This window comes from Microcaecilia unicolor, chromosome 3 (assembly GCF_901765095.1).
Source record: "Microcaecilia unicolor chromosome 3, aMicUni1.1, whole genome shotgun sequence".
Lineage (NCBI taxonomy): Eukaryota > Metazoa > Chordata > Amphibia > Gymnophiona > Siphonopidae > Microcaecilia > Microcaecilia unicolor.
The window spans coordinates 241,986,830-242,047,777 of NC_044033.1; the positions used below are offsets into that span (position 1 = coordinate 241,986,830).

Sequence of the window (60,948 nt, forward strand, 5' to 3'; positions counted from 1 at the left end):
GGTATTGAGACTTTTTGGAACTAAGCTGTTTCCGTACCTGGTGACCTCCCTGGCTGTTGGTCTTTATTAACCACCTGGAAGCTTCCCTAGCCTTGCAACAGAGGTCCTCAGAGGTGTGTCTTCTGCGATTATTTGTTGCTGTGCTTCCTTGCTACTTTCAGTTTCTGCCTAATCTCTGCCTTTGAACCTTTGCCTGGACCTGGACTTTGACTTTGCTTGCTGCCTGCCTTTGAACCTTTGCCTGGATCTGGACCTTGCCTTTATTTGCCTGCTCACAGTTCTGCTGGGTTTGTGTACTATCTTCCTGCTCTCTGCTGTGGCTTCTGTTCCGGTCCTGCTGCTCCAGTCCAGAAGGTACCGGTCTGTCTGGGTTCCGCCTTGTTCCCAGTGGGTGTTCCTCCTGCTGCTGCCGTCCCTCGGCAGTAGCCCAAGGGCTCACTATCCAGTGTTTCGTGTGAAGCATGACAGGCTCCTTGATTGCTTTGCCTGATTTCCCTCGCTTCTCTCCTATTGGTCTTCTGGTTCCTCCTTCCCCTGCTCTTGTCCTATGGCTATGCTCCTTCTCCCTGCTGGTCCTTGCTGATGTCAGACGCCAGCACTTTATCAGCTGAGTTCTTCCTGGACTCCATGCTTCAGCTTCTACTTAAGTAGGTGTTACCTGCTCAGTAGTGTGCTTCTTCTCTACTTTGTCCCTCGTTGCTGACTTTGCTTGTCCCTGGATTACTCTCTTGCCTGCTGCCTGCCTACTGACTTAGCCTGTACCTGGATTACTCTCTTGACCTGCTGCCTGCCTATTGACTTACCTGTGCCTGGATTACTCTCTTGCCTGTTGTTTGCCTATTGACATTGCCTATATCTGGATTACTCCCCTGCCTGCTGCCTGCCTGTTAACATTGCCTGTACCTGGATCACTCTCTTGCCTGCTGCCTGTCTGGTCGTTATATTCACCACCCCGCTTCCTGCTCCGTCTCGGAAACCCTGTAGGCCGCCCGCACCTAGGGGCTCAACCTCTGGGGAACGGCGGCCAATGCAGGTGAAACCCAGGGTTGTCCAGCAGCCAAGCAGAACCTGGTCCGAGTACCGGGCTCAGCTGCGCTCTACATGGTACAAGAACTCACAAGTCTGACATCCCTAGACTTGGTCATTTCTGATTTTCGGCGATAATGGAAACCAAGAATGTCCATCTCAGAAACGACCAAATGCAAGCCATTTGGTCATGGGAGGAGCAAGCATTTGTAGTGCACTGGACCCCCTGACGTGCCAGGACACCAACCGGGCACCCTAGGGGGCACTGCAGTGGACTTCAGAAATTGCTCCCAGGAACATAGCTCCATTACCTTGTGTGCTAAGCCCCCCAACCCCAACCCCCAAAACCCACTACCCCAACTGTACACTACTACCATAGCCCTTTCAGGTGAAGGGGGCACCTAGATGTGGGTACAGTGGGTTTGTGGTGGGTTCTGGAGGGCTCGCTGTTTCCTCCACAAATGTAACAGGTATGGGGGGATGGGCCTGGGTTCACCTGCCTGAAGTGCACTTCACCCACTAAAACTGCTCCAGGGACCTGCATACTGCTGTCAAGGACCTGAGTATGACATCTGAGGCTGGCAAACAATATTTTTAAAGATGTTTTTTGAGGGTGGGAGGGGGTTAGTGACCACTGGGAGAGTAAGGGGAGGGCATCCCCGATTCTATACAGTAGTCATCTGGTCATTTCAGGCACCTTTTTGTGCCTTGGTCATAAGAAAAACACGACCAGGTAAAGTCATCCATGTGTTCATCAAGGACATCCTTGTTTCTTTCGATTATGGGTCAAGGACGTCCAAGTGTTAGGCACGCCCAAGTCTCACCTTTGCTACGCCTCCGATACGCCCCCTTGAACTTTGGCCATCCCAGCGACAGAAAGCAGTTGGGGACGTCCAAAATCGGGTTTCAATTATACCAATTTGACGACCCTGTGAGAAGGACACCCATCTTCCGATGTATGTTGAAAGATGGGCGCCCTTCTCTTTCGAAAATGAGCCCGTTAGTGAGTTGTGTGTGTAAATTCTAATTATTGCCAATTAGTACTCATTATTGATTGTTAGGTGCTGTTATCAATGTTGATTAACTTGTTAAGCCAATTAAGTTACATGCGTTGTTATGGAATAATCTTAGAATTCAGCATGGAACGCTAGGCGCGCTATATAGAATCCGGGGGATAATGTCAGTATGCACTAATATATAGGACTCTGTCTTAATATAAGGGCATTATGGAATTAGAAAAGGTACAGAGAAGGGTGATGAAAATGATAAAGGGGATGGGACGACTTCCTATGAAGAAAGGATGAAACGGCTTGAGCTCTTCAGCTTGCAGAAAAGACGGCTGAGGGGAGATATTATAGAGGTCTATAAAATAATGAGTGGTGTGGAACAGGTAGACATGAATCATTTGTTTACTCTTTCCAAAAATACTAGGACTAGGGGGCATGCAATGAAGCTACAAAGTAGTAAATATAAAACAAATCGTAGAAAATATTTTTTCACTCAACATGTAATTAACCTCTGGAATTCATTGTCAAAGAATGTGGTAAAGGCGGTTAGCTTAGCGGGGTTTAAAACAGGTTTAGATGGCTTCCTAAAGGAAAAGTCCACAGAACATTATTAAAGTGACTTGGTGAAAATCCACTGCTTATTTCTGGGATATGCTGCATAAAATATATTGAACTTTTTTGGAATCTTGCCAGGTATTTGTGACCTGGATTGGCCATTGTTGAAAACAGGATGCTGGGCTTGAAGGACCTTTGGTCTGTCCCAGTGTAGCAATACTTATGTACTTATGAAGGGCACAAATAACTTTTCCACCTGATATTTTGTGTGAGGATTAATCTTTAGGCAAAATGAAATACTGAATGCCATCAAGAAGCTCTCATCTGTAAAAGCACCCAGTGAAGATAGTCTGTTGCTTGACATGCCAAGACAGTTCTTTAACCACATTTAGCAAAAGAAAAAATAGCTTGAGACTTATAGGACAAATATAATTCACACTTTCAAATGTGAAAGTGTAAAGGAGACAGTCATTGTGGTGTTGTCTTGCTCTTCGTATCAGCCCAAATCCTGGTCTGTGTCTTTCTGCACAGTTTGACAAAATGAGCCAACGATGTCATTCCTGACCAGTCAATATGACATTTGTGCTGGTAGATTAACCATAATCAGTCATGTCATTTACAGCCAGACAATTACTGGAGAAATGAAACAAGCCCAACCTAGATTTTTATGTTGTATTTTTAGATTGAACATAAGTCTTTGATTCTGTAAATAGGGATAAACTCTGGATGGCCTTTAGAAACATTAGCTGACTTTAATGAAGGCATGGAGAAGTGTATATTGAATGCATATATTGTTCTATTGGTTTTGCTCATTGCTTTTAAAAATTGCAAACTGGGAATTTCTATCTAATTTCAATCTGATGGTGATATTTTATAACCTTAGTCACTGAAAACTAAAACAAAGCTGTATAGAACACCAATCTTTCATCTTATTTCTCCAGGTGGTTTTACACTGCTGCCATCACTTTGCACTTGTTCACTTTTAATTTTATCTGCCATTTGGATGCCCAGTTTTTTAGTCCCCCAGAAGATAGATAGATAGATAGAGAGAGAGAGAGAGAGAGAGACAGACAGACAGACAGACAGACAGACAGAACTGGGAATGGTTATGAGAAAAGGAGAGACAAAAGTCGAAAGATGGTAAGAAACTGCTGGGGTAGGAGTGAGAGACAGGGAATGAAAGTTTAAGATGGATTATACATGAATAAGAAGAACATAAGAATAGCCATACTGAATCAGACCAATGGTCCATCTCTCCCAGTGTTCTTCATCCAACAGTGGCCAATCCAGGTCACAAGTACCTGGCAGAAACCCAAATAGTAGCAACATTCCATGCTACCAATTCCAGGGCAAACAATTATGTTCCCCATATCCATGTCAATAACAGACTATGGACTTTTCCTCCAGGAACTTGTCCAAACCTTTTTTAAACCCAGATACACTAACCGCTGTTAGCACATCCTCTAGCAGCAAATTCCAGAGCTTTAACTATTCTTTGACTGAAAAAATATTTCCTCCTATTTGTTTTAAAACTATTTCCATGTAATTTCATTGAGGATCCCCTGGTCTTTGTACTTTTTGAAAGAGTGAAAAATTGATTCACTTCTGCCCGTTCTATACCACTCAGGATTTTGTAGACCTTAATCATATCTCCCCTCTTCTGTCTCTTTTTCAAGCTGAAGAGCCCTAACCTCTTTAGCCTTTCTTCATATGAGAGGAATTCCCCTTTATCATTTTGGTCACTCTTCTTTGAACCTTTTTTAATTCCATTGTATCTTTTTTGAGATAGGACAACCAGAATTGAAGTCAACACTCAAGGTGAGGTCGCACTATGGAGTGATACAGAGGCATTATAATATCCTTGGTTTAATTTTGCATTCCTTTCTTAATAATTCCTAGCATCCTGTTTGCTTTTTGGCTGCTGCTGCACACTGACAAGTAAAAATGCATGATATAAAAAGAATGAAAGGTGTGATGTGCTGATGGGTAGATGGAAGCAAGGCAGAGAGGAGAGATAAGAAGAAGCTATGAGTAAGAGAAACAGTTTCAACTGGAAGGAAAGGGAGAGGTGGCAAAAGAATAGTCATAGAAGAAAAGTAAAGTGTTAAAAAATAGGGGAATGAATCAGGAAAAGCCAGAAGATGAAAGAAGTGAAGATGGTATAAAATGAGTAAAAATAAAAGGTTTTTTTTTTTAAATTTTCAATTTAAGGGCACAATTTTAAAACTGTGTGCAGAGCTTCCTATCTCATCGATACATAGGATGTAATTCTCTAAAGGGTAGAAATAGTTGTGAGCCACGACGCAGCACACAACGCATAAATTCTATAACGGATTTTATTATAGAATAGTAGCATAAGTTGACATTTACAAGTACCTAAGGGGCCTTTCACCAACCAGCAGTAGAGCTACTGCTAGGGTAGCGCATGGTGAATCGCCCCTACCTCTAGGCTCTCACAGGAGCCCAGTGGTAGTTCCGGTTCTTCTGGCTTAATTTTCTATCGACGGTGGGCGGGGAGTAGGTGTGCCCAGCAGTAATGGAGATGCCCGGTTACTGCTGGGTTTCCACCAGAGCCCTCATCATCTCCTAAATTGGAGGTAGTAAGGGCTCTGGCAGTAATTGGAAAAAGCCCTTTTTGACCACTGAGGTAAAAGGTGGCCTCACCGATGCCACCGCGGGTCACCTTTTACCGCCTGTTGCATTCTCGAGGGCCTTGGCATTCTGTCAGATCCTCGAGGCAGGACTGGAGTTCGTGAGCCCTTGGGCCACTGCCGAGGAGCGACAGCGGCAGGCAAGACCACCTCGGGACTGGAAACACAGAAGAGCAGTACTGGAACTCTGGACTGGAGTAGTACAAGGCAGGCACTAGAACAGATGAGACAGGAACAGCTTCACCTGCACCTAGCCACCGTTCCTCCGGAGTTGAGCTCCGAAGTGCAGGCGGCCGGCAGGACTTGCAGGATAAGGCAGGAACTGAAGATCCAGAGGACCCACCCCGGGTCTGGGATACACGAGGGCGACAAGGCACGGAACTAGACTCAGACAGTGTGGCTGCACAGCCACTAGCAAGACCCAGAAGACAGACCAAGGAACACAAGGCGTACAGAAGCTAACAGGAGCAAGGACTAGGGCAGCAATACACTAGGCAGAACGGGGATCCGGGAATACCCACAGGGTAAACCCTCTAGCTAGGTGGAGACAGGATACAGGAATAATCACCCAGGAAAAACACACTAGCCAGACAGATACAGGATTCAGGATATACCCTCAGGATATACAAGCAGGGTAGGCACACAGGCTAGGCAAGGCAGGGTTCAGGGTAAAGACAGCAAACCAGGAATAACAGGCCAAGGGTCTTGGGCAGGCAGCAGAGCAAACAGAGTAACCAGGAAGAGCAGGCCAAGGGTCTGAAGCCACAGCCGTTCCACACACTGACTGGGGAACCCACAAAGGCTGAGGCTTCGCATACAGACAGAGAACAAACCTGGACAAAGGCTTCTCCCCAACACAGGGTAAGCCAGGAACAGAGGCTTCACCCCAACACAGGGTAAGCCAGGAAGGACCCACAGTCCACAGACAGACAGCGGCAGGGAAGAACCCCCACGGAAGGACAACAGAGACACAGACACAGAAAGAAACTGGGCTGGAACCCAGAAAGAGGCTAAGCAGTAGTGCAGCAGACACTTACTAACCTGACCTGGCCTAAGAGCATAACACTTATGCAAAGGCACTGACTGCAAGCACAGCACTTCCTTATGAAGGCTCTCACTGATGAGTCACCAGCAGTAGGACAGAAGCAGGAAGTACACTGACCCCAACAGAGGCTTGACACACATAGGAAGTGAGCCCACAGGAAAGACAAGCAGGAGCCATCTTGGAAGCTGGCACAGAGCCGGTGGCAGCCATTTTAGATGCTGGCTCCCTAGAGAGGCATAGCCCACACAGGTGAGGTCTAGTGAAGCAATCAGCACAGAGACTAGAGACAAGACAAACACAAACACAGACAGAAGCCAGCAGAGCTGCTGACCCCCAGAAAGAAGGTAAGGCTGAGGGTGGTCACGGCCACAGACGTGACACCGTCGTTTGGTAAAAGGGACCCTAAATGCTGTACTTTACCCCGGATTCTATATATGGTGACTAAAGTTACACGCGCAATTTTGTCCGTGCAACCAAATTGCACATGCAACTTAATTGATTGATTAACAAGCCAATCAGCACTGATAATTGGCCACTAAGAAGCAATTATTGGCACTAATTAGACTTTACACGCACACCTTATGAAGCGTATTCTATGAAGTGGTGCACGTAAATTCTATTGTGTGGATCTCCAAAGGGGGCGTAGCTATAGGAAGGCCATGGGCGGATCATGGGCATTCCTAAAATTTACACGCAGTGTTATAGAATAAGCCCAATCTGTGCCTGTTAGGCATGGGCATTTACACAAAGGTTTTAGTTAGCATAAATGGTCACAACTAAATTTTAGGCGAGGTAGTGGCATAGCTACGGGGGACCACATGGGCCTGGGCATCCCAAATTTGCTCTGGGCCCCTGGTTTGGTTGGCGGAGATCCCCAACCCCCACCAGCTGAAGCTGAAGCATTGCCTGCCGTGCTCTCTCTTCCCCTCACGATCCAGCACGCTCATTTTAGTGAAACTGAATATGCGTGCATGCTCAATTTAATTAAAACGAGCATGCTGGATGTGAGGGGAAGACAGAGCAGGGCACAGTGCTGGACAAAGGCTTCCGCTGGAAGGGGTGGAGGACTCTGCCAGCCAAGATATTTACAGTGGGGAGTGGGGGGGCAGCGGGGGTGCTGGACCAAAAGGTGCCCCCCCCCACTTTGGACTCTGGCCCCCTCCCACCTCAAGGTCTGGCTACACCTCTGAGGCGAGGTTTATAGGAAAGCGCTAAGCTCGTTTTTCAGCGCCGACTTTTTAGGCACCGTATAATCTAGTCCTCAGTTTGTTACTTAACAGTATTCTATGTAACGAGCTTACATGATGGACATGCATATGCCTTGTCCATGCTCCTCCCCCTTTATGGCACTACACAACTGTTTAACCGTAGTGAAACCTTTGAAAATGACTCTCTACATATCTAATTATGTGACTGTATATGTTTAAAATGATTGTGTATGTATATATTCCACATTCTAGATGTCTGAATGTGCAGTACAAAATTTCTTCTTAGGGACGACATAATCCAAGCAGGAAACTTCAAAAGGTGTCAGAATTATTTTTGCACATCACCGATGTTCCCCTCTTACCCCACTCCCCAGAAAAGTTGCTCCAGTCCTGAACTTCAGGTAAACAGCAATCTGTCCCAGTTTCTTTAAACGTTCTGATTATAAACATGTTTTTTATGTTTTTGGGATCCCTCTGCACCACCCCCCACCACCACTACAATACACACCAGAAGGGTAAGACTAATAGCGGCTTATCATGATAATTATGTACATTGAGGTTCTCCTAGGGCCTTGTTAGGCTTTGCTATAACATCATTTCATGGTACTTACATCTTGTTTGGAATCACAGAGAGAATACCTGTTGTTTTTCCAGACACTTTATAAGAGGCTGCTCTGCCAGCCTTCCTCTGAATAGGAATCTGTCAGTCACACCAAGATCAGGGTGAATGATAGGATATTTCAAGACTATCATCTGGCTCAATCATAATCAACAATAGCATTAGTACTCCAGCCTTGCAAAACCTGATCCTGGGGAGAGCCATGCTGATCATCCTTACTATCATTTTACTCACTGCTTCCTACCCATCAGAAAAAGCACCAAGCCGCAGCCCTAGCTGTTTCTTGAAGGACAACGGAGACTTGCCAGGGTACTTTAAGGAAGGTGACCTGATCCTTGGAGGAATCTTACAGCTCCACATGCACCGTGGTTTCTTTGACCTAGAATACTTCAGGAATTCTCCAACACCTCTAAATTCTGTAAACCCCTATGGAGTATATGGTGGCATGGCTAAAGAATGCTTGTTGTAAGTAACCTCTGAAACAGTACATCTAAGTACATATACTGTGGCTATCAGTTGATAATTATTTAAGGAAGGACAGTGTTTCTTGGGGCTGGTGTCTCTTCTTAGATATAATGTCACCAAATGGTCTATTTCGTGCACTCTATGAGAGGAATAAAATCCTTAATTTTAAGCCAGAGGATGTTTATGTTGGGTATGATTTTGATCTCTCAAATTTACTGCTAGTGGTTTTCTTGATGCGTGCATTACGCCAAGGGCAATGTCCTTACTTCCTACTAAGTCCTGGGCTTTCAGGATATCCACAACGAATATATATGAAATAAATTTGCAAAAATTGAGATCCCAGTGTATGCAAACATATCTAATGTTTATTCGTTGCATTATAATGGCTAAATTGTACAGAGCGATATCAAAATTTAAATGAAGAAAAAGATAACTGACGATTAGTTCCCTCTCTAAACAGAAAAATAGTGATCATACACCACGTGTTATCATATTCAGGAAGTAAAAATCATCTCTCTGTATCTGTGTGTCATTCTTATTACATCCAACGACCATTGGAGAGACTGAGAAACTTTATCTTGGTTTTGGACCATCCCCAGCTGGTTGAAAGCCCCCAGGACAGGCTTGATAAGCCCTGGTTTTAATCAAAGACAAAAGATACAGAAGAGTCAGGTTTGATACATTTTCTCTAATATTCCCTAATTAGTCTGTCTCTGAGTAACAAATAGACACACACAAAAAAAGTTGAAATAGCACAAGTTTGAAGCTTGTGAGCAATAGTGCTAATCATCAAAGCTTCAACCCTGGCAGTAGTTCTAATTTTCTAATTATTCTTTAAAAATTTTTAAATAGTAAATCGCTTTGATACGACCTTATGTAGGCAGTTCATCAAATTCAATCATCTAAACTAAACTTTTATTTATTTATTTATGAACATTTATACCCCACTTTTTTCCACATTAAGCAGACTCAAGGTGGCTTACAATATACAGGAATCAATTACAATTACATTAGATAAGGTAAAAGGAACAGGGTAGGAATAAAAAAGGGAAAGGATGAGAGAGTCTAAAATGGACTGTGCAAATCCAGATGCTGAGATGGGCCAGAGTGGATTGAACAGCTCACGGCAAGGCAAACCTTTGATGGCTTAAAGGTCCTTTGATAGATCTGCTTCTAAAGCAGATGATTGTAGAAAAAAAAACTGAGAAATCCTTAAGTCACTGATTCAATTTCCTTAAGTCACTGATTCAATTTCAATTTCCTCTCCTCCTTCCTGTACACATCAATTGACTTGATTTGCTTACTTTATTTTTTTGTCTATTAGATTGTAAGCTCTTTGAGCAGGGACTGTCTTTCTTCTGTTTGTGCAGCGCTGCGTAGGCCTTGTAGCGCTATAGAAATGCTAAATAGTAGTAGTAGTAGTACTGTAAGGAAACACTTTGGAGACAGGCTGTAGGCCAGTGGACAAACATCTGCTTGAATGCAGCAGGTTCCAGGTGCAGGAAAAGAATCCTGAGAGAGTATTATCATTCTGTATTTTCTCTGTACAATTTAAACAGAAAAATAGTGATCAAACACCGCCTGCTAGCATATTCAGGAAGTAAAAATCATCACTCTGTATCTATGGGGCGGAGGAAAAAGAGTCTCAGTTAGTGCCGAAACCAAGGCAATGTTCCAAAAGAACTATGGATTACCGTCTTCCTTGGGTGGGCTATGTTCGATCATTGACTCATCTAAAAAAACCTCCAAATCCAATTATAGAATCCTATGGTTTTTCTTTTGTTTTGTAACCTGTTCAAGAAGTCTTACCATAATGATCCATCCTAAATACAAAATAAATAGACTCTACATGAACTAGACAAAACTGAACTCTTCTCGCTTGACTGTTTAACCCCACTGCTATAAAGTAATCTATTTCCTAAATTGAAAATGACATCTCTATAGTCGAGGACCTAACCTATGTTACAATTCATTATATCACTCAGAAACCTTTATGCAATGCCATAATGCATTCCTCTGTATCATGTATGTATGCACCTTAATGCAAAATTTTTTGTATGTAAAACCACAATGTACTCTTCTTTACCATGTATGTATGGACAGAAATGTACTACCATTCGAAAATCTGTACCCGGAAATGGCGATCGCCATTACAGCATAATGTAAGCCACATTGAGCCTGCAAATAGGTGGGAAAATGCTACAAATAAATAAATAAAATAAAAATCTTCTTGTCAGCCTGAATAAAGCTAGAAGGTACGGTTACCATCTGCACCTGTGCCTGTCATTTTAATTACATCCAATGAGCATTGGAGAGACTGAGAGAAACTCAGGATGGTCATTCGGGATGGTCCAAAACCAAGCTAAAGTTTCTCAGTCTCTCCAATGGTCGTTGGATGTAATAAGAATGACACACAGATACAGAGAGATGATTTTTACTTCCTGAATATGATAACACGTGGTGTATGATCACTATTTTTCTGTTTAGAGAGGGAACTAATCGTCAGTTATCTTTTTCTTCATTTAAATTTTGATATCGCTCAGTACAATTTAGCCATTATAATGCATGTTTTCAAAAAGGAGTTCCAGGGGTCACAGAAGTAACTACAGACAGACCAGTGAGTCTGACAATGATGCCAGGTAAAATGGCAAAGTTACTATTACTACTTACTATTACTACTTAACATTTCTAGAGCGCTACTAGGGTATTGAATGTCCAGAGCAGTGTCTGCTGACAAGTAGTCAGCTTTAATCTATGTGACGTTATGGGAAATGGCAGCATGGAGTAAAGCAGATGTACAGGTATATTTACTATAAAATGAGTTATGGGTTTTTGAAAGTTAGTTTCATTTATGCAGTCATGTCTTTTGATGATGTTACAGATAAGGCTGATAAAGATTTAGGATTCAAGGTGGTCTATTTGTAGAAGATTTATAACAGTGAGTAATTGAATGTTTGACACCATGAAATACAGTCAATTGATGATATGATGAGAATTTTGATAATTAATTGAGCCGACTGGTGAGATGTAGAGTTTGTGATACATGTGTTGGCATAGAATTGGGCTGATCAAGATGGGATTAATGTATATCTTTTTAATTCTGTTTTAGGTTTTTTTTTTTTTTTGAAGGGGTATGTTGATCACCCCTGATTTTTAGGTATGTATTGATACATTATTGGATTTGAGCAAATCCATTCATCGTTTTATATATGTTCTAATGACTATATATACTTTGATCACGCTTTTATATGTTTGGAAAGTGGCTTGTCTTATCTCCTCCTCCATTTTACTTTTGAATGTGCAATGCATTTATTGTACTTTATTTTATCATTTGCTGTTATGACTTTTTATATATTTGAGATGATATATATATATATATATATATATATATATATATATATATATATATATATATAGCTTGAGATGATGTTATTACTATTTTTATGTTTTTATTTGTAGTTTTACCCCTGACGCAGCCTGAGGGCGAAACGTGGCCACGTCGGGTACTGTTTTTATCTTGGTTTGAATAAATTATTTCTTTGTTTTTTATATATGTGTATCGGTCTACTTTTATAATAGATTTTTATGTATTGAAAAGCTAAACATCATCTGTATATATAGAAATATAGCTTTCTGGATTTCTATATTTAATAAAAGTAATATGAAGGTCCTTCTGTATTATGCACAATAACAGTTCTATAGGGCACCTTTGTCTAATGCCATTGTGTAACTGTATTGAGGAGGAGAGGAGAGCATTAACATACACTATTGCAGTAACAATCATATATAGGGTTCATATAATCTGAATATAAATGTCATCTTTTCCATTACCTTGAAAAGATATCACTACTGTATGTTATCAAAAACTTTTTCAGTGTGCAAGGAGAGAAATTTCAGGTACATCTTGGTGTTGTGTGACAGATAGTAAATTCCCCAAAAAGTCTTGCATTATTTACCAACATCCTACCCTGCATAAAGCTTGTTTGTTCTTTCCCAGTGAGTGTATAGTGTTTTACCTAAATGTACTGCAAGAATCTTTGGATAAACCTTGCAGTCAGCATTTATAAGTGACATTAGCATATCAGCATAGGATCTTTACTTGGTTTAGCCAAAACCACTTTGCTTCAGCCATAGTGCCCTCAAGGTTACCATCCCCTAAACGTCTATTGTATATTAATTGTAAGTGCAGGACAGCAAGACCAGAAAATCCCCTGTAAAACTCTGCAGACAGTCCAGCATGGCCAAATGCTTAATGAACGGGCAAACGTTTGATAGCTGATATAATTTCTTCTTCCGTCATAGGAACAGCTAGCATTGTCTTCTGCATTTGGGTTAATTTAGGTTATTCAATCCTGTCTAGATAGTCTCTTCCTGGTATCAGAAAATTGTCTGATTCTAAACCCTTCAAAGATGCATAATGATTAACAGGTCATTCAGTTTCGGCTTCTACCCTCTCCCCTCCTACTTTCTGGTAGGCTAATCCCTTTGGTCACCTCTTTTTTTATTATTTGGATGCCTATCTGAACCAACAGCTTCATGTTGATGATCACATCACCCATGTTTCCAAATTCTGTTTTTTATTTTTGCGACGTTTTCATTGTATTTGCAAATTCTTTGACTCTACTGCCAATATGGCTATTTCTATGCTGCAGTTCTATCTTAACTAGACTACTGCAATGATATCTACACAGGTCTTACTTCAGCGTGGCTTAAGCATCTTCAGTCAATACAAAATACAGCTATTCATATCTACTGCTATGCAAGGAAGTTTGATCATGTTACCCCTTTTCTTCAGCAGCACTACTACTACTAAACATTTCTATAGTGCTACTAGATTTATGTAGCGCTGTACAAATGAGCATGAAGAGACAGCCCCTGCTCAACAGAGCTTACAATCTAAATTGGACAGACGAACAGACAGCTAGGGGTGGGGAAATTGCAGTGGTGGGGGAGATAAGTGAGGGTACTGAGTAAGAGTGTCATGATTAGGAGTCAAAAGCAGTAGCAAAGAGGTGGGCTTTAAGTCTAGATTTGAAGACAGCCAGAGACTTCCTATAATGGCTTCCTATATTCTTCAAGGTTCAGTTTAAGATTCTCATTCTATCACACAAGATACTATTTGCTCATTCACCATTTTACCTGTCATCCCTTATTACCCTGTTCATGCTTTGCTCACTGCCTATTAGTGCCACTTAGCAATTCCATTGGCAAATCATTCTCAATTTTGAGTCTACATGTAATTCTGCTATTTTCTGTGTGGTACCTACCCTATGGAATTATTTGCCTCCCAATCTTTGTAAAAAAACTTTCTTATTTGAAATTTAGGACTGGCCTCTAGACTTACCTTTTTTTTAGTTAGCTTTCACCTTGTCTAACTCTATTGGCCCTTGTAGTGGGATTCTTTGGATTCCCACTTCTCCTTTTTACCTAGCCCTTGGCAGAGGTATAGCGCATTGACAAGACTGTTACACTCCCTTCTCCTTCCCTTGCTTTTCTTTAAATTAATGGAGATCTTTCTTTAAATTTTTAGTTTGTAAACTGCTTTGAGCATCCCCTTGTAAAGTTCACCTAGACAATCATACCTATATATATTTTATGAAGCATCTCAACTGCAGTTTTTCTTAGAAGCAAAGGAGCTGCTGTTAGTGGAGTTTGAATTATCTCAGTCTTTAAGAGCTATAATGAATGAATGTTCACCCTGTCGATTTATTATTTTATGTAGCTTCTCTAAATTTCTGCTTCCTCGGAGTAATTGGGATTCTTGTCCTCCTCTCCAAGTGCATAAGTACATAAGTACATAAGTAATGCCACACTGGGAAAAGACCAAGGGTCCATCGAGCCCAGCATCCTGTCCACAACAGCGGCCAATCCAGGCCAAGGGCACCTGGCAAGCTTCCCAAACGTACAAACATTCTATACATGTTATTCCTGGAATTGTGGATTTTTCCCAAGTCCATTTAGTAGTGGTTTATGGACTTGTCCTTTTCGAAACCGTCTAACCCCTTTTTAAACTCTGCCAAGCTAACCACCTTCACCACGTTCTCCGGCAACGAATTCCAGAGTTTAGTTATGCGTGGGGTGAAGAAAAACTTTCTCCGATTTGTTTTAAATTTACCCCCTAGTCCTAGTATTTTTGGAAAGCGTGAACAAATGCTTTACATCCACCTGTTCCACTCCACTCATTATTTAATATACCTCTATCATGTCTCCCCTCAGCTGTCTCTTCTCCAAGCTGAAAAGCCCTAGCCTCCTTAGTCTTTCTTAGGGAAGTCGTCCCATCCCCGCTATCATTTTAGTGGACCACATTGAGCTGTAATTTAGTTTAATTTTTTGAATTTATTTCATGTCCATATATTATTGCTATATGGCTCACTATCCTAATTCAATTTTGTATTGATGTTATATTAAAAAGACAAAAAAAGTGGCCATTCCTTCTGTGGATATTATGAGGAATAGAATAAAATGTGTAATCTATATGAGTCAGATGCTGAATTTTCCAGACATCCAGTAGTCTCATCTCACCTTTTCATGCCTGAAGTATATGCCATTATTTCCCTGCTTTATAATGTACTTTGGATCTTCTAATAGCAGAACCAAGGAGAGACCAAAGTTTCCACCTAAAATCATAAATGAAGAGCAGTCTGCCAGCAAAGTTTCAGCTAATCTATAGTAAAATATAGATGACTCTACAGTGGGGGCATAGAGACAGACTAACACATAATTGTATATTGGGATATGTTAATAGAAGCTGCCCTTAGTTTCTGATGTTTGAGTAAGAATATCAGTCTTGAGTGTTTTACAGAGAAGGATAGATCAAAACCAAGGAGGACTCACTTCACACGACACTGGGACACAAGCATGAAACAGCGAAGTGGACAATGGGTGGCATGAGATTCCTTATTCAAAATCAAATGACCCGACATGGACCGTGTTTCGGCCCTGAGGTCTGTGTTAGGGGTCTATATATATATATATATAGTACAATAAATTATTAAAAAAATAAAAATAAAATAATAATACATTAGAAGTAATGGTACATTAAAAAATATACATGTTAAATAAAAAAAATCATATGATACACTAGACAATTATTTGTTACATTAAAAATAGAAATAGACAAATGGCATGGTTGAAAGTGAATATATAAAACTAGATGCATAAAAAACATAGGAATAAATTAATGTAATAAATGATAATCCATTCAATGTAACAAAATATTGACTGATATGACTGATATGATAAGTAATGTTACAAAATGATGTCTATGTATCATCTTGGTATTTCTGAATCAGTTTGTCCCGACAATGTTATAAAACATATTTCCGTTTCCACAGCTATGTTCTTCGCTATTTTCGACACCTCATGGCTTTTCACTTCACAGTGGAGGAGATAAATAGAAATGCTGACCTCTTACCGAATCTTACTCTGGGATATCAGATCTATGACTCATGTGCCTGGGAAGTTAAAGCCTTATATGGCACCCTGAGCATACTATCTGGGAGTCAAGTACCAGTCCCTAATTACAACTGTGGTAAGAAAGGAACCTTGGCGGCTTTCATTGGAGACTTGAATTCAGATACAACTTACTCCATGGCACAAATCACAGGCATCTACCGCTATCCACAGGTAGGAGTCCAAAGAATGGTCTGACCAGTCAGTTGTGCTTACTGAAGATTAACATCAACAAGTCAGAGAAAACCCACACGGAGTGTGGAGGTGCACTTGATCCCCACAGGACTAAAAAGCGAAAAGAAAAAAAGGGGTGGGGAAAATAGGCTCTATTCAAACAATGGGGCAGACGTATAAATTAGTTAAAACAATGATTTTTATTGTGAATAGGTGACTCAACACAGCTGTGTTTCAGCGCCGTAGCACCTTCCTCAGGAGTCTTCCAGAAGTGTTTCAATCTTTGGGGTGATTGGCACACTGGGGAAAAACACTAGGGGATACACAATCCTTTCTTCCAAAGGAGTATTCAATGGTTAGATGGGTAACACTCAGGAAGATAATGGCATAAAGAAATGCACAGTTCCTCCTTGAGAGCGAGTGAGTGGCGATGCAAAAGTCTCAAGAATATTTGCACATCCGAAAAAAAAGCATCGCCACTCGCTCGCTCTCAAGGAGGAACTGTGCATTTCTTTATGCCATTATCTTCCTGAGTGTTACCCATCTAACCATTGAATACTCCTTTGGAAGAAAGGATTGTGTATCCCCTAGTGTTTTTTCCCCAGTGTGCCAATCACCCCAAAGATTTAAACACTTCCGGAAGACTCCTGAGGAAGGCGCTACGGCGCCGAAACACGGCTGTGTTGAGTCACCTATTCACAATAAAAATCATTGTTTTAACTAATTTATACGTCTGCCCCATTGTTTGAATAGAGCCTATTTTCCCCACCCCTTTTTTTGTTTTTGTTTTCGATTAACATCAACAATCCATAATTTAAAAAAATTAGTCGATAAATGACCAATTTTCAAACCAAGCTAACCTTGTTGAAATGGATTAACGTGGCCAGATAGGGATGGTTGAAAACTATCTCTTCAAAATAGGTAAACGTACACACACTTTCACCACATATGAGCTTGTTCCTGCAGCTAAAATGAGCAGGTTGAAGTGTGAAGTTAGGGTGAGAATATAGGGTTACCAAATTTGCAGAGACAAAAAAAGAGGCCAGAAAAAATAAAAATGGTTGCTACTTTTGCTAAAAGAAATATTTAATTGTAGTTAATGAACATCCATCAAACAGTGACTTACTTACAGTACAGCAGTAGAAAATCTAGGGGTCCTTTTACTAAGGTGTGCTGAAAAGTGGCCTGCGCTGGTGTAGATATGTATATTGGACGCACGCAGGTCCATTTTTCAGCGCACCTCAAAAAAGACCTTTTTTTGTGGAGGACGAAGATGGACATGTGGTAAAATAAAAATTGGCGTACAACCATTTTGGGCCCGAGACCTTACCACTACTCATTGACCTAGTGGTAAAGTCTCACACGTTAACTGGGCGGTAATTTATTTATTTTATTTGTTACATTTGTATCCCACATTTTCCCACCTATTTGCAGGCTCAATGCGGCTTACATAGTACTGGAGAGGCGTTACAGACTCCGGTGTAAACAAATACAAAGTGATGTTGTGGTAAGATAGAGTTCATGTAGCACAGCCACATTAGGGAATCGTAATGGTAATGGTGTATGTGTGTACAATTCCGGCACGCTTAGTGGACGTGCATAAAAAATGAATGAATAACCTCTTTGTTAATAATGATCAAGCACTACCACTTTAATCCTTATGTCGATTATGGTCTCTCTATAGTCGATGACCTAATGTATGTTACAACCCAATCTATCACTCAGGAACTAATATGCAATACCATAACGTATTTTTCTTTACCATGTATGTATGCACCTTAATGCAATGCCTTTTGTAATTCTGTTACCCAGAAATGGCAACCGCCATTACGGCAAATGTAAGCCACACTGAGCCTGCAAATCGGTGGGAAAATGTAGGATACAAATGCTACAAATAAATAAATAATAAACCCTTCAAAATTTTATTTGTAAGTTCAGGGGTCCAAAATTCCCTTTGGACCTGCAGTTTCTACATCCTTTCTCAACCTTGCCTCCTAAAAGTGTTCACATAATATTGCACCCTTTGGCTGCCCAAACAAGTGACTGATCTCTTTGGCTCATAGGGTTTTGCAAGTCTAGGGCAAGGATCCTCAAATCCAGTCCTTGAGGTTCACAGTCAGCCTGGTTTTCAGGATTTCCACAATGAATATGTATGAGATCTATTTATATTCACTGCTTCCATTGGATTGTGGAAATCCTGAAAACCAGGCTGGGTTTTGGACCCCGCGGACCCCTGGTCTAGGGTACTAGAGTACTTTCTGATATTTGAGACTACTTGGCTGGGAGCATTATCTGAGTATTAAAGGAATGGCTGATGAATATTTAGATTTAACATTTAAAAACACTTATGCAGTCAGTGATGATGGTGTTGGCCATCTAAGTGCTTTATTTATTTATTTATTTATTTATTTATTTTATGTTGTTGCAACTGAAGATACAGTACAAGTAAAACAATAGTGCACCCAAATGCCTTTTTAAGGAAAAATTCCTAAGGGTTGAATAGATAATTTTGGAGGAGTAGCTTAATGGTTAGTGCAGCTGACTGAGATCCTGGGGAACTGGGTTCAATTCCCACAGCAGCATCTTGTGACCCTGGGCAAGTCACTTGGGGGCCCTTTAGTAAAGGAATTGGCATGTGGCAAACTGAAACTACTGCCAGCCTAATGCAGGAACAGAAAGTAGTTCCACCCCCCCCTCCAAGTGCACACCATTTCTGGTGCTACAGAAAGTCAGGCCTGATTTTCTAGTGCAGGGGTTACCTGGCAGTAATCAGGCAGTACTGCTGGGTTAGCACGGGAGCCCTTACTGCCACCTCAATGTGTGGCAGTAAGTGTTCCCCACCAAAATGACCACACCGCAAGTGTGAAGTTACTACACAGCCATATTTTTTTTGGCCTTTTTACACACTGTGGTAAAAAGGGCCTCAGCACGTGGCAAAAATCAGCTGCCACAGCTTGGTAAAAGGGCCCTTCAACCAGGTACACAAACTTAGGGCCCTGTTTACTAAGCTGCGCAAATGTTTTTAGCATGTGGTAAAAATTAGCGCACGCTGTGTAGGCATCCATAAAAATACTATGGGTGCCTACATGGTTAGCGTTTGCTATAAAGGTTAGCAAGCCTCTAACCCAGCTTAGTAAACAGGGCCCTTAGATTGTGACCCACTAACGACAGAGAAAGTACCTACGTATAATGTGTACAGCGCTGCGTACGTCTATTAGCGCTATAGAAATGATTAGTAGGAGGAGGACGCCAAAGCAGTTTCCAAAATGTAATATAAAAATGAAAAGGAACTCCATTTAAGATAGAAAAAAAACACACTTATACAATACTAGTAAAAAAGGCCCGTTTCTAAAACCAATAAAACGGGCGCTAGCAAGGTATTGGCTTCCTGCAATTATTGTTTTGTAAGGGTTTGTTAGGAGAAATGTGTTGTCATGGTAATGAATAATTGACGTTGTATTATGCAAGGTATTGGTTTCCTGTGCTTTTTTCTTTGTGTTGTGTGTGGGTGTGTGAGTGAGAGATACTGATTCTGCATGTTGGAACTTGTGTATTTATTGTGGGTGATGGGGAGGGGGGGAGTGTGTGGGTGTGAGGAAGAGATAGAGATCTTGATTCACCATGGCAGAGTTTGTGGGTGATGTTGTGGTGTTGTTTGGGAGGAATGTGTGTGTGTGTCTTAGTGAGTGATTGAGATCTTGATTTTCTTTTTTTTGAGTTTGTGTATTATGGGGGGTGGGAGGGGAGAGTGTGGGTGTGAGTGATAAAGATCTTGTTTCTCCATGGCACAGTGTGTAAAAAAGGCCCTTTTTTTACGCAAATGAAACGGGCGGTAGCAAGTTTTCCCTTGGAGTGTGTATGTTTGAGAGAGTGTTTCTGTGAGAGTGACTGTGTGAGAGAGAGAGAGTGAATGTGCAAGTGTGTGTGTGTTACAGAGTGGAAGTGGTTGCGAGTGTGTCTGTGTGAGAGTGTGTGTTTTTGAGAATGAGTGTGTGCGAGTGTGTATGTGAGACAGTGAGTGTCCTCCCCTCCCCCCTCTTTGAGGACCCCCCTTTCCCTCGTCTCTGTGTTCTTAGGGACCCCCCTTCCCCCCTCTCTGGTCCAATGAACTAATTGTTGTGACTTGAGTATTTTATATGTAGAGAGATGTTTTTAATGATTTTAGATAGAATTTAGGCGATGATCATACTACATTTTCTGATCTTTCACAAAGGACAATATCAGATTTGAACGCACTGTAGTCTGACAGAATCTTAATCTCTCAGGGTCCAGGTTTTTCAGCCGTGTCATTTTCAGTCCTATGTCGCATCCTCTATTCACTCGGGACCTGTAGCTCCGCCCCTGACTCCACCCCGCTGTTTTCAGTTCTCCTGTGGCTCCACCCCCTCCTCTTTTTTCTCCCTTTTGTCTTTTTTGGCTCCACCCCTGAATCTACTGCGCTTCAGATCTCCTTGTCTCCACCCCTCCTCCTTTTCGCTATGTGGATGTGATCCTGGAAGAGAGCGCCAGTAACTGGTGAGAGTCGCTACCTCGCCCCTCTTTTCTTTGTGCTGCGGAGTGCCCTCATCCATCTCTGTCTCCACCCAGGCTGTGTCCCATCCGTATCCTTCTCCCCGATGTGGGCTTTTCCCCACAATTCCCCCTTCTCGATGCAATTCCACATGCTCCGCTTGCTCCACATGCTCTGCCAGCGATTCCTAGGCAGGGGGAGGAGTAGGGATACTCCTCCCCCTGCTTACTCCTCCCCCTGCCTGGGTCGCGGTTTGTTGCTGTGTGTCGGGCTGGTGATGCCATCCGAGACGCAGCCAATCAGTGGGATGATCTACTCCACTTTCGAATGATCCACGGTTCCAGGCACCCTCAGAACGTTGGAGGTGAGAATTATTATATAGGACAAGAAAAGAGAAAAAATGTTTATATTTTTCTTTTTTTCTCTTCCATTATTGCATTTTAAACTCAGCAGGTCCATACAGGTTGCACTGGGTGCCACCCTTATGATGGAAGATTAAAGCCAATTAAAGGTAATGCCATTTCAATAAGGTTTTGAATTTAGGAAGGGAAAGCTCAGCTCTAATATGTGGTGGTGGGTCATTCCAGAGACTTGATGCAAGAAAAAGAGTGCAGATGCCCTAGTGGGTTCAAAATGAACAAATCTGGGGGATGGCAACACTAAATTCCTAACCCTGCATTCATATCAAGTCACATCAAGCTCAAATACGTCCGCTTCATGGACACCTGAATGTGGAGTACCGCAAGGATCACCCCTCTCACCAACCATTTTCAACATAATGATGATCCCATTGGCAAAACTCCTATCAAATCATAACCTCAACCCATATATATACGCCGACGATGTAACAATATACATCCCTTTCAAACAAGATATCAAAGAAATATCCAACAAAATCAACCAAAGTCTACACATCATGAACATCTGGGCAGATGCATTCCGATTGAAACTAAACGCGGAAAAAACTCAATGCCTAATACTCACCTCCCAATACAACACGAATGAATTCACCACCTTAAACACACCAAAACTAAACCTTCCAATCTCAGAAACTTTAAAAATTCTTGGAGTCACTATCGATCGCCATTTAACATTTGAAACCCATGCAAACAACACAACCAAGAAGATGTTCTACTGCATGTGGAAACTGAAAAGAATAAGACCATTCTTCCCAAGATCCGTCTTCCGCAACCTAGTGCAATCCCTCGTACTCAGCCATCTGGATTACTGCAATTCACTATACGCAGGTTGGAAAGAGCAAATACTGAGGAGACTTCAAACAGCCCAGAACACAGCAGCCAGACTCATCTTCAGAAAACCAAAATACGAAAGTGCAAAACCCTTACGAGAGAAGCTACACTGGCTCCCACTTAAGGAACGCATTACTTTTAAAGTATGCACATTAGTCCACAAAATTATTCACGGTGAAGCTCCAGCCTACATGTCTGACTTAATAGACCTACCACCCAGGAACGCTAAAAGATCATCTCGAACTTTTCTTAACCTCCACTTCCCTAATTGCAAAGGCATAAAATACAAGGCGCTGCACGCATCAACCTTTTCTTACATAAGCATGCAATTCTGGAATATACTACCACGCAACTTGAAAACAATCCACGAACTAACCAACTTCCGCAAACTACTGAAGACTCATCTCTTTGATAAAATTTACTGCAAGGATCAATACACATGAAGTCCACACTCACTGTCCCAGAAATACACCAATACATTCTTTTCTGAACTCTCATCCCCCGTAATTTTATCACACTTAAACCTTCACTCACAGAAGGAGTTTTCATTTTCACTCACAGAAAATGTTATACCAAATGTTCTTTTGCCAAGGTACTATTACGCTATTACTTGCCCGTTGTCTCTTTCTATTGTCCCATTGTTCTTTTCCTCGTCCTATTCCCTAACGATACCTTGATTCTGTCTTCGCTTAACTTCTCACAATGTAATCCATAACTGAATTGTAACAAATTGTATTTCCATTATTTACAATGTATTGTAAGCCACACTGAGCCCGCAAATAGGTGGGAAAATGTGGGATATAAATGCAATTAAATAAATAATAAATAAATGATGAGCATCAAGGAACCAAATGGAGAAAGAAGGGGGATAGAATTGCTAACTAACTATATATATAATCACTTGAAACTAAGTAGTTCTTTTACTAAGCAGTGGTAACAAATGGCCTTAGCATGCCCTTATGCAGGTCATTTCTGAGCACAAAGGCCATTTTTAACACAGCCATAAAAAGCACAATTTTCTATTTATTTCTTAAGAACATAAAACGTTGCCATACTGGGACAAACTGAAGGTCCATCAAGCCCAGTATCCTGTTTCCAACAGTGACCAATCCAGGTAACAAGTACCTGGCAAGATCCCAGAACAGTAAAACAGATTTTATGTTGCTTATCCTAATGAATAATGGACTTTTCTTTTAGGAAAGTGTCCAAACCTTTTTTTAAACCCCACTAAGTTAACTGCTTTTACCACATTCTCTGACAACAAATTCCAGAGTTTAATTACCTATTCAGTGAAGAAATATTTTCTCCAATTTATAATTTCCGTGCCCTTCGCTGTATCTTCTAATTCTGCTATATCTTTTTTGAGATGTAGTGACCAGAGTTGCACACAGTATTCAAGGTACGGTCACACCATGGAGCGATACATTCTTATTTTTATTTTCCATTCCTTTCCTAATAATTCCTAACATTCTATTAGCTTTCTTAGATGCTGCTGCACACTGAACAGAGGCTTTCAACACATCAACAATGACACCTAGATCCTGTTCCTGTACAGTGACTCTTTATGTGGATCCTTGCATCACTGTAGCTATAGTTTGTGTGACAGCCATGGCCACGCCCCCACGTCCAGACTCACCTTTGCTTCCTGTGGCCAGGTTCCCTTGCTTCTCTGGACTGTCTCCTCCCTGCACTGATGCTTCTGCTGCTGCGTTTCCCTGTGTTCCAAGCCTCACTCCGATGCCTCAGCATTCTAGCCTAATTCTCGGGCACCAGAGACCATAATATCATCAGAGGGCCCTTATAAGTAACCATTGTTCACTCATGCATTGCCTTTGCAACATTTGTTTTTCTGCTATGAGTTGCTTGGCCCCATTGCTTTTCCTAAGCTCCAGTCTTCAGCTGTTCCTGAATTCCAGTCTTTGACTGTTCCTGAGTTCCATTCTGCAGCTGTTCTGTGTTCCAGTGCACAGCACTGTTCGTGAGTTCCAATCTGAAGCTAATCCTATGTTCCAAAGTGCAGTTCTGTCCCTGAGTTCCAGTCCGCAGCTGTTTCTGTCTTCCAGGCCACAGCTGTGTTCCGGAGTTCCAGTCTCCTGATTTCCAGCCTTAATCTCTGTAGTTCTTCTGCTGGATATCCAGTATCCAATGTGTTCTGGAGGTGACTGTCTGCCATCCTTGGAATTCCCCTACCTTCAGGGTTCAGAGCCAATGATGGCCCAAGGGCTCACTATTGGAACAGACAACCAGAACCCAAAAAGTTTGGATTCCTCTTTGCTACATGCAGCACTTTGCACTTCCATGTATATAGATATAGATAGATGTGTGTGTGTGTGGGTATATATATATATATAATAATTTGCACTCCCAACGTCTCTGGCTGCGTTCGTAACATTGGAATGTTGGAGGAGCAGCTTCAGCCCTTCGCCACCCCCACCCCCCGAGGTCGCTGCCGCTCACCCCGGGGTTCTACTCCAGGGGCAGTGACCTGAGAGGTGAGAGGAGGAGTGGCTGCAGAGCTGACAGCCGATGGCTGCCTGCGGTGCCCACTTCCTTTTTAAAAGCATTTTTGCAGGTTTAATTTGTTTTTTTTTTTTTTTTGTATCGGCCGCTGCTGCTGCTCAACAGGAGAAGCAGCAGTGGCCGGAAATGGCAGCTGAGCTGACGTCGGACGGAGGGGGGAAGCGGTGGTGACCGGGGAGGAGGGGGGAGCACTGGCTGCGGCGACTGAGGGGAGGAGGAGCGGTGGCACCCTGGAGGGGGTGGAGGGGTGAGCGGCGGCAACCGAGGGGGGGGCGTGGCGGCGAGGGCGGCAGGGCCGGGGCCTGAGATCAGGGAAGGGAGGGGGGTCCTGAGGCCAGAGGGGGGTCCTGAGACCAAAGGGGAGGGGGTCCAGAGACCTGAGAGGGGGAGGGGGATGGGGTCCTGAGACAGGGGAGGAGGGGGTCCTGACACCAGAGAGGGAAGGGGGTTCTGAGACCAGAGGGGAGGAGGTCCAGAGAACTGAGAGGAGGGGGGGGAGGGAGTCCTGAGACCACAGAGAGGGAGGGGGGGAGGTATCTCTGTCACACTCTCTCTCTCTCTCTCTCTCTCTCTCTCTCTCTCTCTCTCACAGTCAGTGTCTTTCTCTCACTCTCATACACTGTCTACCACACACTCTATGTCTCACACTGTATCACATTCACTCTCTATGTGTCACACAGTCACTCTCAAACACTCTCTCGATCTCATACACTCTCGCTCTCACAGAGAGTCTGTGTATCGCACATATACTCTCTCACACTCTATCTGTCTCACACACACTGTGTGAAACACACTCTCTCACACTCACTGAGGCTCACATATGCACTCACACACACTCTCATTCTCGCACACACACTCTCTCACAGACACACTCGCACCCACACTCACTCTCTCTCTCTGTCACACACACACACTCACACATTCACTCTCTCTCTCTCTCAGTCACTCTCACACACACACTCTATCAAACATACACACTCCGAGGAAAACCTTGCTAGCGCCATTTCATTTGTGTGAGAAACGGGCCTTTTTTACTAGTATATACATAAAATGGGGGCTCTGTGGGCACTTGTTCATTTGTTTTATTGTTATCATGTGATGATATATATATATATATATATATATATATATATATATATATACTAGTAAAAAGGCCCGTTTCTCACACAAATGAAACGGTCGCTAACAGGTTATCCTCCAAGTTCAAGCTTGGCCCCCTCCCTCCCCCCCCTCTCATCCGAGTTCCAGGCCCCCCTCCCCTCTCCTCTGAGTTCCAGGCCCCCCCCGTCTCCTCCGAGTTCCAGGCATCCCTCCTCTCCTCCTCCAAGTTCCAGCCCCCCGCTGTCCCTCCAAGTTCCAGGCCCCCCTCCCTTCCTCTCCTCTGAGTTCCAGGCCCCCTCCCTCCCTATCCTCCGAGTTCCAGGCCACCCTCTTCTCCCCCTTCTCTCCCACCTCCTCTCCCCTCCCTCTTCCCTCTCCTCCCTCTCCTCTGAGTCCAGGCCCTCCTCATCCTCCGAGTTCCAGCCTCCCCCTCCCCATTCCCTCTCTCTCCTCCGAGTTCCAGGCCCCCCTCTGGCTCTCCTCCGAGTTCCAGGCCCCCCTCCTTTCCTCCCTCTCCTCCGAGTTCCAGGCCACCCTCTTCTCCCCTCCTCTCCCACCCGCCTCTCCCCCCTCCCTCTCCCCTCCTCCCTCTCACCCGAGTTCCAGGCCCCCTCCCTCCTCCGAGTTCCAGGCACCCCCTCTCCTCTGAGTTCCAGGCCCCCCCTCTCCTCCGAGTTCCAGGCCTCCTCCCTCCCTCCCCATATCCCTCCCTCTGAGTTCCTGGCCCCCCTCTCATCCGAGTTCCAGGCCCCCCTCCCTCTCCTCTGAGTTCCAGGCTCCCCTCCCTCTCTCCTCCTCTCCCTCCCCTCCGTCCGAGTTCCTGGCCCCCTCCCTCCCCCCTCTCTCCCTCTCATCCGTTCCAGGCCCCCCTTGCTCTCCTCTGAGTTCCAGGCCCTCCTCTCTCTCCTCCGAGTTCCAGGCCCCCTCTCCTCCGGGTTCCAGGCCCCCCTCCTTCTCCTACGAGTGCTAGCCCAACCTGCACTGGCCACCCTCTTCTCTCAGTCCTCCACCTGCTCGTCGCCTTCCTGCGTGCCACCCAAAATGTAAAAGTTCTTACCTCGGGTGGCAGCGCAGTGAAAGGCGAGCAGGCACGGCGCTTCAGCCTGCTTCCCTTCCTCTCAGCTCTGCCTCTGGTCCTGCCCTCATTCCTGTTTCTGCAATGAGGGCGGGACCAGAGGCAGAGCTGAGAGAGAAGGGAAGGCGGGCTGAAGCGCCGGTCCTGCTCGCCTTTCACTGCTGCCACCGGACCTCGAGGTAAGAACTTTTAAATTCTAGGCGGTACGCAGGAAGGTGACGGGCAGGTGGAGGACTGGGAGAAGAGGGCGGCCAGCGCAAGTTGGACAAGCACTCGAAGGAGAGGGAGGGAGGGGGAACTGGAACTCGGAGGAGAGGGGGACCTGGAACTCTGAGGAGAGGGGGACCTGGAACTCAGAGGAGAGGGAGTAGCCTGGAACTCAGAGGAGAGGGGGAGAAGGAGGGGGACAATTCTCTCCTCCCCTCGATTTGTACCTGAACGTTCTCTGGCTGGCTGGCGCTGGCTTCCCTTCCCTCTCACTGTTCCGCCCTCTGACGTCATTACGTTTTGACACGAGGGCAGGGCAATGAGTGGTTATGGATGTTATGAACCCAGTCATCCAGACGTAGAACGTTGGAGGTGCAAATTATTATATAGGATATTTTATCTCAATCACATAGATGTTAAAACGAATAGTTTGAAATACATAAAGAGTAAAAACCTATAGATTTCTCTAAATTAAGATTTTCAAAAAAACATAAAACACCCACTGCATGAAAAGGTACACCCAGATTAATAACAAAGCATAAAATATAAAATTAATGAACTGATCTTTATGTCTGGGGCATCCCCACCACTCAGTACTGTCAGGGGGCGGGGCACTTGAGAGGAAATGCATAGCCTAGATGTATAATGAGCTGCGAAAGTTTGGGAATCACTGCATTTAAGAGTATAATTTTGAAAATGGCTCACCCCAATCTTATAAACAGTATTTTGTTTCATTGGTTCCTGGATCTGACTTGGAGGACCCCTCCCCACCCCATCCAGTCAGATTTTCAGTATATCTGCATTAAGTATACAAGTGATAGCTTTGCGTGCACTGTTTCAATTGCATGTAAATCTATCTTATACCTGGGATTGGTAGGATGCAATGTTGCTACTATATAGGTTTCTGCCAGGTACTTGTGACCCGACTTGGCCACTATTGGAAGCAGGATACTGGGCTAGATGTACCATTGGTCTGACCCAGTATGACTATTCTTATGTTCTTATGTAAATCGATTTGGTTGTACCTACAGAAAGGAAAAGGGAAATGGGACTTGATATACCACCTTTCTATGTTTTTTTGCAACTACATTCAAAGCGGTTTAAATATACTCAGACACTTATTTTGTACCAGGGGCAATGGAGAGTAAAGTGACTTGCCCAGAGTCACAAGAAGTTACAGTGGGAATTGAACTCAGCTCCCCAGGATCAAAGTCCACTGCACTAACCACTAGGCTACTCCTCTACTCAATATAGCAAACCCATAACCTTTTAACCCTTTATAATAAAGCATTTCCTCATATAAACCACATTTCTTACTGTGTCCTTCACAGATCAGTTACGGAGCTATGGATTCTGCCTTCAATAACCAGATTATTCTCCCATCATTTTACCGAACAGTGCCTAATGAGCAATCTCAGCACAAAGGGATTATTCAGTTACTCCGGCACTTTGGCTGGACTTGGGTTGGAATTGTAACATCAGAAGATTACCATGGACAATCAGTGGGTGAAAAACTGAAACAGGCAATTATTCAGAGTGGGGTTTGTGTTGAATTTGTAGCCGTGATACCCATCTATGGGAATCAGAAAAGCTTATACAATATAAATGAGGTTATTGAATTGATTTTCAATTCTACCTCCAATGTGATCATTCTCTACAGCAGTATGACCAATGTGCTCCAGCACATGAAGCTCAGTTTCCAGAAGATGTACAGGACAATTCAGAAAGTATGGATCTTGTCAGCATCTCTGCCAGTCATTACAGATTATGATATGGCAGATGCTTTCAAGGCTTTAAATGGCTCCTTATCATTTTCCATTTCAAAAGGTGAAATGCCTGGATTTAAGGATTTTCTCTCCAGCATAAACCCTGCCATGTTTCCCGATAATGTCTTATTGAAAATAATCTGGCAGAGAGAACTTGAATGCAAGTTGCCAAACACAGAAAAGTATGGATGGACGGAATTTACACACTACCGCAAATGTACTGCATCTAAGACTCTGCGCAGTCTGGATGTTTCTCTCTATGATGTCTATAATTTCAGGCTCTCTTATAACGTTTATACAGCAGTCTATGCTCTGGCCCATGCCTTACATCGCATGTACGCTGCACAGTCCTTGCAGATTACTGACAAAGGGAGCCTGTGGAAGACATTTAATTCATGGCAGGTAACCTGAAACTAGGCTTTGAAAAGCAGGAAGGAGCATATGAATAATCCCAAATTTGAGTATTTATTTATTTATTTATTAGGATTTATTTACCGCATTTTTGAAGGAATTCACTCAGGGGTCCTTTTATTAAGCCGCATAGGCCTCTAGGTGTGACCAGTGTGCACCAAATTGGAGTTACCATCCGGTTACCGCATGGCCCTTGTGGTAATTTCAATTTTGGCGCACATCCGCTACGCGCGTCTGAAAAATATATTTTTTATTTTCTGATGAGTGGCAGTTATGCTCATCAAGTGGAATTTGATGCGTGTAGACCATTACCACCCGGTTACCGCGTGAGACCTTACCACTAGGTCAATGGCTTGCGGTAAGGTCTCAGACCCAAAATGGACGCAAGGCAATTTTCATTTTGCTGCACGTCCATTTTCGGTAAAAATTTTAAAAAGGCATTTTTTGTAGGTGCGCTGAAAAATAATTCACCATGCACTCAAAACACACGTATACACTACCGCAGGCCATTTTTCAGCGCACCTTAATAAAAGGACCCCTTAAGGCAGTGTACAGTAAGAATAGATCAAATGAGCAATAGTCAATTATAGCAGTAAAAACTTTCAAAAAACAACAAAAAGTATGGCATAGTACAAACAGAAATACATACATTTAGGAAAACAGACACAGGAAGATGTGCATATGGTTATTCATAGATAGACCTTAAATTCAAATACTTGTTAAAATTAAAAAAAAAAAAAATCAAATATACATGTTGAACACATACATTTTTCATATTGTTCATGCCCACATATCCACACACAGGTACCTTTCACAGAGGTGTACAATGCTGATCTCCTCCTCCAGTGATCAAAATTTGTAGTGAGTAGATCTAGGACTTTTCCCCCAAATAATCTGCTATTTTCCATTTCCAGCTGAATATTTTTCTCAGGAATATTCATTATAAAACTGCTGCTGGAGATGAAATTTTCTTCGATGAGAAAGGGGACCTCCCAGCACGATATGACATTTTAAACTGGATTTACTTTCCTAATGGGACCCTCACAACTACCTTAGTGGGCAGCTTTAACCCTTCTAGTCCCTTGGGTAAGCAGTTCCTCATCAATGAGAGCGCCATCTGGTGGCAACCTAGGTTTACACAGGTGAGAGTAAGGGCAAGTCTTACTGACAATTATTTATTATTATTATTATTTATTGCATTTGTATCCCACATTTTCCCACCTATTTGCAGGCTCAATGTGGCTTACAGAGTTTGTTATGACATTGTCATTCCATGATATCACATACACTTAGTATTGTATAGAGATTAAGTAAGGAAAGAGAGAAGGAAGGTGTTAGGCAGGATAGTAAGGAAGGTGGACTTTAAAAATTGGAAGTTGCTGAGGTAGTTTTGTGAGGCTATGGGTTCTCTTTGTAGGCTTTGTTGAAGAGATGTGTCTTCAAAGATTTGCGGAAGTTGGTTATTTCATCAATAGCTTTCAGGGCTGTAGGTAATGCATTCCACAGCTGCGTGCTCATGTAAGAGAAGGTGGTGGCGTGTGTCAGCTTGTATTTTAGTCCTTTACAGCTGGGGAAGTGCAGATTGAGAAATTTGCGGGATGATCTTATGGCATTTCTGGGAGGCAAGTCCACGAGGTTTAGCATGTAGATTGGGGCGTCTGCGTGAATGATTTTGTGTACAATCGTGCAGATCTTGAACGCAATGCGTTCCTTGAGTGGGAGCCAGTGAAGTTTCTCTCTTAGGGGTTTTGCACTTTCGTATTTGGTTTTTCCAAATATGAGTCTGGCGGCGGTATTCTGGGCTGTTTGGAGTTTTTTTATAGTCTGTTCTTTGCAGCCAGCGTACAGTGCGTTGCAGTAGTCCAAATGACTTATTACCATTGACTGTACTAGGGTATGGAATATGTATCTTGGGAAGAAAGGTTTTACTCTTTTGAATTTCCACATGAGGTGGAACATCTTTTTCGTTATGTTCTTCACGTAAGCATCGAGTGTGAGGTTTCAGTCAATGGTAACTCCAAGAATTTTCAGATTTTGTGCAACGGTATGGTGTGGTTATGGTGGAGTAGTTGTTTTTGTTGTGTTGTGAGGTGAGTACGAGACATTGTGTTTTTTCTGCGTTGAGGTTTAGCTGGAATGCATCCACCCAGCAGTGCATGATTTGGAGGCTTTGGTTGATCTTGTTGGTGATTTCATTTAGATCGTGTTTGAACGGGATATAAATCGTGACATCATCTGCGTTCCTCAGAGTCAACAGTGGGTTGTGAGTTTCCTATTCCCCCTTTTCAAGATCCCTAGTCTCTTATTGCTGTGCGGTATTGGTAAAGACCACAACATCTGACTGGTGTCATAAAATTCTATGCTTCCTGTAGAATTACAAACACAGAGAGAGTCCAAAGTACACAATAGAGTCCAGAAAACAAAAAGAAGCACTAAGAACTTTCAAAAATGGGACACAATTTCTTTAATGGTTTAACTTGAAAAACAGTCTTCAATTAATGACCCAACAAGGGACGTGTTTCGACGCACAGCGCCTGCATCAGGGGTCAAATGTGATGTTACATCTAATAGATTCCATGTGCAGTGACGGAATTTATCCCCATGCACACTCCTAGCTTATCTCTCAATGCGTGAGAAACAAAGACTACCCTTGGTGTTTCATCGATTGTACTAAGGGACAGTCTTTGCTTCATACACATATATATGTATGTGAGAAAGAAGATTAAGAGTGAGTGCAAGTATCTTGTAACTATGTTCTCTCTCCCTCTCCTCACCTTCCCAATCTCCTTCCTTCATCCCTGATTCTCCCCTCCCCCCAAACTTATGCACCAATTCATTCTTCTCTCACCATTTGCAACCTTCCCACATCCACACATCTCTGATCATGCTTCCCTATTTTCCCTAATCTTTGACTCTCCCCCTGCTCCTATCTACATCTGATCCTCACTTTCTTCTCTCCATCCCTGATTATAGAGTACATGGAGTGAAGAATGAAAGGATGGGACAGATTGATAAGTTTGTTTATGTCTGTAGAAAACATTTGTGCAGTCATGAGAGACTCATGATGATGGTTATTACTGCTAACACAAAGAACATAAACTGAGGTGCACAAAATGTGTTTGCAAAGGCTTTTGATTTACCCCCCCCCCCCCCAAAAAAAAAAAATAATTCTAGCTGTCCAAGCTCATAGAGGGATATTTGAAGAGCAGAATCTGTAATGCAGTATCTAGAATACCTGGAGGACAGTATGAGATGATGTCATCTCCTGGGAATACTCAGATTGTCTATCCTGTTCCTCTTCAGATTCCCAGCTCTCTGTGTAGTGAGAGCTGCATCCCGGGATACAGGAAAGCTCCCCAGGAAGAGAAGCCCAAGTGCTGCTATGAGTGTGTACCTTGTGCAGAGGGAGAATTCTCCAATTTGCCAGGTGAGTTAACATAACATATCATATCAAATCTTATCTTATATACCGCACCGCACCTGAAAACTCAGAACAATTTACAACACAGTAAAAAGAACACAATGTACATAACTCAACTAAGAAAAGTGCAATATCAGAAGCTAGATACAATTTAGGAATAACATTGGGAGCCCCTTTTACAGAGCTGTGGTAAGCCCAATGCGGGCTTACTGCTTGCTCTTTCAGAACTACCACCAGCCCAACGTGGCTGCCGGCTGTAGTCCTGCCCCAAGCGTGCGCCATTTCTGGGGGAAAAAGAAAACCCCTAGAAATGGCTCGTGTGGCGATAACTTGATGCTAATCAGGTATCGCTGCATGCTGTCTAGTTACCTCTGAGTTAGCTTGGGAGCCCTTATCGCTACATATCGCAGTAAGGGCTCCTCATTACATGACCATGTGGTAAAAGTTCGCTTACCGCATGGCCATGTGTGCCTGGGGTCTTTTTACCCGCTGCGGTAAAAAGAGCCCTGACGCACAGGAAAAATGACACCTGCTGCCAGTGCAGGGCCCTTTTTCCTGCAGCTTGGTAAAAGGACCCCTTACTGAATAGCCAAGATTTAAGTAGTTTGCAAAACCGTAAATAAATTAGTTTCAGTCCGAATTTCTATAGGCAAGATATTCCAGATAGAAACCACTGCAAGTGTAAATAATTTCTTGGAAGTAGAAGCTAATCATGGTTTAAGAAAATAAGGAAATTTTAATTTATTAACATGTATAAGCCTGATTGTACTTTTATAGTTTATAGTATACAAGCCGTAAAGCCCATTAAAATGGGCAAGATTTTTTATTTCTGACATATAATGTAAAATTTGATAAATGTAATGTGTAGTGCTTGAAAGGGTGTGGGGAAAAGTTGGGGGTACATAGAGAGTGAGAGTGAGTGTGTATCATATTGTCTTTATTGAAACTTGCAACAAGACAAACCAAGCATACAAACAAGCGATAAAACAAGCAATAAAACCCGCTAACTAATACATAAATAAAACCTTACTGGCCAAAACCCCCGCCCCTCAACAAACCCTCCCACTCAGGCAGGCTGAAACGAAAAACCCCTCCAATGCCTTGCCCACTGTAGTCCAGAACAATGCTCCTTCTCCCTCACTGCCAGCTGCTGGACAAAATGTACCACATCCCCTGCCACCTCCTGTACAGACAGCCACTTCCGATATAATGAAGCTTGGCAGCGTGCCTGCCACAGGAAGTAACAAAGGGCTGCAGCGATGATATACAGTGTCTCCCTACACCACCCCTTTCCTTTTGGAAACCCTCCATAGGCCCATTCTGCATAAGATAGCTGGTGGAAGAAAGGAATCCCTAATTGGCGGGCTACTGCCTGACAGACTTGTTGATTGAACGGGCACTTGAGGAGGAAGTGGTCCATTGTTTCATCCTCCGTCACGCACTCCCCCCTCGGGCACTTACGATCATTGCTGTTTCTATTTTTCATGTTAGCTCGAACATAAAGCCGGCTGTGGAAAGTCAGCCAGGCCATGTCCGCGATCTTCCGGGGGAGGCGTGATGAATTGAGGAAAGCCAGACCTTCCTCCTGTATTGGACCTGGGCAGTCCCTCAAGGCTAGACGTGTTGAAAAGTGTGTCTGAATAATGCGGTGTTGTAGCTGCCTCCTGTCCTCCTTCTGGATTTCCTGTACTGTGATACCCCATCTCTTCACCAATCTCAACAGAGGTGAGATGTACTGTGGCAAGTATCCCGCCTTCCCTCGCAGGGGCATTGCCTGACCTCCCCTCACCCAATCCCTCAAGTACCGCTGAAGCCAGGAGGCCATGCAGTCTGCCCAAGCCGGCCTCCCTTCCCGCAAGACCCCTCCCAGATTTTGTTGGAAAAAGAAACAACTGAAATGTACCACAGGGTTGACCATTCCCAACCCCCCCTCCCTTTTGGGCAAATAGGTCACCTCCCTCCGGATAATATTCATCCTGTTCCCCCATAGCTGTTGGAAAACAAGCTGTATACTCTGGCATGTAACGATATAGGCAGTAAACAGACCTTGGATATGAACAGGAGAAGGGGTATCAGATAGGTCTTAATGACATGCAGTTTTTCCACAAACCGCAACTTATATGATTTCCACTGGGCCACCCTTTCCTCGACTCTCCCCAGCCCCTTCTCCCAGTTGATCGTATCATAGTCCTGTCTGCCTACCCAGAGACCTAGGATCCGTACTTCATCCCTTGCTACTGGGTACTGACTGGGAAGTTTGAAAGTTGGTCTGCCCTGTCCTACCCAAATTGCGGAGCTCTTATCCTGGTTTATCTGGGCCCCCGCAGCCTGTGTGTATTCTGCCATCCAGGTCTGAACTCGCTCGGCTTTCTCCTTGCTACTGATTACTACTGTGACATCATCTGCGTAGGCGACACATCGACATGTGTGTGAACCCAAAGAGATGCCCTCTAGTTGACCGCTAAACCCTCCACTCAACCTTCTGAGGAAAGGATCTAAGGAAAGGACGTACAGCAAGGGGCTGAGGGGACACCCCTGCCGTACCCCTGACCTCACTGCAAAGCTCTTGCCCACCCAACCATTTATCAGAGTGCTACTCCTTGCATTGCGATACAAAGTCTGGATCCACCCTATAAACTGGTCGGGTATCCCATAGCACCGAAGCACTAGCCATAGGTACTCCTGGGACACCCTGTCAAAAGCCTTAGACTGATCAAGGGTCAGCAAATACTTTCCCTTTGTCCTACCTTGACTCCTTTCCACTATTTCACGGATGGTACAAACTGCTTCCACTGCCCCTTTCCCCTTCACCGAGCAAAACTGTGCTGAGGACAAACCAAGAGACCACCCACTGCCCCAGCCAGGCGGTTGTAAATAATCCTGGCCATTATTTTCCTATCTACATTCAGAAGACTTATGGGTCTCCAGTTCTCGATAAGTTCCAGATTTCCCTTCTTTGCGAGGAGAACCAAAATAGAACACTGCTGTGAAGGGGCCAAACGCCCGTTCTGCAAACAATTATTAAAAATTGCAGCTAACACTGGAATCAGGACCACACGGAATGTTTTGTAGAACTCTGGGGTCAGCCCATCGGGACCCGGAGTTGTACGTGCTGATAGCGTATCAATAGCATCATCTACCTCTCCTGTGGTAATGGGCCTAAGCAGTTGTTCCATCTCCCCCTCCGAAACCTTTTCCAAGCCTGGGGCACTCTGCACGTATGATAGCATGAAGTTAGAAACCAAGCTCTCTTTCCCCCACAATTGGGTGTAAAACCGAATGACCCTGGCCTCGATTGAACGTTGGTTCGTCAATCGCTGCCCTGCTTCATCTCTCATAGCATAAATGACCTTGTGTCCTACTGCTACCTTGCAATTCTGGAAAGGATCCGGGGAATACCGATGCCCATATTCCCTTTCCAGAAGCAAAGCAGCGTATCGATCATATTGCAACATCCTCAACTGGGCCTGCAAAGCTTCTATCTCTCCCTTCTCCAGATGGTTGGAGACCGCGTGGTCCAATTGCTTACGAAGACGACAGCACTGTGTCTGTAACCCCTGACTCTGCTTCCTGGCTAGGGACCGGAAAAGGGCCTTGACTCGCCCCTTTACCATGTCCCACCAGGCTCTCTTATCATCCATCACCTCCCATAGTGTTTCTTGGTCTGCTAAAAAACCCTCAAATATTTGTCTGTTTTCCTCTACTTCTAATAACTTTGCACTCAGTTTCCAAAATCCTGGGCCTTTCTGCGCCCCTTCGCATATTGTTAAGACTGTGGAAACTAAGGCATGATCTGAATATTCCGTCCATCTATTCGGCTGCCCCTGAAACCTAGCCAACCCGCCTACAAAGAGCCAGTCAATACGGCTCTCCGTGTCTCCCCTTCTAAAAGTGAACCCCTTCCCTCCCGCCACCTCCAGTCTTGCCTGTTTTACAATTGCTGCCAGCTGGAGGCTGTCATAACCCACCTGATGCCTGGACCCCTTTCTATCTGCTTGCTTAGAGGAGTGTGGTAGCCGTGTTAGTCCACTCTTAAGGTTATCAATAGAAATCAAACAAAATAAAACATGGAAAAGAAAATAAGATGATACCTTTTTTATTGGACATAACTTAATACATTTCTTGATTAGCTTTCGAAGGTTGCCCTTCTTCGTCAGATCTGCTTGCTGTAAGACCATATTAAAGTCTCCTCCAAATACCACCAATTTGCTTGTACTGTATATAAATACGGTTTCACCCGGAGCAACAGCTGCTTGCGTTCCCAACTAATCTGGGGCCCATAAAAGTTAATGATTCGCACTGCTACCCCTCTAATGAAAACGTCTAATACGACACACCTCCCTATCTCCACCTCTATTTCCCTCGTAATCTCCACTTCTCGGGTGGCAAAAAGAATAGCCACCCCTGCGCATCTCTCTTTGGCCAGAGACCAGAATGAGGGCCCCCCTTTCCAATCTCTCTTGGCCCGGTGCAGGGGCTGCAAAGAATCCAAATGAGTCTCCTGCAACAGGATGCAGTCTACCTTGCACTGGGTCAAATCGCTAAAGGCGACAAATCTAGTTCTCTCTGCCTTTATGCTGGCTACATTCAGAGTTGCAAAGATTAAGGACAAGGCAGCCATGGTTTATTTCTTAAATTTCTTACCCCTCCTCATCTCTTCACCGCAATCCCTCTTCACAGGTATTCCTGCCCCCATCATTTCTTCAGGATCCTCTATAATTTCGTCTAATTCCAAATCCTCCCACTCTGAGTCATCTTCCCCGGCTTTCTTTCTACCCTTTTTTTTCTTGGTTTCCTCTGGACCAGCCCTTTCCCCTTTCACCCCTTCCTTACCCTCCTCTATTTCCTGCATGAGGCCCTTCGTTAAACTAGTAGGATGTGATGTTAGACTTGGGGGTAACACTGCTGGCTCCTCTCTGTTAAGTCTTTCAGATGATTCATTCCTCGCTCCCCTCCCCTCCCTCCTCTTCTCCTCCAAAGCCTCCCTTTGGGGTGGATTCACCTCAAGATCACCCTCTCCTTCGCCTGAAACCTGAAACACTGCATATCGATTACTCTGGCTCTTCTCCAGAATATCTGTTCTCCCCGCTCGGGCTAGCCCCCCCCCCTTCCTCCGACCCCCCTTCCCTCCATGTTTCCCTACCAGGGTCCATGCTTCCCCTTCTTCTCCCCCCTTCTCCCCACCTCCTTCTTCCATCCTTTCACAAATACCCCTTCTTTGAATGTGATCCAAACCTGATGCCCTTTTCTCCCCCTTTCCCTTTCCCTTAGTGCCTGCCTCTGTATGAATAGCGGTATTTGATTTCTCCATTAATCCCTTTAATGCTTCCCGCTTCTGTCCTTGTATCCTTGTAGTTTCTGCTTGTGCCCCTTCCTCCCCCCTCCTCTCTCCCTCTACCTGATTGTGCGATGCTTGTGGGCACTTGCTAAAAGGGTGCCCCAAGCCCCCACACAGGTTACAGCGTATGGTAGTGCAGTCGCTGGTGTCATGATCTGTACTGCCACATCAAGAGCACTTTAACACTGTACACGACATGCTTAAGTGACGGAAAGATCCACACCTGTAGCACTGTCTGGGTTGTCCTGCATAAAAGCATTGAATTCGATCCCTTCCAATGTATGCGGCTGAAGGTATATGTTGGGTGACATAGCCTGCCTGTTTTAATTTTACAAGGGCACTCCACCCCCCAGCCCACACACGACTCTGGTCTGGTATTTTGCTTAATGGGGTCCTAATTTCGGCATACCGTCCCAACCAGTACGACAGGTCTGCAGCCGTAAGAGACTCATTACGTACCAAAATGGTAATCTGGACTGCGTCCTGTCTACTGATGGGGACAGCCTTAAAATCCACCCATCTACCCTGATGCTGCACCTCTGTGTACTTTTCCCAAAACAGGTCCAAACCTCGCCCTGTTAAGAAACTAATATCATATTCAGGGATTCCCACAGGGTGTATGCATGCATACAAATCTTCAGGGATAAAGCCAAGGGAGAATACCATTCTTAAAACAACCTCTCTAGGTGGTGCTACCCCTGTGCCCACCCAACGCAGCTGGACCACATTTCGACGTTTTGGGGTAACACCGCTCCCGGGACCCCGCAACGGACCAGAAAATGGATTTCCCCTTGTCCCCATGTCTGACTCCTGCCTCCCCTCCTCCTTCCCTGTCTCTGCCCCTCCTCTCCGTACTACTGCTGCAAAGGATAAAGGGGCTGATACCAGTATGCTCCCCCATTCCCCACTCCCTTCCCCAACATCCTCTTTTTGCCTTCCTCCCCTCTCCCTCTCTTCCCCTCCCTCCTCTCCCATGTCCACTAACCCCACTATGTTCAGTTCACTTGTGCTGTTTCTGTCTCTTCCCCCTCTGCAATATTCTACTTCCAGTCCTTTGCCAGTTGCTGCTGTTCCCAACCAACACTCGTTCCCTTGCTCTGCAACTGTCCCACTCAGACCAGGTCTGGGATCTGTCTCCTCTTGTAGCTGACACTCTCCTCCATGCACTTTCTCTGTTTCTGACACTGTCATACTCAGTCTGAGTCTTGGCTCCGCCTCCTGGTGCAGCTGACACTCTCCTTCATGTACTCTCTCTGTCTCTGGCACTGTCTTACTCAGTCTGGGTCTTGGCTCTGCCTCCTGGTGCAGCTGACACTCTCCTCCATGCACTGTCTTACTGGGTCTGGGACTTGGCTCCGCCCCCTGGTGCAACTGACACTCTCCTTCATGTACTCTCTCTGTATCTGGCACGGTCTTACTCAGTCTGGGTCTTGGCTCCACCTCCTGGTGCAGCTGACACTCTCCACAATTCTCTCTCTCCTTTCTGGGACTCCTGCTTTGTTGGGCATGAGTTTCTGAGAAGCTCCCTTCTGCTCTTTCTTCTTGTTTCTGAGTGGCAGAATCTATTGGGAGCCCCTGCCTGTCACTGAGCTTCCCCCATGATGTCATCAGCACTTCTGATTGAGATTGGATGGCAGCTCTTGGACAGCCCTGCTCAGAGGTCTGCCCTATCAATTCTGTCCATGAGTGACTGTGGTGTTCCCACGATGTTCCCGCCCTCTGTCCACCATATTTGCTCTCAGCTTCTTCCATCTCTTGTAGTACTCCACTACTCCATTCCTGTACTTTCCCATCCTCTTTAGTCTCTGTCTCCATCTGCAAAACCCCTTGTTTTTGCTCTACTTTCCTTTTTCCCGTTGTTCCTGGTAACTTCTGTACTTGCTCAGTGTGTAGTGATTCTTCTCCTACCTCAGCATTCAAACTGTTCTGATTCTCCTCAGCATTCAAACTGTTCTGATTCTCCAGGCTGTCTTTCTTCTCTGTCTCTCCCAGCAAACCTGAGCTCTTCTCTGTGGGTTCGGCTATGCCCTGCCAGCTCTCTAAGTATAATGGACGTTTTTGAATTTTTTTCAGTTTCATAGCTCTTTTGTGTTCCAAACTTGCCAGGCTCTCTTGCTGCATGCAGTGCTGGAGCCCCTCCTTATCCACAGTACCTGCCACAACTGGACTAGGAGCCTCTGTTCTACAAGGCTGGTAAGTGGATGGAGCACCTAGCTCTTGGGAATCCTGTAGGAAATAAAATACTGGTGATAACTGGGAATTATTTGTGTCAGTCTTGTCTTTTCCTCCTTCTGGCTGCTGCTGTTTCTCTTCCCCTGCTGTCCCTTCCAGCATAGCCTCTGGGGTGTCTGGAACCACGGAGTCCTGTGTGTCTCTGGGTTCTGCTTCCTGCTGGATCTGGGACTGCGTCTGGGTCTGCTGCATGCGTTCCCTGTTCAGGAAAACCTCACGAAGGGGATTATCTCTGCAGTTCTTTAGTTTTTGCAGCTGCCTTTGTTTTGCTGTAAGCCGCTTCTGGAGCGCTTCAACTCCCTTAACATACTTGTCTCGTGGGCCAGTGGAAGCCAGGTTACACATAGTTTTTGCTAGCTTCAGCCGCTTCCTCAGTACCTCTATTTCACCTTCTACTCGATTCATTTTCTTCACTGATCTAATTACCTCTTCAGGAGTCATATGCTGGGCCTCTTTCTTCTGCCAGGCCCTAGGCCTGGATTCCTCCTCCTCCTCCTCTTCCTCACTAATGTCCTCTTCAGACTCTCCGCTATTCTCTTCCACCACCTCTCCTCTGATACTGGATGCAGAGAACCCTGCTCTGGAACCCGGGCCCTGCCTTCTTGCCCCCTGTTCTTCACCCAGCTTAGGAATGTTATGGCCAGGACTTACAGTCAGGGTGAGCTGGCTCCTCAGCAAGCGCTGCTGGGCTCTGGTCCTTCCTCCGTCCACAGGCCTGGGCTCTCCTGGTTCTCCTGGTTGCATGCTTGGGGCTCGGGTGGAGGAAGCCTCCCCTTCATAGTGTTTCTCAGCTCCAAGTGTGCTAGGCCTTTCAGCCTGGGGCCCTCCTGCAGGGGGGCACCCTCCCCTCTGCATTGTTCAGCAGCCACAGGGTACAGCAGCTCTCCTTTCAGCACCTCTTCACCACAGGTCTGTACTCTGCAAGTGTGTGTGTGTGTGAGAGAGAGAGCTGGTAGGAGTCCCTGTGACAGTGGAGGGTCATTTGCTCCTTATAGCCAGTTGTTTGAGGCAGCAAAGCAGGGCTTATTTTTGAGTAGCCTACCCCCCTCCCCCATACATCTTCCTGTAACCTATATGGGGTATGGTGCGGTATTGTTGGACTTCAATTAGTTCACTATATGTGTGGTGTGTGTGAGCGTCGTGCCTGGGATCCATTCCCAGCGTTGCTGTCCTGCTGTGTGTGTGTGTGTGTGTGGGAGAGAGAGAGAGAGAGAGAGAGAGAGTGTGCCTGTGTGAAAGAGAGAGAGTGTGAGAGTGAGTTCAGAGAGAGATAGCAAAAAAGTGTGTGTGTCTGTGATAAAGAGAGAGAGAGAGTGAGTTCAGAGAGAGTGAGTGTGTGTGTGTGTGAGAGTGAGAGACAGACATGCCTCTGATCCTCCCTCCGAGTTCCAGGCCCCCTCTCTCTCCCCAGTTTGAGGCTGCTCCTCCCTCCCTACCTACGAGTTCCAGCCTCCCCCTCCCTCCGAGTTCCAGGGCAGGGCCCCTCCCCTCCCTCCGAGTTCAAGGGTAGGGCCCCCTCTCTCTCCTCCGAATTCCAGGGCCCCCCTCCCTCCAGGGCCCCCTCCCCTCTGTTCCAGGGTCCCTCTCCCCTCCGAGTTCCAGGGCTCTCCTCCGAGTTCCAGGGCTCTCTGAGTTCTAGGGCCCCCTCCCTCCGAGTTCCAGGGGCCCCTCCCTACCTCCCTCCAAGTTCCAGGGCCCCCCTCCCTCCAGGGCCTGGGCCCCCTCCCCTCCTCCCTCCCCTCTCAGTTCCAGGTTCCCTCCCTCCGAGTTCCAGGGCTCCCCACCGCTCCCTCCCTCCCTCCGAGTTCCAGGGCCCCTCCCTCCAGGGCCCGGGCTCCCTTCCCCTCCGAGTTCCAGGGCTCCCACCCCTCCCTCCGAGTTCCAGGGTCTCCCACCCTTCCCTCCGAGTTCCAGGGTCTCCAACCCCTCCTATTTGCAAGCTCAATGTGGCTTACAATATAATACAACTACAATCACAATGATGGAATAGAGAATCAGAGTATATATAACAGATAAGGTGCATAGGAATATTATGGCAATCATATTAATGGAGAAGAATTTCAGAATTATTGCTATTAAGGTTCATACGAAAATTATGTTGCTTAAGAAGTGGGTAAGTGGATAACAACATAATATAATGATATCAGGACAAATGTATTTAATGTATGAAATATATTTGATCTGGGCTTCAAAAATGGTCTTTTTAAATAATGTCCACATCTCATGCATAGTCTGACCCTGAAATTGTTGCTTTTAGTTTTTTTTTCTAATTTCCACATTTTATCATACTCTCCATTTTTAAAATTAACTGCTAAAGCAGTGGAATTTTTAAATATCTTCCTTTTACTGATGAAGAATTTGATATATTGTGGTTGCTATTAGCTAGTGGCCCCACCAGCATTACCCCTTGCACCAGGTTCTGTGTGCTAGTATGAACTAAATCTAAAGTAATTCCCTTCTGGTTGGTTTTTCGATCAACTCTTCCATAAAACAGATATTTATTACATTTAGAAACCTTATCTCTTTAGCATATCCTAGTGGACTCCATCCATGGAGTATACCACAACCTTCTCTTCCAATGGTTGCTGCCATTCACCCATATGAAAAAGGTCTTCACCTCTGAACACAACATCCTCCTGGGTATATGCAGTCTCTGGTGAGGCCCCATTTAGAGTACTACATGCAATTCTGGATACTGCACCTACGGAAAGATATAAACAGGATGGAGTTGGTCCAGAGGACAGCTACAAATTTGGTAAGCGGTCTTTGTCATAAAACATATAGGGATAGGCTTATGAACCTCAACATGCATATTGTGGAAGAGAGGCGGGAGAGAGGGGATATAATAGAGATGTTTAAATACCTCAGTGGCATTAATGTACAGGAGACAAGGCTTTTTCAAATGAAGGAAAACACTGGAATGAGAGGGAATAGGATGACGTTAAGAGGAAATAGGCTTAGAAGGAATCTAAGAAAATACTCTTTCATGGCAAGGGTGGTGGATGCATGAATTGTCTCCTGGTGGAGGCCGTGGAGACAAAGAATGTGCCAGAATTTTAAAAAGTGTGGGACAGGCACGTGGGATCCCTTAGGAAAAGGAGGAGTCAGTGGTTACTGAGGATGAGCAGACTGGATGGGCCATTTGGCCCTTATCTGTCATCATGTTTCTATGTTTCAATCCTTTCTTTGTCCCTTGACATTCTCTTCTTGGTGACAGGCTGACACTCTTTCTCCTCTTCAGTCTCTGATGACCACTCTATACAGGTCTTTGTGAGCAGCCGGGCTTGACTTTGGGATCCCTAGATCCCCTGAAATATCCACAACTGGGAGTAAGAAGAAGAGCATAAACCTCCAGGTCTCCTCTTAATAAAAGGGTGATATGGGGGCTCATTTTCAAAGCACTTAGACACACAACATACTATAGGTTACTATGGTACTTTGTGTGTCTAAGTGCTTTGAAAGTGAACTCTGTGGTCAAATTTACCTGAATCACTTAGCAGTTTAGTAGCCAAATTCTGAACTCACTGAAGGCAGCAAAGATCAGTAAGACGTTTACCTTGGAGTAGACTGATGCAGTAATCTAAAGTGGAGGTAACCAGTGAATGTACGAGAGTTTGTAAAGCTGAGAGAGGAGGTGCTGAAGCGAAAAAAAATCATTTTTCACTTGAAGAAACTTTTTCTGAATAATTTCAGTAATATGTGGCTGAAAACTGAGAGTTTAATCCAAAGTTAAAACTGAGACCTTGACCGATAGAGAGAAAATGCAATCTGAGTATCCTTCAAACTAACTTACGTGATATGAAAACTCTCTTTGTTTTATCAGGATTAAGGTTCAATTTATGTATTTGTAACCAGTTGGCTACATTGAGTTTAGCATTAAAAGGATCAATTTTTGTAAGTAATTACAATTAAGACCAGTCAATATCTGAATGTCATCAGCATAAACAAAAATTGTCAACCCCACAGACTGATACCCCAATGCTCAAAAGTCCGGCACTGTTAGGAACGGCACCAGAGTTTATCGCTACAACAGCATCCAAAAATAACTTCCTCATGCTCAAAGCTAATAGTATGCAAATGATGTGTGTGCATTAGCTTTGAGCATGAGGAAGTAAGGCATGTAGATGTGCCTGGTGCATGCGCTGAAGAGTTGTGTGTCAAGCACAGCTCTTCAGTGCATGCCCAGAACATCGATGGGCAGAGGAGAAAGAAGTGTCCATGGTATGAGATGGGCTGTACTACCAATGACAATGGTCTTGTTCTTTTCTTGAGATTCCAGTTTTGTCTGTCTCCTTTGCAGGGCGTAGACTTAACCCTTGGAGCAGGGACCCGTTCTACCAGGCATATCCCACTCCCTCCCAGTTACTTTGCTTCCCCCCCATACCTCATCAATCAATAACCCTTCTACACACAATTGTGGGATAACCATAGGCCACAGCTTGATTTATTAACATTTAAACTTTCAATTAACATCAGTAAATGATAACCCCGCCCCCGAGCTACAGTTGTCAAAGCATAACATCAACAGCTGCCCCCCCCCCCCCACCGCTCACCATGATAGCAAAGCAGCAACTTCCACTTCCTGCTGTCACCGCAACTCTTCCTCTTCCCAGCTCCGCCCTAACAGCAACAGCCCTGGCCTGTGTGGACCTCCACACATTTATTCCGGGTCACCAGACCCGCCTTTAATGACCTGACTCATCCCCATGAGCCATTGCTCCTGTAGCTTGGGTTTTTGCCACAGGGGGAGGGCCTTTGCATCTGTCAAAGACCTCCCCCCCACCAAAGAAAGCTGCGGCCTACTGGGACCCTGTAACACAGTGTTGCTCCAATAATTCCTGAATATCATTCAAGCACAAGTCTAGGCCCACAGCTGACAGATGTACCCTGTCCCACGCAAAAAGGCCCACACACTGAGTATCCTCCCAATTGTGTTTAATTTGGAACCCCTTTCCTGTCATTACCCACACTCCGACCTGCCGATTGACTTTACTCAAACCCCATCGCCACTTCCACGCCAGTAGGCAGGCTGGCCTGGGGATAATATCCAACCAAGCCAATTTTGTAAATGGAAACCAGGCCATTTCCAAGTGCAAGTCATACTTTATAGTGTCTATGAGCCTCTTGCCCGTCCAGCAGTCCACATCATTCCCACCCAAATGAATGATTAACATCTGAGGGTGCAGAGGTCTGTCGCGCAGTTGTTACAGCAGTGGCAGAAGTTGGCACCAATGCATGCTGCGCTCTCCCAACCAGGATATGCGGATCCCTCGCCGCACCAATCCCAGTTGAATCCCTCCAGGACAACGCGCTGCTCTGCAGCCAGCCCAATGGATGAAGGAATGTCCAACAATCCATACTGAGTATATCGAACCACCAGCATCTAAAAAAGGGGAGGGGCAACCACAAGATGGGAGAGCGAGGACACACACAAACAGCCCCTTCAAGAGACCAGGCAGCCGGAATGACAGGCAAAAGGCAACAGAAGGGTAGGAGCCAGGACAGATAGCACCCCAAAAAGTAATGCAAAGTCTTTGTACTAGGCCCCCTCAGGAAAGCCTAATATAACCCCGGTAAGCCCCGGAAGACCACCTGCCAATACTCTGAATGGTGTCCACCCCTAAGCCTGCCTGGCAGGCACTGGTCGCTGCCCCAATGCAGAAGGAGTGAGTTCCAAACTGACCTGGATCTTCGCCCAAGCTGACAAGACATTTGCGCAGAAGAGATGCAAATTGATACCTTGTTACAAGTGAGCCATCTGTATGCACTAATAGGGAGTGAGGACCATGGGGGCGCACCTCTAAATAGGCTTCCAACAAGGACACTGGGCAGGAGATCATACCAGGGACCCTCTTCAACACTATTGTGCTCCCAGCACCCCTCTGATCAGTTTTTGATCGCAACAGCTTGATGCGCAGCACTCTGCTTTGTATACATACATTCACCCATAGCAGCCCGGATGACACTGTGACTGACCTGCAGCTCTCAACAACTTCGTCCACCCAAATGGCCCCATAAAATGCCACCGTGAAGGCCACTCGGAAGAGACTCGTCTCTAAGGCTGAAAAGGTCACACCAGCAACAGCCTGCAAAAGGCGTACTAAAAGGTCATGAGTAATCGGCCGGCGAATATCTGGCACCAGGGAGATGACCTGCTCCAACCCTTCAAGGAACTGCGGACTAGAAAACTGGAGATTGGCTGACCCCACCCAACAGCCTTGCTGAAAAAGGTGAGCCCTGCGAGATGACGCGTGACTGCACTTCGAGAACTACCCCTCGCCTTGGCATTAGCAATGTAGACGGCTAACAGCTCGTCAGATGCCTGACCTGCTGTCCAAGCTTCGCTCCTGAGATAACTAGTCACTCTGTCATAACTGTAGGTATACGCTGACCATGTGGTAGGTGCAACTGAGGCTCTCAGCATCTCCCACACCTCAGGTCTCCTAGCTGCCAAAGATGCCCCAGCATCGGCTGTCCCTCCTCGTCTGCCTCCTGCGCCAGAGCCCGGAAAGTCTGAAATTGAAAACAAGAAAGAGCATCAGCCAAGTGATTGGAAATCCCCGGCAAGTGCCTAGTCCACAGGTGAACATTTAGTCGCAGACAACGCAGAACCAGTTCCCTAATCAAGGAGTTCACCAGCAAGTAACACGCAACCTGTTTGTTCAGTACCTCTACCACACCCTGATTGTCGCACCACACCAGGATACTTTTATTCTGCAACATCCCAGGCCACAACAAACAGAAACAGCTCCAAGAAGTTAATGTTCTTTGTAACCCCAGTCATAACCCAGCTATCCGGCCACGGGGCGGCGCACCAAGCGCCTGCGCAATACACCCCAAAACCCAATCCTCCTGCTGCATCCATAAACAAGTCAAGATCCACATTAGACACTTCCTCGCTCTGAAGCGCTAAAGTACCATTGAACAAAGACAAGAACTCCAACCACATACACAGATCATGGTGAACTCCAGAGGACAAGTGCACATAATGATGAGGTTTTGTGACCCCGGACATCGCAAAAGCCAGGTGTCGAGAAAAGGCACGACCCATCGGGATGACCCGACATGCAAAATTAAGGCTTCCCACCAGGGACTGAATGGAATGCAAGGGAGTCTTATGGGCCTGCAATACTGCCATAATCTGCTCTTCCAACTGAGCCACCTTCTCCTGTGGCAAATGGGTAACCATCCGTAATGCATCAATTTCAATGCCTAGGAAGGTGAGCACTGAAACAGGGCCCTCTGTTTTATCGGAGGTCAAAGGAATGCCAAAGTCTTCCGCAACCGACATAAAGACTCTTAACAGATGACTGCAGTCCATGCCATCGGACGCCCCAATGAACAAAAAATCATCCAAATAGTGTACCAGATTGTCGAGCCCAGACCTCTGCGTGGTCACCCAGTATGCAAAGGAGCTGAATCGTTCAAAGTAAGCACATGAGACCAAACAACCCATTGGCATACATCGGTCAAAGTAAAATGACCCCTGAAAATGGAAACCCAGCAACGGAAACGCAAAAGGGTGGACGGGCAGCAGCCTGAAGGCTGCCTCGATATCTACTTTTGCCAACTGCGCCCTGACACCACATTGGCGTACCAGCCGCAGTCAAATGACGTGTACTAAACCAAGCAGAAGTCCTTGGGAATGCCCGTATTTATGGAACAACCCGTCGGGTACGAAAGGTTGTGAGTGAGGTGGAAGTTTCCTGGCACTTTCTTAGGTAGAACCACCAAAGGAGAGATCATAAAGGTTGGAAAAGGACGACAATCGAATGGGCCAGCAATCCTGCCCAACTCAATCTCCTCCGCCATTTTTTTCCTCACCACCTTTTGCAGCCAAGTGGTAGACTTCGAGTTCTGCACCCAGTTATTAACCAACCGACCCTGGAATGGAACGACAAACCCTTCCGTGAAACTCCTCCCTAATATCTCCACAGCCTCCCTGACTGGGTACCGATGGAGCCATGGCAGCATCGCATCTACCCTCACTGGCGTAGGAGCACGGCTAAACCAATTACGGCTAAGTGGTAGACAGTCCTCCTGCCCCCTTCTTCATACATTTTGGCGCAGCGTGTCCTTGGCCACAGGCGGAACAGACGTGTCGAAACTTGCAGTCTGTGAAGGGACAGGAAGCTCGGTTGAATTGCCAACACACCTCGGAGGATGAAACTGATTCCGCTCCTGGGGCTCCGACCCCCATACTTGAGGCACAAAAGGACCTACCTGGAGTCGCAAGAGTGAGCCCTCCCTTGCCCGTTCCCCCCAACTCCCACCACCGATGACCGAGGAGCCATGTGAACCAATCGTAAGTTGATATCCTGTGTCCCCCAGGACAAATGGAGGTTCTCTTATATCTTGTCCCTGAAGGCTTCGTCGTAGTTCAACCATGACTACCCCCCGAAACGCTGAAAGGCGTCCAGAACCGTGTCCACGTATGCTAACAAAAGGCCATACTGGCCCGGGTCACGACGTCCCCATACACTAGCCATGCGCAGAAAGGATCACACCCAATTAACCACCGTTTGCATGACCTTGCGCTCCCTCGGACCCTCGGCCTGTGTCTTCTCTTTCTTCTTAGCCTTCCGGTGCCCCCTGCCCTTCAGCAACCGAAATATATCTATACACTTCCTCCACTTGATCTTCCTACGCAATGAGCGTGGGATCTGCTCCCATAACTCTGAAAGGGCCACCAAGGCAGGTGGGCCCCTCGTCCCCTAGACAGAGGAGAAGAAGAGGAGGATGTGGAAGAAGCCCTATTCCACTTTCCCTTCCCCTTCTTTTTTCGCCGCGCACCCCCGCCCCGCGCCCAAGGAGAGGACGATCTATTACCTGATCCTGAAGCTCCAGCACCTGCCATAGACGTCCCCGGGACTGCAGCAGGGCCATCTCCAGACGCTCTCTCCGGGTGCACCACCATGTCCATGATGAGCGGGGTCCATTCTTAATCTGCCGTTGTCCTGCTGCTGGTACCACCCACCGCAGATGTAGAGGGGTGTTCTGCTATCCCATGCAGAAAATAAGCCAGCAGATCAGTATAACATCAAAAGGAGTTTATTAAAGATACCGTATGTAAAACAGTTGCCCGACACAGGCCATGTTTCACCCACAAAGGGATGCATCAGGGGCTAGATTGTATCTTTCTGAAAAGAACAATTTCAACTTACATACCAGCTCAAGGAAGAAACGTAGAAAAAAACAGCATAAAACGGCATGTCCTATTGTGTTTCCAATACTTCACTATCCAGCTTTAATAAACTCCTCTGATGTTCTACTGATCTGCTGGCTTATTTTCCATGTTGGATTTTGCAGATCACTTGCCTTGTTGTTATTTGGGACCCTCTATCCCATGCTACGCCTGGCCGGTCATGATTGATACTAGCCCCACACCTTCCACAGGGCTCTGCACCTGTAAAGACAAAATGGAAGCAGCAGCAGGACCAGCCTCTCTGACTCCTGCCCCTGCCCCAGCCCCTCAGGACGCTTCAGTCACAGCCTCAGGGAACCCTGGGAATGCCCAAGGATGTTGATGCTGGGGGGGGGGGGGGGGGGGGGGAGGGGTCCAGATATGTGCAGCCCCTCATTTCAGCATTGAATGTTTAGAGGAGTCTACATAATTACTTGTCATTGGATATTCTGGACATTCTGATTTCAGCAATTTTTAAAAATTCTTTCTTATGAAAAAATCAGTAACATGTATTGCAACAAACGTAACTCACTGTATGTGACCCTGCCTTTGTGTGTTGTTTGCCTCCCATTCCATCCTCGATCCACTTCAATCTGGCTTTCGCCCATTACACTCGACAGAAACGGCATTATCCAAAGTCTGTAATGACCTGTTCCTCGCCAAATCCAAAGGTCATTACTCCATCCTCATTCACCTATCCGCCGCTTTTGACACTGTCAATCACAACTTACTTCTCGACACACTGTCCTCTTTTGGGTTCCAGGGCTCTGTCCTCTCCTGGTTCTCCTCTTATCTCTCCCATCGTACCTTCAGAGTACACTCTCATGGTTCTTCCTCCACCCCTATCCCGCTCTCTGTTGAAGTCCCTCAGGGTTCTGTCCTTGGACCCCTTCTTTTCTCAATCTACACCTCTTCCCTGGGCTCCCTGATCTCATCTCATGGCTTCCACTATCATCTTTATGCTGACGACACCCAGCTTTATCTCTCCACACCAGACATCACTGCGGAAACCCAGGCCAAAGTATCGGCCTGCTTATCCGACATTGCTGCCTGGATGTTCAACCGCCACCTGAAACTGAACATGGCCAAGACCGAACTTCTTGTCTTCCCACCCAAACCCACTTCTCCTCTACCTCCACTCTCTATCTCAGTTGATAACTCTCTCATCGTCCCCGTCTCATCTGCCCGCAACCTCGGTGTCATCTTCGACTCTTCCCTCTCCTTCTCTGCGCATATCCAGCAGATAGCCAAGACCTGTCGCTTCTTCCTCTACAACATTAGCAAAATCCACCCTTTCCTCCCTGAGCACACCACCAGAACTCTCATCCACTCTCTCATTACCTCTCGCCTGGACTACTGCAACCTACTCCTCACTGGTATCCCACTTAGCCACCTATCCCCCCTTCAGTCCGTTCAGAACTCTGCTGCATGTCTTATCTTCCGCCTGAACCGATACACTCATATCACCCCTCTCCTCAAGTCATTTCACTGGCTTCCGATCAGGTTCCACATTCAGTTCAAGCTTCTGCTACTAACCTACAAATGTACTCGATCTGGAGCCCCTCCTTACCTCTCAACCGTCATCTCCCCTTATGTTCCTACCCGTAACCTCCGCTCTCAAGACAAATCCCTCCTTTCAGTACCCTTCTCCACCACCGCCAACTCCAGGCTCCGCCCTTTCTGCCTCGCCTCACCCCATGCATGGAACAAACTCCCCGAGCCCATACGCCAGGCCCCCTCCCTGCCCATTTTCAAATCACTGCTTAAAGCCCACCTCTTCAATGTCGCCTTCGGCACCTAACCACTACACCTCTACCCAGGAAATCTAGACTGCCCCAACTTGACATTTCGTTCTTTAGATTGTAAGCTCCTTTGAGCAGGGGCCGTCCTTCTTTGTTTAATTTGTACAGCGCTGCGTAACCCTAGTAGTAGTAGTAGTTTGCACTTGAGTGGTCATGTGATCTTGGGGAGCACTGCTTCACTCTCCTTTCCAGGCTGCTCCTTATGGATCTCCAAGTCCTCATGGAGACATTGTGGGGTGGCAGGTGGTGGTGGCGCTTGAAGACCTCTCTCCTGGGGCACAGGAGGTCCAGGAGCTCTGACACTGAAAAGATTGGCTCCCTGTGCAGATACATAACTGTGCACACTGAGGAAGAATCCTCCATGTGCAGAGGTATATATGCACATTTTGCACATGGAGGGAACGTTTTCTCGATGCAGGGACCAGTACCGCCATTGCACATTTTGTGTACAGTAATACATGTATTACTTAAAGAGGAAGTCTACTTCTTTCATATATCCAAGAAGCTATATTCGGAACTGGTTAATATTGATGACTTTGTGACAAGAAAACAGTACAGATACAACTTTAAGCTGCATTATAATATTACATTCAAAAGTAGGGGTCTTATATCCTTTCCTATGATCTTTCTACTAGTGAGATAAAAGGTTCTTGCCACAAAATCTCCCAAGCAAACCTTTCTATGGACATACTCAGATACTTTTTCGTGCATCCCTCAAACCAGACCATTTTTCTACAAAGCGTAGATTTTAGCATAACCTTGCTGTTGCTTCTTTGTCTTCCCTCCCCCCATCCTCCTGTTCAGAGGATTTGGGGTCTTTATATTAATGCTGGTGTTACTTAAGTCCCTTTTACAGTGTTTTGGGGTTTCATTCCAATAAGAGTGCTACTTTGCCCCGCTGCTGGTATCTGGGGGGGGGGGGGGGGGGGGGAGAGGGTGCTCATCCTATTGTTTGTGCTACTTTCTATCAAACATATAAACGGCGAGTGACCGACTCACTCACAAATGCGCAGTAGAGACTTCCCTCTCTGTCCCGCCCCCGCGTCAATACGTGATGACGAGGGCGGGACAGAGAGGGAAACTGCGCCACCGAGGTTGATACCGCTCCCCCCCACCCGCCCACCCGAGGTCGCCGCTACCGTTACACCCCCCCCCCCCCCCACACACACACACGCACACACCCACACCCGGCCCGGGCCCTCTCTCCGCTACTAAACTTACACATCCATTCGCCGGAACGCAGCACGCACATCAGCTGAGCTGCTGTCGGCCTTCCTTCCCTGCCTGTGTCCCGCCCTCGCTGATGTTACGTCACAGGAGGGCGGGACACAGGCAGAGAAGGAAGGGCCGACGGCAGCTCAGCTGATGTGCGTGCTGCGTTCCAGCGAATGGATGTGTAAGTTTAGTAGCGGAGAGAGAGAGGGCCCGGGCTGGGTGGAGGGATGGCGGCGGCGGCGGCGACGACTCCGGGGGGGGGAACGGTAGCGGTGGCGACCTCAGGGGGGGAGGGGGAAGGAAGGAAGGAAGGAAAACCCCAATACCAGCCCGTTTTTACGGGCTCAACGGTTAGTATTATAATAAGTCACTGTAGTATTCAATGAGATTTGCAGTGGCTAAAGTAGGGATTGCAGATACTATCAGTTCACAAAGTAGAGAGCTTTCACTCCAGTAGATAGATTCCCCTTCAAGAAAAAAAATTGAAAGTATTTAATTCCAATCAAAACACAAAAGTGCTCTTTGAAAATGGTCAAAGCATCTTTCAGAAATCCCTTTGATTTAATTGGTGGAAAGCAACTATTGAGATTGTTGATCATACTTTTTTTTTTTTTTAAATTCTTGTTTATTATCAAACAAATACACCTGTGAACAAGCAAACAGAATTTTTTTTTTTTTGTTACATTTGTACCCTGCGCTAGCCCACTCATGGCAGGCTCAATGTGGCTTACATGGGGCAATGGAGGGTTAAGTGACTTGCCCAGAGTCACAAGGAGCTGCCTGTGCCGGGAATTGAACTCAGTTCCTTAGTTCCCCCAGACCAAAGTCCACCACTAGGCCACTCCTCCACTCTAGAAAACAGCTTCAACATTGGTACAAGGATGTGCATCCAACAAGTGATCTGTGTTTTTCTTTCCCCCCCCCACTTCCTCCCACCCTCCTCCTACCCTCGCCCCTCCCTCCCCCATCATCTCCCCCAAACCTTTACCTTCCCTCCCTCTCCCCCCAAACCCAGCACTAACAGTTCAAAATCCTACTTCGAGTCACTGGAGTGAGAGAGTCCCAGAATGGAGACCAAGTTTTGCAAAATCGATCCCCTTTCTTTGAGGCCAGGTCTGCTATGCCCTTCTCCAATGAGTAACAATGTATCATGGCCGACCTCCAGTGTGCTATGCTTGGACCCTCTGTGGCCAACCACATCTGCAAGATTGTTCGCTTTGCCATCAATACAGTTCTCTTCAGAAAAGCTGTAATCCCCTCAGGAGCTGGTTTCTGGATTTTGAAAATGTCAAACAACTGGGTTGGATGTGGTCGCCATGTGGAGGACCATATTTGTGAGACATGAGAGTTCAGCACCACCCAAAAGGTTTGTATCTTCGAACAAGACCAGAACATGTGTCCCAAATTTGCACCACTGTTCCTGCATTTGGGGCATGAACATAGGCGTAGACTGGGGGGTGCGAGGGGGGGCAATGCCCCCCCAAACGACGATGACGTGGACTGGCGCTAGAAGTGAAAAAAAAAAAAACAAGCAGGCACGCGCTCGTCTCCGTCCGCTTGGCTGCTTCCCTGCCCTCTCTGTCTGCGTCCCGCCCGAAAGGAAATGACATCAGAGGAAGGCGGGACGCAGACAGAGAGGGCAGGGAAGCAGCCAAGCGGACGGAGACGAGCGTGTCTATCTACCCCCTCTCTTCCTACCCTCCGGCGCAGGCAGCACCAATCTTCTCTAAGTCTTTCTTGTTCCTGGCAGCGGTAGCGATGTACACGCTGCCTTCAGCTCTGCCCCGAAGCCTTCTCTTCAAGTTCCTGTTCCCGCATAGGTGGGAACAGGAACTTGAAGAGAAGGCTTCCGGGGTAGACCGAAGGCAGCGTGTACATCGCTACCGCTGCCAGGAACACAGAAAGGCTGAAGAAGACTGCTGCCTGCACCGGAGGGAGGGAGGAAGAGAGGGGGTAAACGGAGTCACGATCCTGGACCTCGCGGGGGGGGGGGCAGCAGAGGGAAGATGAATGGGACTGGGAGGGTGGAGAGCAGAGGGAAGGAGTAAGAGATGGATGGGACTGGGAGGGGTGGGTGGGGAGCAGAGGGAAGGACCAGGAATTGGATTGGACTGGACTGGACTGGGAAAGGAGGTCAGAGGGAAGGAGCAGGAGATGGATGGGACTGGGAGGGGTGGGAAGCAGAGGGAAGGAGCAAGAGATGGATGGGACTGGGAGGGGTGGTGAGCAGAGGGAAGGAGCAGGAGATGGATGGGACTGGGAGGGTGGGAAGCAGTGGGAAGGAGCAGGAGATGGATGGGACTGGGAGGGGTGGGAAGCAGAGGGAAGGAGCAAGAGATGGATGGGACTGGGAGGGGTGGGTGGGGAGCAGAGGGAAGGACCAGGAATTGGATGGGACTGGGAGGGTGGGAAGCAGAGGGAAGGAGCAGGAGATGGATGGGACTGGGAGGGTGGGAAGCAGTGGGAAGGAGCAGGAGATGGATGGGACTGGGAGGGGTGGGAAGCAGAGGGAAGGAGCAAGAGATGGATGGGACTGGGAGGGGTGGGTGGGTGGGTGGGTGGGGAGCAGAGGGAAGGACCAGGAATTGGATTGGACTGGGAAATGAGGTGAGCAGAGGGAAGGAGCAGGAGATGGATGGGACTCGGAGGGGTGGGAAGCAGAGGGAAGGAGCAAGAGATGGATGGGACTGGGAGGGGTGGTGAGCAGAGGGAAGGAGCAGGAGATGGATGGGACTGGGAGGGTGGGAAGCAGTGGGAAGGAGCAGGAGATGGATGGGACTGGGAGGGGTGGGAAGCAGAGGGAAGGAGCAAGGGATGGATGGGACTGGGAGGGGTGGGTGGGTGGGTGGGGAGCAGAGGGAAGGACCAGGAATTGGATTGGACTGGGAAATGAGGTGAGCAGAGGGAAGGAGCAGGAGATGGATGGGACTGGGAGGGGTGGGGAGCAGAGGGAAGCCTACTGGAAAGAAGACACTGCATAAAACAGAAGACACTGGGACCAAAGCGAATAGAAAAACTAAATGATCAACAAAGGTAAAAAAGTATTTTATTCAGAATATATTAATTGAAATATGTCAGCTTTTTGAAATGTGCATCTGTGATATTTTGCCTGTAAATTTCAATTCCTTCCTCCATATTAGCATATTCATTTGCATATGTATATATGCAAATGAATATGCTAATATGCTCCGCCCCATCCTTTGCCCCCCCAAATGAAACAGTCAAACTACGCCTATGGGCATGAATCTGTATCCCGGAGAGTGGCTCGGAAAGCTCTATGCGGGGAGATATGTAGTCTACGTAAAACTTTATATTGGATCTCCCACCAATCCGCGTTCTCCGTCAAGTTGTAGGTGGACTTGAGGCACACTGTTATTTGCTCTGCTTTAACATTAGTCCTTAATTCCTTGTTCCAGGCCTGTACCACTGGGGAACAATCATAGCCCTTCGATAGGTCTCTTAAAGATCTATGGAAATAACTCAACGGCACCCTCAGGTGCGCGTCGAGTCCCAATGTGTCATTCAGCTTCTCCCAAGTTTCTTTGGTCAGATGGGCTGAGGGCAGAGAGTTAATATAATGTCATAGTTGAAAGTATGCAAATGTATCTTTCTTGTCTATCCCATATTCATCACAGAGTCCCTGAAATGACTTTATAACCCCCTGCTCTGTCATCACGTGATATAAATAGCGAATCCCACTAGAGGCCCATCTTTGAAATGCAGCCGTGGAACTCCCAGCTGGGAAGGCCAAATTCCCCTGAATGGGCAATAACAGGGAGACTCCCCTATTCCCTTGCAAAAGTTTGGTCAACCATTTCCATGTTGTTCGCAGTGGCATGAGAATATAACCATAAGGTCCCAAGGTAGGTAATTTCCCTGCAGGGGCATGTAGCCAGTATGCAAAGTGTAATGGGCCCAACAGCGAGACTTCCGTGGGGGTACAAGTCAAAAATTGTTTATCCCGAAACCAATCCGATAAGTGTCGCATGCTACTGGCTATAGAAAATAAGTGTAGGTTTAGTAATCCCAATCCTCCCCTTGGGCGTGGCAGCATCACTCTGTACAATGGCATAAGGGCCCTCTTGCCCTGCCAAAGGAAAAAATTTAGCTTTCGCTGCAGCCAAACTTTCTCTCTAGCATGCAACAATATCGGGAGCATTTGAAATACATAAATCCACTTTGGGAAGAGGACCATATTGTATAATGCTATGTGGCCTAGCAGAGAAACGGGAAGCGACCGCCACCCCTGAAAAATTTCAGTCGCCCGCCGCTTCAGAGGCACTATGTTTCCATGTACAATTGTGATAAATCCCCTGGACTGTAGACACCCAGGTACTTAATTTTAGACTGCTCCCACTGGAAGGGGAACAAGCCCTCCCATGATTATACTTTTTTTAATTAATAGAATACAAGGCATTAGAAGATTAGTTACATTAATTATTTGATTAATTGTGATAATGAAGCATATTTATTTGAAAAATATAATAATGAAAACTGTAGCCAGACTAGAAATTTTCTATTCCATGAGAAGCCTGATGGACTAAATATTAGGAATGTACATTCATTTGATACAATCAGGCTTATTTTTGAAAGAGAAGGACGTCCATCTTTCAACACAAATCGGGAGATGGGCGTCCTTCTTACAGGGTCGCCCAAATTGGCATAATCGAAAGCCGATTTTGGGCGCCCTCAACTGCTTTCCTTCATGGGGATGACCAAAATTCACGGGGGGGGGGGGGGGGGTGTCAGAAGCATAGCGAAGGTGGGATTGCAGCGTGCTTAACACATGGGCGTCCTCGGCCGATAATGGAAAAAAGAAGGGCGTCCCTGATGAGCACTTGGCCGACTTTACTTGGTTCATTTTTTCTTGCGACCAAGCCTCAAAAAGGTGCCCAAACTGACCAGATGACCACCGGAAGGAATCAGGGATAACCTCCCCTTACTCCCCCAGTGGTCACCAACCCCTCCCACCCTAAAAATAAACTTTAAAAATATTTTTACCAGCCTCTATGCCAGCCTCAAATGTCATACCCAGCTCCATCACAGCAGTATGCAGGTCGCTGGAGCAGTTTTAGTGAGTACAGTGCATTTCAGGCAGGTGGACCCAGGCCCATCCCCCCTACCTGTTATACTTGTGGTGGTAAATGTGAGCCCTTCAAAACCCACCATAAACCCACTGTACCCACATGTAGGACCCCCTTCACCCGTAAGGGCTATGGTAGTGTTGTACAGTTGTGGGGAGTGGTGAGTGGGGGGCTCAGCACCCAAGGTAAGGGAGCTATGCACCTGGGAGCAATTTATGAAGTCCAATGCAGTGCCCCCTAGGGTGCCCGGTTGGTTTCCTGGCATGTGAGGGGGCCAGTGCACTATGAATGCTGGCTCCTCCCACGACCAAAGGGCTTGGATTTGGTTGTTTTTGAGATGGGTGTCCTCGGTTTCCATTATCGCCGAAAATCGGGGACAACCATCTTTAAGGTCAACCTAAATGTTGAGATTTGGGCATCCCCGACCGTATTATCAAAACGAAAGATGGCCGCCCATCTTGTTTCGATAATACGGGTTTCCCCGCCCCTTCGCCGGGATGTCCTGCGAGGACATCCTCAGGAAAACTTGGGCGCCCCATTCGATTATGCCCCTCCAAATCATTTATGTCATTTCTTTAGCCAAAAATGACAGAAAAAAACATACATTTTGTTTTTTTCCCCTATGGTGGAAATAGTGTGCACTCTTCAGAAAAAGTGCACATTATTTCCAATATTGCCCATTAAACAAAACAAAAAAATTAAATTGCATGTTAGTTGCCATAAACTCCATAGGAGACTAAAGTGCTTATTTTAGAAGCTGTGTTCATGTTCATTTTCAGACATCCATGTTGCATGGACAGCCAAATAACAATTTTATAAAGGCAGAATATGGATGTCTAAAACTACTGTATATCCATAAAGCAAGGGGGCAATAGTCTGCATGCTGTAAGTGGGATTAGCAAAGGGCCAAAAGATAGACATCTAACTCCGACTGCAGAAGAGGAAAGGAGGTTCATGTTCAAAAAGATGGATGTCTGAATTTAGACCTGGTACTTTGTATGTCCAGGGAAAAGTGCTCCTGTGGGGAATGTTGTTTCACTATCATATTTTCAATAGTGAGGGACAGGCAAGCTCTGTAGAAATTATAATGTTTAGTCAATATACAACCTCTAGACAGAAATAATACCTCAAAGCAGTAATTGTTTTGCACATATTTTCAGGGCTGGAGCACCTCAAATCTATTCCAGGGCCTTGAAGGGACATTCCTTTCCCCCAAAGAGCTTACTACCTTGGATGAGAGTGTGTGTGCTGAGAGCAAAGAGGGGAGAGGACTGAGAAGACTTCAGTGTTCTGTGTGGTCCCTGCCCCCCCTCCCCTTTTATAGATGGTGCCTTACTTAGGGCCTTATGGACTAGAACCTGAAAATGATATAAAAGATACATTTTGGACATTTTGAGGTTGCAGCCAACAGTCGTGAAAAGCTTGAGAAACTAGAAAGAGGGTGCACAGTTACCAAAGATGGCCGCTGTTTCCACCCTTGAGAGAAGGTGGAGGGCACAGTGCATGGAACCACCAGGAAGAAGGGAATACTGCATGTTCCCATATGTCAGGGATGAACTCACAGACTGGGAGGAAAGAGGTGTTCTGTGGGGTCCCTGGGTTGTGAATCTATGGATCACCCTGCAACTGGGACCCCTCCCCCTTTACATCTACTATTAATTTGAATGGATTTAAGGTTTTACTGTAAGACATTCATTATTAAAATATTTGATACAAATAACTTTTCGTGTATTTATTTACTGACTTGTGGACTAGTTTACTACGTCATATGCCTCATTCATCTTTCTCCATTAGTTATTGTGGATCAAATTTACCTATGTTGTTGACCTACTTAGATAAATACTCAAAGAAATGGTTTATAAAAATATATATATATATAAAAAATATAAAGTTTTCACTAAGTGCCAGAAGTCTATGCAGACCAGTGAGAAGGCTAGGTGAGCCAAGAGCAGTTTGCCCTTGTAAAATGAGTCACCACTGAGGTCTGTGACTTATTCATTACAAAGGGAGTTTCTGCTTCTATGTAGCGTAAAAGTTTGGAGACGCTGGGTTGTTATCTATTTGTTTGAGTGGATTACCCCCGTCCATTGAAACTGACTGAAATAATTGGCTTATTAACTAGATTTATCTGCTTAGAAAAATATGCATACATTGGAAATCACGTGTATGCTAATTTATCTCAAACATATTCATTATGATTATCCTGAAAATCTGAATGTGTGTAGAGTCTCCAGAACAGGTTTGAGAAGGCCTGATTTAGAACATGCATTTGTTTCATTTAAATGATCATAATATAAATATTTTTATGTTAACACTAATAAGTACTATTCATTTTTAGATATGGAAAACTGCCTTAGATGTCCTGATGATCAGTGGCCCAACAAGAGGCAAGATGGTTGCATTCAGAGAACTATTGAATTCCTCTCCTATGATGATCCTTTGGGTGTGGTTTTAGCTTCCATGGCCATTGTCTTAAGTGTAATCACTGCTGGAGTGCTGGGAATATTCCTTCAATATCGTGAGACTGCTGTAGTGAAAGCCAATAACCGGAACCTCAGCTACATTCTCCTCCTCTCCCTCATATTCTCCTTCCTCTGTTCCTTGGCATTCATTGGACATCCAGAGAAGTTGAACTGTCTTCTCCAACAGACCATATTTGGAATCATTTTCTCAGTTTCTATTTCTTCTGTACTGGCCAAAACCATTACGGTTGTCATTGCCTTCAAAGCCACAAATCCAAGAAGCAGGATAAGGAATTGGGTGGGGCCTAAGGTACCCAGCTTCCTGATCTTTCTCTGCTCTCTGGGTGAAGTTCTAATCTGCACTGCATGGTTACTCTTCTCTCCACCATTCCCAGACTATGACATACATACTGAGCCTGGAAAGATGATATTAATATGCAATGAAGGCTCCACTGTTGCTTTTTACAGTGTGATTGGATACATGAGCTTTTTGGCCATTTTAAGTTTTATTGTTGCTTTCATGGTAAGACAGTTACCTGACAGTTTCAATGAGGCTCAGTTGATCACATTCAGCATGCTTGTTTTCTGCAGCGTTTGGGTTGCCTTCATCCCAGCCTATTTGAGCACAAAAGGAAAATACATGGTGGCTGTGGAGATATTTTCTATCTTGGCTTCCAGTACAGGCTTACTGGGCTGTATCTTTATTCCCAAGTGTTACCTTATTCTGCTTAGGCCTGAATTGAACACAAGGGAACAATTAACTGGAAAGAAATTGACCGGCAATACATTATAGTCACAAACTGAAGGTTCACACGGTAGCTTTCAGCAATGAAGACCTATATTTTAAGGGCAATTTGAAACAGAATTGTGTGCATTGGGCAAACCTAAGCATAAAGATGATGTAACATAATATATTTTAGTAATACATATAAAACAGAATGACAAGGAGAATATGGAAAGCATCAAAGAATTGACAGTGAAGGGAAGCATGAAGATATTGGTTGACTGAAACCATGAATTGATTTAAACTTTCTACTAACATTTCCAAACAGGGGTATTCCCCTGGGAATTACAAAAAGTAAAATATAGTAGTAGTAGTAGAACAATAATAAAATGATAAAGATATTTAAATCAGAACAAATTTCCCAACAATAAAGTCTTATTTCTT

The 60,948-nt window shown here is 45.5% G+C and overlaps 1 protein-coding gene across 1 annotated transcript; it reads left to right on the forward strand.

Annotated features, from left to right (window-relative positions):
* The first annotated feature begins 8,313 nt into the window (after positions 1–8,313).
* On the forward strand, positions 8,314–60,573 carry LOC115464520 (vomeronasal type-2 receptor 26-like). The gene is made up of 6 exons (XM_030194884.1): positions 8,314–8,576; positions 15,911–16,202; positions 28,197–29,033; positions 29,957–30,184; positions 32,346–32,469; positions 59,657–60,573. Exons 1-6 carry the CDS (start codon positions 8,314–8,316, stop codon positions 60,571–60,573), a joined length of 2,661 nt encoding a protein of 886 aa, XP_030050744.1.
* The last annotated feature ends 375 nt before the right edge of the window (positions 60,574–60,948 follow it).

Excerpts from the sequence above, each read along its gene's own strand:
- LOC115464520 (XM_030194884.1), top strand. The coding sequence starts at position 8,314 with ATGCTGATCATCCTTACTATCATTTTACTCACTGCTTCCTACCCATCA. Across the intron at positions 8,577-15,910 it reads ATGGCTAAAGAATGCTTGTT|CTATGTTCTTCGCTATTTTC; the intron begins GTAAGTAACCTC and ends CCGTTTCCACAG. Across the intron at positions 16,203-28,196 it reads GCATCTACCGCTATCCACAG|ATCAGTTACGGAGCTATGGA; the intron begins GTAGGAGTCCAA and ends TGTCCTTCACAG.